Source organism: Salmo salar, chromosome 09 (assembly GCF_965601325.2).
Source record: "Salmo salar chromosome 09, fSalSal1, whole genome shotgun sequence".
Lineage (NCBI taxonomy): Eukaryota > Metazoa > Chordata > Actinopteri > Salmoniformes > Salmonidae > Salmo > Salmo salar.
The window spans coordinates 23710346-23772673 of record NC_138299.1 but is presented as its reverse complement, the minus strand read 5'-3'; the positions used below and the strand labels follow the sequence as shown (position 1 = coordinate 23772673).

The 62328-nt window shown below is 44.3% G+C and overlaps 1 protein-coding gene and 1 non-coding gene across 4 annotated transcripts; both read right to left on the bottom strand.

Annotated features, from left to right (window-relative positions):
* Window positions 1–4257: 4257 nt before the first annotated feature.
* Window positions 4258–41587, bottom strand: lpp60 (60 kDa lysophospholipase). Of its 3 annotated transcripts, NM_001139890.1 has the most exon segments (18): window positions 4258–5292; window positions 5788–5811; window positions 7131–7193; window positions 11376–11475; window positions 11891–11977; window positions 13785–13948; window positions 16673–16768; window positions 17037–17156; window positions 17646–17759; window positions 17845–18030; window positions 19594–19706; window positions 19832–19958; window positions 22425–22508; window positions 22594–22719; window positions 23031–23142; window positions 29493–29631; window positions 40536–40689; window positions 41295–41524. In NM_001139890.1, coding segments are annotated over 16 exon segments (1800 nt in total). In that variant the 5' UTR covers window positions 41310–41524; the 3' UTR covers window positions 4258–5292; window positions 5788–5811.
* On the bottom strand, window positions 8679–8731 carry LOC123724157 (U7 small nuclear RNA). Its single transcript, XR_006756837.1, has one exon. It is a non-coding gene; the product is annotated as a U7 small nuclear RNA (small nuclear RNA).
* Window positions 41588–62328: the final 20741 nt, after the last annotated feature.

The following is a 62328-nucleotide window of genomic DNA, read 5'->3' as shown; positions in this document are numbered from 1 at the left end:
TAGGCCCAGCACTACGGAAAACGCAGGAGAATCAATAAGGAAGAGACTGATTCTCTCCTCATGACCCTCCTGCGTAACCATGCATAGTGGAGCGGTGGCCTCCCTAATCAGCCCTAACCCTAATGGTCGACTATCTAAGGCGTGCACAGGGAAGGGCATATCAACAGCAACAATGGGGATCCCTAAACTATGGGCAAATGAACGGTCAATAAAGTTCCCAGTTGCTCCTGAATCTACTAGTGCCTTATGCTGGGAATGCGGGGAAAACTCAGGAAATTCTATAAACACAAACATGTGAGCAACAGGGGGCTCTGGGTGAGTCTGGTGCCTACTCACCTGGGGTGACACGACAGTGCCCTGCCTGCTGCCTCGACTCCCTGTGGAACTCCCCCAGCACCGACCAGCAGTGTGTCCTCTGCAGCCACAGATGGTGCAGGGAATGGCCCTCCCTCCGATCACCCTAAGAGCAGCACCTCCTAGCTCCATGGGTGTCGGAGCGGAGATTCTGGGGGATGGAACTGACGGACCCCGACCTGGACGTCCGCGTGTGGCCAGCAGGTTATCCAGCAGGATGGACAGGTCCACCAGCTGGTCGAATGTAAGGGTGGTGTCCCTGCAGGCCAGCTCCCGATGGACGTCCTCGCGCAGACTGCACTGGTAATGGTCGATCAGGGCCCTGTCATTCCATCCCGTGCCGGCGGCCAGGGTTTGGAAGTCCAAAGCGAAGTCCTGTGTGCTCCTCGTCCCCTGCCTTAGGTGAAACAAGCATTCCCCCGCCGCTCTACCCTCAGGCGGATGGTCAAAAACCGCCCGGAAGAGGTTTTGAAATCCTCATAGTGGTCCAACACCGCGTCGCCCTCTCCCCATACGGCGTTGGCCCACTCCAGAGCCTTCCCGAATAGACAGGAGATGAGGGCGGACACTCTCTCGCGTCCCGAAGGAGCCGGGTGGATGGTCGCCAGGTAGAGCTCCAGCTGGAGTAGGAACCCCTGGCACCTGGCAGCTGTCCCATCATATTCCCTCGGGAGCGTGAGCCGAATCCCACTGGGACCAGGTAAAGGAGGGGTGGACAGCGGTGTGGGTTGTTGTGATGATGATGGGGCGCTGGACAACCTCCTCTCTCCCATCGCTCCATTGTTTGCAGCAAGCGATCCATGGCTGTGCCAAGACTATGCAACATGGTCGCGTGCTGCTGGACGCACTCCTCTACTAACAAAGGAGGGCTTTGTGCACCTGCTGACTCCGTTTTCTGGTGCGTGTTTCTGTAAGGCGTGTAGGTGTAGTAGGTAAGGCGGAGTCAGGCGCAGGACACAGAGATGAGTAATTCACATAACTTTACTCAAAACAACAAAATTCCAAGAAGGAAAATAATCAAACTCACAAATACAGACCAACTTACAACGAACAAACACGCACAAAACCATGGGGGAAACAGAGGGTTAAATAAGGAACATATAATTATGGGAATGGAAACCAGGTGTGTACAATGAAGACAAAACAAATGGAAAATAAAAAGTGGATCGGTGGCAGCTAGAAAAGAGTGACGTCGACCGCCGAACCCCGCCCGAACAAGGAGAGGGACCAACTTCGGTGGAAGTCGTGACAGCAGGTCAACACAACACACACATAAAAAGTGAATCGATTGAGTGCTCTACGATAATGATGGCTGGTCGACGAATCATCCCCAGATGATTCATTGAGAGCCACGAGACAAAAGTACAAAGGTATTTTATAGCTAAGATACACCCCCTTCAACCTACATGACGAACAACAGACGTATGGAATGGGTCACAAGGTTAAGATTTGTATGAAAGATACTTATAATTCACAGCAGACAGTATCTCATTATGTAGAGACCAGGGTCTGGCTCTGGAGTCGTCTCTCCCTGGTACCTTATAGGCCCATCCTCAGTAGAACACACACAGATGAGCGTTCTAACAACCCCTTATTCTGTTGCATGAAACAACCATTTGATGCAATAAAAGTATTATAATATACTGCTCCAAAAAATTAAGGGAACACTTAAACAACACTTCCTAGATCTAAATTAATGAAATAATCGTATTAAATACATAGTTGAATGTGCTGAAAACAAAATCACACAAAAATAATCAATGGAAATCCAATTTATCAACCCATGGAGGTCTGGATTTAGAGTCACACTCAAAATTAAAGTGGAAAACCACACTACAGGCTGATCCAACTTTGATGTAATGTCCTTAAAACAAGTCAAAATGAGGCTCAGTAGTGTGTGTGGCCTCCACGTGCCTGTATGACCTCCCTACAACGCCTGGGCATGCTCCTGATGAGGTGGCGGATGGTCTCCTGAGGGATCTCCTCCCAGACCTGGACTAAAGCATCCGCCAACTCCTGGACAGTCTATGGTGCAACGTGGCGTTGGTGGATGGAGCGAGACATGATGTCCCAGATGTGCTCAATTGGATTCAGGTCTGGGGAACGGGCGGGCCAGTCCATAGCATCAATGCCTTCCTCTTGCAGGAACTGCTGACACACTCCAGCCACATGAGGTCTAGCATTGTCTTGCATTAGGAGGAACCCAGGTCCAACCGCACCAGCATATGGTCTCACAAGGGGTCTGAGGATCTCATCTCGGTACCTAATGGTAGTCTGGCTACCTCTGGCGAGCACATGGAGGGCTGTGCGGCCCCCCAAAGAAATGTCACCCCACACCATGACTGACCCACCGCCAAACCGGTCATGCTGGAGGATGTTGCAGGCAGCAGAACGTTCTCCACGGCGTCTCCAGACTCTGTCACGTCTGTCACATGTGCTCAGTGTGAACCTGCTTTCATCTGTGAAGAGCACAGGGCGCCAGTGGCGAATTTGCCAATCTTGGTGTTCTCTGGCAAATGCCAAACGTCCTGCACGGTGTTGGGCTGTAAGCACAACCCCCACCTGTGGACGTCGGGCCCTCATACCACCCTCATGTAGTCTGTTTCTGACCGTTTGAGCAGACACATGCACATTTGTGGCCTGCTGGAGGTGATTTTGCAGGACTCTGGCAGTGCTCCTCCTGCTCCTCCTTGCACAAAGGCAGAGGTAGCGGTCCTGCTGCTGGGTTGTTGCCCTCCTGTGACCTCCTCCACGTCTCCTGATGTACTGGCCTGTCTCCTGGTAGCGCCTCCATGCTCTGGTCACTACGCTGACAGACACAGCAAACCTTCTTGCCACAGCTCGCATTGATGTGCCATCCTGGATGAGCTGCACTACCTGAGCCACTTGTGTGGGTTGTAGACTCCATCTCATGCTACCACTAGAGTGAAAGCACCGCCAGCATTCAAAAGTGACCAAAACATCAGCCAGGAAGCATAGGACCTGAGAAGTGGTCTGTGGTCCCCACCTGCAGAACCACTCCTTTATTTGGGGTGTCTTGCTAATTGCCTATAATTTCTACCTGTTGTCTATTCCATTTGCACAACAGCATGTGAAATGTATTGTCAATCAGTGTTGCTTCCTAAGTGGACAGTTTGATTTCACAGAAGTGTGATTGACTTGGAGTTACATTGTGTTGTTTAAGTGTTCCCTTTATTTTTTTGAGCAGTGTATAATCTTGTAATTTCCACCATACTGGTCCTGGTGCTGGCTGAGGGTTAATCTCATCCTCTTCTTCCAACTCACTGTCAGACTCCGAATTGACAGAGACATGATCCTCATATTTGGAAAATTCTTCATCTTCCAAAGTGGAAGACACTCCCTCCACACTAGCTTCTCTCTCTGCAAAAATTATTTCTAAAGCCCTGAGCAGAGATTCTTTTTGCCATATTAATTGATTGTGGTAAGGAGCCACACATGCAAAGCTATTTATTTGTTTGTGTCCCTCCCCCAATTTGCACCTGGCTGGGGTAGAGTGTGGGAAAATACAGATTTTTTTTTTTACAATGAATCGAAATAATGTATTGTGTAGTTTCACACACTACAAAGGGTAAAGAGTGCGAGAAAAGCGGGAGACAGGCAGGCAGACAGACAGGTTCTTGATGCTATGTTGAAACAACGGGCCCAGGGAGGAGGAAGACAGAGTGAAGGCACACAGCAAACCTTTTTGTTTCATTTTTACTTGTTTTCACCTACACACACAATTTTCCACACTTTTATTGTGGAAAAGTGGACCTGAACAACACACATGTAATCTAAATATGTAGGGGGGTGCACAGTGTGCACTCAATGAAAATGTGTTATTTTATATGTTCTTCACAGAAAATGAGCCAAGGCCAATAAGTCTCAGGTTGAAAAAAATAATTCATTTTATCATTTTTATTTTAGTAAACATGTAAAATGGTTCCCACAGACCCGAACACCACACAAGGGTTAACATAATAAAATAGTTAGTTGACCATGAACATAGAGAGTAGAGGAGATTAACGCTGAGTAACAGTTAATGATAAAAACACTTTTGGGGGGACAACAGCTGGTTTGATATCCAGCTATAACCTTCCTCTCAGCCTGGGCTGTCAGAGAGATGAAACAAGTAAGCAGGAGGAAACAAAAACAGAAGAGGAAGTACAAAACTATGGAAGACAATATGGGTTGGAATTTCACATTGATGTAATTTTGAGTAACTGTATGTCTCTGCAAGTTGCTTTAGATAAAAGCATCTGCTAAATGACATTTTTATTGACTACAGAGGGAGCTGGGTTTATATGCTAGAAGAGCTGTGTGTTAGCAGGATAGAGGAACTAATTGCACTGTTTTACAAACAGGAAACACCTCAGTTATCTTTACTTTCAGAAGGAGGTAGAGCTAAAATATGGACTGCATGAATGATACATAATTGGGACAATAAACATCTAGGCAAATTTCACAATGATTTCAGCTTAGAATAAATGGCACTTTCGATGTGCTTTATGAAGTGCTTAGTATAAGGTACAGCATTGTACTCTGTGCTTCCAATGAACACTGATTATACTCTAATAATACAGAGTGAATTGCTTCCACATACAACATAGTATACTGTGGTACATACAAAACATACACATAGATATAGTGCTGCCCGTTCTAGGCACAGTGTATCAATATTACTTGACATGTTGTTGTTCTACCAGTAGTTTTACAGCGTACCGTTCTCTAACTGTACTTGGGATGGACGCAAATATATAAACTGTAAATGGCTTGGATGAATCTCTATATAAAATTGTCCATTGTAAGAGTGAAATGGAAAGTCAGAGAGAGAGTGATGGGGATGGATGTAGAGATAAAAGAGAAAGGCAAAAGTGTTGAGGGTCTTTGTCTTCAGGGTCCTTTTGGACAGGCTGAGAACTCGATGTACTCTTCATTCTGAAACACAGACGGAGAAAGAGTTCAAAGTTGAATCTGGAGCAGTGCTGTTCAATACAAAGACCAGCGGCGATAACGTCAAAGGAATGCTGGTTTTGCAATCTCTGCTACTAATCCACATACTGCATCTCACAGGAAATGTTTACAGGCACCAGGCTGTCATCCCACCAGACATCACAGAGAGACATTCACAAAAGCCAGGCAGACTACCACACAGCAAGGTTTTGTGTCACAGTCTAATCGAACTCACCCAGGCAGCCATTTTGTAAAAACACCTGTTCAAGCCAGGCTACAACGAGTGATACTCATGTAGATCACACAGCGATGCAACACATCACCATACATTGAAATGACAGACACAGGTGAGTCACAGCACAGAGTGAGGCATGACCACCAAGCAGAGGAGAACCCAAAGCACTAGCTGTGGCTATTCCAGTGTTACCTCAGCATTAGCTCATAATCAACATGGGGAAAACACAAAATCACAATATTTACCTCATCATTTCCATCAAACAGAGGCTGTAAGTAAGCAAAAAACATATCATTGGAACACATGGTGAAGTTTAATGAAACGACGTCCCTATTCTGTAGCCTACATGGTTTTACTTTAAATATAGCCCATATTAAATCAAATATACAGAGCCATCGGAAAGTGCTCATACCCCTTGACGTTTTCCACATTTTGTTAGGTTACAGCCTTATTCCTCATCAATCTATACACAATACCCCATAACAACAAAGCAAAAACAGTTTGAAATGCTTGCTAATTTATAAAAAAAATAATAAACTGAAATATCCCATTTACATAAGTAATCAGACCCTTTACTCAGTACTTTGTTGAAGTATCTTTGGCAGCAATTACAGCCTTGAGTACTTACATTTTACATTTGAGTCATTTAGCAGACACTCTTATCCAGAGTGACTTACAGTAGTGAATACATACATTTCATACATTTCTTTTTATACTGGACCCCTGTGGGAATCAAACCCACAACCCTGGCATTGTACACACCATGCTGGCGTTGCAAACACCATGCTCTACCAACTGAGCCACAGGGAGGCCCAAGTATTCTTGGGTATGACGCTACAAGCTTGGCACACCTGTATTTGGGGAGTTTCTCTCATTCTTCTCAGCAGATCCTCTCAAGCTCTGTCAGGTTGGATGGGGAGCGTAGCTGCAAAGCTATTTTCAGGTCTCTCCAGAGATGTTTGATCGTGTTCAAGTCCGGCCTTTGGCTCAAGAACATTCAGAAACTTGTCCCGATGCCACTCCTGCGTTGTCTTGGCTGTGTGCTTAAGGTCGTTGTCCTGTTGGAAGGTGAACCTTCACCCCAGTCTGAGGTCTTGAGAGTTCTGAAGCAGGTATTCATCAAGGATCTCTCTGTACTTTGCTCTGTTCAGCTTTGCCTTGATCCTGAATAGTCTCCCAGTCCCTGAAAAACATGCTGCCACCACCATGCTTCACTGTATGGATGGTGTCAGATTTCAACCTGACAGAGCCTGAGAGGATCTGCAGAGAAGAATGGGAAACTCCCGAAATACAGGTGTGCCAAGCTTGAAGCGTCATACCAAAGGTGCTTCAACAAAGTACTTAGTAAAGGGTCTGAATACTTATGTAAATGTAATATTTCCGTTTTTAAAAACTGTTTTAGCTTTGTCATGTTAGGGTCATGTCATTTTAAGGTATTGTGTGTAAAAAATATATATTTTTAATCCATTTTAGAATAAGGTTGTAACGTAACAAAATGTGGGAAACGTCAAGAGGTCTGAATACTTTCCGAATGCACTGGAGGAGCATGGAGGAGAACAGTAAAGCTAGATAAAAGTCCAACTCTTACCTAAGCTTGGTACCCTATGACCCTGAAGAACTCCATAACAACTTCATTCTCTATAGCCTGAGCCTAAGAGAGAGAGGGAAAAGAAAAACCTAATGATCAGTAGTCTGGGTTACATAGTCTGGGTTACCTTTACCGTACACATCCTTTACTATCCATGTTACATAACTAGTCTGCGTGGGTTACCTTTACTGTACACATCCTTTACTATCCACATTAGTCCCGTGTGTCCCATGTGGCTCAGTTGGTAGAGCCTTGTGTTTGCAACGCCAGGGTTGTGGGTTAGATTCCCACGGGGGACCAGTACGGTGAAAAAATGTATGAAATGTATGCATTCACTACTGTAAGTCGCTCTGGATAAGAGCGTCTGCTAAATGACTAAAATGGAAATGTCGAAATGTTACATAACTGTTCTGGCTTAACCCCCTGAAAAAATACTATAGTATAAACACTATAGTATTCAGTCAGCAAAAACACTAGTATTTACAGTTCAATATAGCATAAATACTGTAGTAAAAAACGGTATTGTATACTATAGTAATTACTGTAGAATTTTTGCAGACTGTAGTATTTGCTGTAGTGTTTTTGCAGACTATAATATTTACTGTGGTGTTCTGCCGACTATAGTATTTACTGTAGTGTTCTGCAGACTATAATATTTACTGTAATGTTTTGCAGACTATAATATTTACTGTAGTGTCTTGCACACTATAATATTTACTGTAATGTTTTGCAGACTATAATATTTACTGTAGTGTTTTGCAGACTATAATATTTACTGTAGTGTTCCACAGACTATAATATTTACCGTAATGTTTTGCAGACTATAATATTTACCGTAGTGTTCTACAGACTATAGTATTTACTGTAGTGTTCTGCAGACTATAATATTTACTGTAATGTTTTGCAGACTATAATATTTACTGTAATGTTTTGCAGACTATAATATTTACTGTAGTGTTCTACAGACTATAATATTTACTGTATTGTTCTGCAGACTATAATATTTACTGTAGTGTTCTACAAACTATAATATTTACTGTATTGTTCTGCAGACTATAATATTTACTGTAGTGTACTGCAGACTATAATATTTACTGTAGTGTTCTGCAGACTATAATATTTACTGTAGTGTTCTACAGACTATAATATTTACTGTAGTGTTCTACAGACTATAATATTTACTGTAGTGTTCTACAGACTATAGTATTTACTGTAGTGTTCTGCAGACTATAATATTTACTGTAGTGTTCTGCAGACTATAATATTTACTGTAGTGTTCTGCAGACTATAATATTTACTGTAGTGTTCTACAGACTATAATATTTACTGTAGTGTTCTACAGACTATAATATTTACTGTAGTGTTCTGCAGACTATAATATTTACTGTAGTGTTCTACAGACTATAATATTTACTGTAGTGTTCTACAGACTAATATTTACTGTAGTGTTCTAGACTATATTATTTACTGTAGTGTTCTACAGACTATAGTATTTACTGTCGTGTTACTATTATAGTGTTTTTATGTTATTATCTTAGACATTGAAGTGTGGGCTTTCTCCTTGAGAAAACCTACTAGAGAAATACTAAAAGAGAACATTTTCCATAACCTGTAAGTAAGTAGAACTGGGATCTGAACAGATAGAAAAGAGCAGAATTTCTGAACCTATAACCATAAACCCACTCCAATTCGCATACCCCCTGACAGATGACACAATCTCAATTGCACTTCACACTACCTTCTCCCACCTGGACAAGAGGGGAAATAACTATGTGAGAATGCTGTTCATAGATTACATCTCAATGTTAAACCCTATAGTCCCCTCCAAGTTCATCACAAAGCTAGGGACCTTGCTGTCTCCGCCTGGCCGGTTCCCTCTCTCCACTGGGATTCTCTGCCTTTGACCCTATTACAGGGGCTGTGTCACTGGCTTACTGGTGCTCTTCCATGCCGTCCCTAGGAGGGGTGCGTCACTTGAGTGGGTTGAGTCACTGACGTGATCTTCCTGTCCTGGTTGGCGTCCCCTCAGGTTTGTGCCGTGGGGAGATCTTCGTGGGCTATACTCAGCCTTGTCTCAGGATAGTAAGTCGGTGGTTTGCGGATATCCCTCTAGTGGTGTGGGGGCTGTGCTTTGGCAAAGTGGGTGGGGTTATATACTGCCTGGTTGGCCCTGGGGGCATCGTCGGACGGGGCCACAGTGTCTCCCGACCTCTCCTGTCTCAGCCTCCAGTATCTATGCTGCAATAGTTTGTGTCGGGGGGCTAGTGTCAGTCTTTTATCTGGTGTAATTCTCCTGTCTTAGCCGGTGTCTTGTGTGAAATTAAGTATGCTCCCTCTAATTCTCTCTCTCCCTCCCCTCTCGGAGGACCTGAGCCCTGGAACATTGCCTCAGGACTACCTGGCCTGATGACTCCTTGCTGTCCCCAGTCCACCTGGTCGTACTGCTGCTCCAGTTTCAGCTGTTCTGCCTGCGGCTATGGAACCCTGACCTGTTCACAAGACATGCTACTTTGTCCCAGACCTGCTGTTTTCGACTCTCTCTCTCTACCGCACCTGCGTCTCGAACCCTAAATGCTCAGTTATGAAAGCCAACTGACATTTACTCCTGAGGTGCTGACCTGTTGCACCCTCTACAACCACTGTGATTATTATTTTTTGACCCTTCTGGTCATCTATGAACGTTTGAACATCTTGGCCATGTACTGTTATAATCTCCACCCGGCACAGCCAGAACAGGACTGGCCACCCCTCAGAGCCGGGTTCCTCTCTAGGTTTCTTCCTAGGTTCCTTTCTTTCTAGGGAGTTTTTCCTAGCCACAGTGCTTCTACACCTGCATTGCTTGCTGTTTGGGGTTTTAGGCTGGGTTTCTGTACAGCACTTTGTGACATCTGCTGATGTAAAAAGGCCTTTATAAATACATTTGATTGATTTGATTGACTGAACCCCTCCCTCTGTAACTGGATCCTGGACTTCCTGACGGGCCTGCCCCAGGTGGTGAGGGTAGGCAAATACACCTCCACCACACTGACCCTCAACACGGGGGCCCCTCAGGGGTGTGTGATTAGTGCGTGGCTACGCATGACTCCAACACCATCATCAAGTTTGCTGACAACATGACGGTGGTAGGCCTGATCACCGACGGCGATGAGACAGCCTACAGGGAGGAGGTCAGAGACTTGGTAATGTGGTGCCAGGACAACAACCTCTCCTTCAACGTCAGTAAGACCAATGAGTTGGTCGTGGACTATAAGAGAAAGAGGGGAGAGCACGTCACCATCCACATCGACTGGGCTGTTGTGAAGAGGGTTGAGAGCTTCAAGTTCCTTGGCTTCCACATCACTAAGGACTTAACATGGTCCACACACACCCACATAGTCGTGAAGAGGGCACGGCAGCGCCTTTTCTCCCTCAGGAGGCTGAAAAGATTAGGCCTGGGTCCTCGGATCCTTAAAAAGTCATACAGATGCACCATCGAGAGCATCTTGACTGGCTGCATCACAGCTTGGATTGGCAAATGGACCACCCTTCACCGCAAAGTGCTACAGAGGGTGGTGCGGACAGCCCAGTACATCACTTGGGCTGTACATCACTCTTTCAATGACAGACTGACCAGGTGAATCCAGGTGAAAGCTATGATCCCTTATTGATCCCTTAACATCACCTGTTAAATCCACTTCAATCAGTGTAGAACGGGAGGAGACAAGTTAAAGAAGGATTTTTAAGCCTTGAAACATGGATTGTGTATGTGTGCCATTCAGAGGGTGAATAGGCAAAACATAAGATTTAAGTGCCTTTGAACAGGGTATGGTAGTAGGTGTCTGGCGCACCGGTTTGAGTGTGTCAAGAACTGCAACGCTGCTGGGTTTTTCACACTCAGTAGTTTCCTGTGTGTATCAAGAATGGTCCACCACCCAAAGGACATCCAGCCAACTTGACAACTGTGCGAATGTATTGGAGTCAACACGTACTCTGTTCTTTATTTTACTCTTATTATTATCTATCCTGATGCCTAATCACTTTACCTGGCATTCATGTACATATCTACCTGAAATACCTCGTACCCCTGCACATTGATCTCATACACCCTGCATATAGCTCCATTCTTGTATATTTTATTTTATTCCTTGTGTTAAGACTTTATTTTTTAACTCTGCATCATTGGGAAGGGCTCGTAAACAAACATTTCACAGTAAAGTCTACCCATGTTTGTAAATGGGAGAGAGGCTCCCAGTCCCGAACACTCACCACATCCATGGGCGTCTTCCCGTCGTAGCCTCGTATGTTCAGGTCTCCCCCGGCCAGGTGCCACATTTCCAGGCCCTCGATGTCAGCCTTGGATGCCAGACTTTAACACATCAAACACCACCAGTGAATTCACTTGGAGGGTTCATATTCAAGTGGTTTCATGATAAAGGGACTAAAACAACCAGATATTTCCAGTAATAACATCAGGGTTTATTGTATAATCACACTAATCACACTACTTGATTACTAAAAGGACTATGAGTCTGCTTGTTGGCTTCCAGTAAAAGACCAAATCTCTCCCACTCTCTTTTCTAAAAGTGAGGACACCAGCCAGGCAGAGCAGTTCATGGTTCTGTGGTGGTGACGTTTGGATGCTGCAGTGGTCAAAAGCTATGCTGTCAGGGAGCATTTCAGGTTTTTACGTAAGACAACTTGGACAACTGGTCGTACCTGCACAAACTATGTAGGATGGGCAATGCATGTGTGAGAAGGTGCTGTATGTGTGTGTGTCTCACCGGCACAGCTCTGCTCCTGCATCCTTCAGCTCATCGCTGGAGAAACGGGCTCCTCTCTCTCTCAGCAACTTCACCACCTCTTTGCGTCTGGACGGACAGAGAGACGGACAGACAGACACAGAGATATGAGAAACAGTTTTCAAATACAGATGCTATATACAGTGTACTACAATCAAGGAAAAGATGACACGTGCAAAGCAGAATCAAGCTCACAGTGCGAGTCAGAGATCAATTAAACAACACTAGTGACCCATCATTGTTTGAGCTATGCTTATTATGACTGCAATGTGCATTAGTCATATTTCTAGCAAGTTTTCATAGTCTCTGTTGACAGTGACAAGTTGTGGCACTGTGACTGGGTGCTAAACGAGTAGGGACAAGTTCCAGACGCCCCCACAGTTAACCACCCACACATGGAGCCTGAGCAGAACGTGTCAGCAGCTCCAAGAATGCACTACACAATGGTGGAGACAAAAGGCACAGCTCCATGGCCAGAACCAGGGACTTTCATAGAATTTAAACTTAGAACATCCATCAAATGTTTAAGACGTTAAATGCACACACTACGGTATGTGTTGGTCATGCACGTTTAGCTCTACTTTGAGATAGGTTTTGGCCATAGAGACAGTGGCAAGCCAAGGCTAATGTATTTCAGTCCTTTTGCTAGAGACAAGGGACCGTTTCTGTCATCCATGAAACTGTGGACAGGCAGGTAAGACTGGTTCAAGACACTTCCCTTCGCTGTACTGTGTTTCAATCCTTATATGGTCATCGGGAAGGAACAATAGTTGGCTTTTGAAACTTAGGAGGAAATGGCATAAAGCCTAAAAACGAAAAAAAATCCATGTCTTTTATTTCAAGTAACTCTTACAAAATGGAACATATTGCATTATCACAAAGACCTGTAACAAAACAGAGATTTTGACAGTGTAAGAGAGCCAGAATGGGATATGGCTATTTCCCCAACCAAGCAAGTGTCGGAGGTTAATTATGCTACCAGGTTGAAGATTCCACTCTGCAACCCTCAGCCCTTCAGTACCAAGACAACATGGGCTTGTCTGTGCCTGCCCTGCCAACGGTTTACATGCACCGCTCTCAATGCTCATTCACACACACACACACACACACACACACACACACACACACACACACACACACACACACACACACACACACACACACACACACACACACACACACACATTTCTCCTTGAGGCACACACAGCGTGATACTAAACACTGCAGCCTTGAATGTCTTACATTCCCCAAAGCAATGTTATGAGCACACAGCAATGTCAATGAATGATTAAAAAAACATGAAAATAATAACAATTTGGGGTAAAAATGAATACTGGAGGTATTAGAAGATTACAATTAGCCCAATTGGCAGCTAATTATTGTGGTGGCCTTTAAACTCCATTAGAAATCCTCCTCTGGTTTCAACCCCATCTGAGAGCCCCAGTAGCAGTCATTCCCTCCTGGGCATGATAGTCATTTAGCAGGCCCAGACTTCCTGCCTCAGACACTGTAATGAGCTGCCGTCTAACTGCCTGCTGTTTGTACACCATTCGCTCTAAAGACTGCCATGGAAATATAAGGAGGTTGTTAATGGCCAACCGGGGATTTCAAATGTCCCACTTAATTCTGTGTGAATGATATCATTACTGTATGATGCACACACCACTCCCTGGGCATATAGAAGAAGTCAGTTAGAATTGGCTACTGGGGGCTTGAATCATAAGGGATGGGTGAACATCTATTGTAGAGGCAAAGCTGTTAAGGGCATATCATACTCCATTCCCCAACCTGCCAATGCCATCACTCTATTCCTCAATGCCCCCCCACAAAGAAATGTAAAGCTATTGTCTTGGCCCACATGTTAGCTCATTCCTACCTGAAATGCACAGCGTTGCGCAGGGGTGTGTCCCCATTGCGATCTTTGGCATGGACGGTGGCTCCCTGGTCCAGTAGATACTGCACCACTTTGAGGTGGCCCTCACTGGCAGCGATGTGCAGAGGGGTGCGTCCATCATAGTCCCCCAGACTCAGGTTACTGCCCTGATGACAAGAAATGCATCACATACTGTAGATTACGTTGTCATGGTACCACGGTGTATATAAAAGTGTATTGAGGTATCAAACCCATTTAGTTTATGTTGTGCTACACATGTACCTGGAGCATACCTTTCTGAATGGTGACAGTGTCTGAATACCTGCAATTGTGTTCTAAATAGTAGGCCTTTTGGGTATGCAAAAATAGAAAGTTTGATAGTATGTGAAATTTCACATTTGAGTATGCTTAAATGCCAGGTCATACTAATTTTGGCATTTTGTCTAGTAGAATTTGCTGCACACTATTGAGGAAGATAATGGTCTTTCCAGACCCACGTGTGTTGACAGCAAGCAGCTGATAATCATATAAGTGGATGCGCTGTTCCAAAAGGAACAAATGGCGGGAATCAACGTAACTGCGCATTAGATGATGCATTCTAAGTATGAATGACCCTAGTGTGTTGATATTTGTTGCTTACTGCATTCGCTTTCACTAAACAGTACTGCTAAATAGTATGCAGTACGATTAGTACACAGCATGTCGTTTTAGTAAGTAGTAGGGAAGACAGATTTCGGACACGGCCAGTTTCATCTTGAATTGATAGATATTTTTAAAAGAGTAGCCAACCCATTCCTCTTTTCATACTGAAATATAACCCCAATAAAATAAGCTCCCAAAGACTAAAATAAGTGGGTTATTTCAAATGAAATTGACTGGAAACACTAGGCAATCATCCTCATGTCAAAAGTTAAATGCAAAGGAGACCATATCAAAATCAATCTTCACATCTAACACAGTATGACTACTGAGGTTCCAGTCAGCTATCTCATGAAACTCAGCAGGAATCTTTGGTACGCACTGCACTGACCGGTTCAACCAGATGTACCGGGGGTCTAAGGGAGTAATAAAATCACACACATTTGACAGTGTATTGTCTGTGTTATCAGTCTGGGAACATGGGTGTCCTAGAACACTAACAACATACAGTGAGGGAAACAAGTATTTGATCCCCTGCTGATTTTGTACATTTGCCCACTGACAAAGAAATGATCAGTCTATAATTTTAACGGTAGGTTTATTTGAACAGTGAGAGACAGAATAACAACAAAAAAATCCAGAAAAACGCATGTCATAAATGTTATAAAATGATTTGCATTTTAATGAGGGAAATAAGTATTTCACCCCTCTGCAAAACATGACTTAGTACTTGGTGGCAAAACCCTTGTTGGCAATCACAGAGGTCAGACGTTTCTTGTAGTTGGCCACCAGGTGTGCACACATCTCAGGAGGGATTTTGTCCCACTCCTCTTTGCAGATCTTCTCCAAGTCATTAAGGTTTCGAGGTTTGGCAACTTGAACCTTCAGCTCCCTCCACAGGTTTTCTATGGGATTAAGGTCTGGAGACAGGCTAGGCCACTCCAGGACCTTAATGTGCTTCTCCTTGAGCCACTCCTTTGTTGCCTTGGCCATGTGTTTTGGGTCATTGTCATGCTGGAATACACATTGTCAATGCCCTGGCTGAGGGAAGGAGGTTCTCACCCAAGATTTGACGGTACATGGCCCCGTCAATCGTCCCTTTGATGCGGTGGAGTTGTCCTGTCCCCTTAGCAGAAAAACACCCCCAAAGCATAATGTTTCCACCTCCATGTTTGACGGTGGGGATGGTGATCTTGGGGTCATAAGCAGCCTTCCTCCTCCTCCAAACACGGCGAGTTGAGTTGATGCCAAAGAGCTCCATTTTGGTTTCATCTGACCACAACACTTTCACCCAGTTGTCCTCTGAATCATTCAGATGTTCATTGGCAAACTTCAGACGGGCATGTATATGTGCTTTCTTGAGCAGGGGGACCTTGTGGGCGCTGCAGGATTTCAGTCCTTCACGGCGTAGTGTGTTACCAATTGTTTTCTTGGTGACAATGGTCCCAGCTGCCTTGAGATCATTGACAAGATCCTCCCGTGTAGTTCTGGGCTGATTCCTCACCATTCTCATGATCATTGCAACTCCACGAGGTAAGATCTTGCATGGAGCCCCAGGCCGAGGGATATTGACAGTTCTTTTGTGTTTCTTCCATTTGCGAATAATCACACCAAATGTTGTCACCTTCTCACCAAGCTGCTTGGCGATGGTCTTGTAGCCCTTTCCAGCCTTGTGTAGGTCTACAATCTTGTCCCTGACATCCTTGGAGAGCTCTTTGGTCTTGGCCATGGTGGAGAGTTTGGAATCTGATTGATTGATTGCTTCTGTGGACAGGTGTCTTTTATACAGGTAACAAGCTGAGATTAGGAGCACTCCCTTTAAGAGTCTGCTCCTAATCTCAGCTCGTTACCTGTATAAAAGACACCTGGGAGCCAGAAATCTTTCTGATTGAGAGGGGGTCAAATACTTATTTCCCTCATTAAAATGCAAATCAATTTATAACATTTTTGCCATGCGTTTTTTAGGATTTTTTTGTTGTTATTCTGTCTCTCACTGTTCAAATAAACCTACCATTAAAATTATAGACTGATCATTTCTTTGTCAGTGGGCAAATGTACAAAATCAGCAGGGGATCAAATACTTTTTTCCCTCACTGTATGGACTGAACTCTGTTCTACTGAGAGTAAACATGTAGTTAGTTAGAACATGCATGTTTTCTACTCTCCCCTCCTTATAAAATATGAGGTTGTTGCAGTGATTATTTTTACTAACAGACCTTGTGACAGGTTGTATTTAAATAACTGTTCCTCACCATCTCCTTTAAGGCATCTAAGGCCCCCACGTCTCCAATCTTAGAAGCAGCACAAGCTAAGGTGGGGGTCAGGGCATCCCTTATGGCTTGTAGCTCCTGGAAACATCAGTAGAGAAACATCATACAAAAAATACACTATAAAATACACTATAAAGTTGGATTCAACACATTTTTTTCAAATCTACTTCAGACTACTTGTGACATTGTTCCCCTAGCGCTGGGCATTGCAACGACTGTAGAACATAGTATTTTGTACTTCAATTGGAGCTCTGTCCTCTCAGATAAGCCAGAACCTGATAAAAACCTGTTAGGTGGAAGGTAACCCTGCAGTCTCAGTGGTGGTGACAGTGTGATGTGGCCTCACCTTCTTACTATTGATGATCAGGGACTTGGCGATGACCTGAATGAAGCGACTGTCACTCAGAGTGAGCTTGGCCCCCTGCAGGTCACCGATCATCTCCCCCCGCAGGTTCTGACTCAGCATCTGTACACATAACACACAGACAGCACAACACAGACACAGTCAGGGCAACACAGACAGCACAACACACAGACAGGGCAACACAGACAGCACAACATACAGACAGGGCAACACAGACAGCACAACACACAGACACAGCCAGGGCAACACAGATAGCACAACATACAGACAGGGCAACACAGACAGCACAACACACAGACACAGTCAGGGCAACACAGACAGCACAACACACAGACAGGGCAACACAGACAGCACAACAAACAGGCACAGTCAAGCATGATCAAAGATGTCATCAGCTTGTCACTTCTATGATCCTTTTATCTCCATGTGAATCAACTCTGATATCTATTTCTCTTTACACTCTAATGTGATATTTGCTTCATACATAGGACTCACAGAGATGTCACTAGGGTTGGGCTTCAGAATTCTCTCTACAAGGGGCCAACATTGTGTAGGGATTGAAGGACTGTGCGTTTAGACTGTGAATCCTACCCTCCTCTTGGCCTCTATGTTTAGCTCCTTCCTGGCCAGCACGTAGGACAGCTTGCAGAATGCAGCCTCAGAAGTCATGTCACTGCCTGCCACCAGCCCTGCGTCACTCAGGACCTGAGGGGACCAGGAAGAAACGTTAAGAACATACATCCATCCACATCATACTCTCCCATTAAATATACATGGTCTTCTGGTCTACCATTCCGGTGGCGTATGATGTGGTGACAGAACCCCTCAGACACTGGGTGCAGTTGACAATGATCACACCCCTCTCTATGGCATTCCGGAACTCCTTCAGCAGGTCAGCTTGGTTGTCAGGGGCGTTACCACTACCGTACGTCTCCAGGACGACGCCCTCCATGGGCGCCTGCAGGAAGGACTTCACCTGTAGAGACACTAAGAGACTGAGAAGATAGGCCATTTTAGTCTGGCTGGTAGGAAAAGAGAGGGAGAGAAGTGTACAGAGCGAGCTAGGATAGGGGTTAACAATAGGACCAGACTTTACCAGACCCCCCCCCCCCCCAGCCAATCTGGTGCCCATGCCACCCAGGCTGTCTCTCAGTCTCAGGGTGATTCACTGGCTCTAGGAAAGCTCATTACCACACCAGCCCTGGCATCTGGAGAGGAGATGGCTCAAATGGCCAGGCATGGGGAACCATTAACTTCAAGGTGTTAAAAGACAGCGTCATTTCACCTGGCAACCCTTGGACCTAACTTGTGCAGGCAGGGAAATATAGCAAGAGCTGGGCATGGCCCAAAATCTTCCATTGGATTTCGGATCAAGCCTCCAGCTAGCCAAAAATGTGTGCAACACAGATTCCTAAATAACCCCCATGATGGCAGAGAAGAGCCTGATGCATAATCAAAAAGAAGCAAGTGATTAAAACAGATAAAAAAGCAACATGGCCAGCGTTGGCAGAGGGACCAGCTTGAGACAGTAAAGTCATCCGCCCCTCAGTCTGTAGATAGGGAGGTGTATCTAAGTGTTTAAATGTCGGTGCCAAGACCCTCGTCTTTAGTGGGTAATTGGACATGCCCCATAACCCTGTCTCATTTTTCACTGGGCTAAGTGCTGCTGGCAACCCCAGAGCAGATCCTGGCTGTATGCAGACCACTTGGAACACCCACATGATGGTGGCTTGTCAGAAAACACAGTAGATCCCAGACATTTTCCATACGCACAAAAAGCTTATTTGCAAATTTGTTTACATCCCTGTTCTCCTTTGTTAAGATAATCCATCCACCTTGTGCTGGGGTCATTAAAAGGCCACTCTAAAATGTGCAGTTTTGTCACACAACACAATGTCACAGATGTCTCAAGTTGAGGGAGAGTGCAATTGTCATGCTGACTGCAGGAATGTCCACCAGAGCTGTTGCCAGAGAATGTAATATTCCTTTCTCTACCATAAGCCACCACCAACTTCATTTTAGAGAATTTGGCAGTACGTCCAACCATCCTCACAACCACAGACCACGTGTAACCACGCCAGCCCAGGACCTCCACATTCAGCTTCTTCACCTGCGGGATCATTTGAGACCAGTCACACGGACAGCTAATGAAACTGTGGAGTATTTCTGTCTGTAATAATGCCCTTTTGTGGGGAAAACACAATTGATTGGCTGGGTCTCCCGAGTGGGTGGGCCTATGCCCTCCCAGGCCCACCCACAGCTGTGCCCCTGCTCAGTCATGTGAAATCCATAGATTAGGGCCAGTGAATTTATTTCAACTGACTGATTTCCTTATACGAACTGTAACTCAGTAAAATCTTTGAAAATGTTGCATTTATATTTCTGTTCAGCATATATTACTTTCAGTATTACAGTATATCAGAAGTAGGAAAGACAGTTGTGGTTTAATGACGTGGATAAATGGGAAACAGGCAAAGGGCAGAGCCACTATCTACCCCTTTTCATCTTCACCCCATCCCCACCCTGGGAAGTCTCTTACGGTCACTGCAGTGATGCCTGGGAAGAGCCGCAGCAGACCCACGTTACGGTTCATCTGAGTGCTCACTCTGAACCGTGTGGTCGTGTTCGCCCTCAATACTGTGTCCCAGTTAACTGCAGGGGAGAGGGAGAGAGTTCAGTGAAAACATCCATCTATTGGCCACGTCAAAGATTTGACTTGAAATAGATACAGTATGAGTACATAACAGGACAGAGCCAGTATGATACCCCTTGATTACTTTTAAAATCCACTTCAGATTTGACCAGAGGAGGCAGGTTAGGAGACTTGAAGGCATTGAAACTCCCAGAGTCCACCTTGGTCACACGGTTGCCTCGGTACAGATAGTGATTGAAATACACACACACCTAGAGAGAAACAGATGGGGAACGAATGAAACCTCAGAAGAGATAATACTATGGATGTAGTATATATACAGTGGCAAGAAAAAGTATGTGAACCCTTTGGAATTACCTGAATGTATGCATAAATTAGTCATAAAATTTGATCTGATCTTAGTCACAGCAATAGACAAACACAGTGTGCTTAAACTAATAACACACAAATTATTGTATTTTTCTTGTCTATATTGAATACATCATTTAAACATTCACAGTGTAGCTTGGAAAAAGTATGTGAACCCCTAGACTAATGACTTTTCCAAAAGCTAATTGGAGTCAGGAGTCAGCTAACCTGGAGTCTAATCAATGAGATGAGATTGGAGATGTTGGTTAGAGCTGCCTTGCCCTATAAAAAAAAACTCACAAAATTTGAGTTTGCTATTCACAAGAAGCATTGCCTGATGTGAACCATGCCTCGAACAAAAGTGATCTCAGAAGACCTACGATTAAGAATTGTTGACTTGCATAAAGCTGGAAAGGGTTGCAAATGTATCTCTAAAAGCATTGATGTTCATTAGTCCACGGTAAGACAAATTGTCTATAAATGTAGAAAGTTGAGCATTATTGCTATTCCCCCTGGGAGTGGCCGTCCTGCAAAGATGACTGTAAGAGCACAGTGCAGAATGCTCAATGAGGTTAAGAAGAATCCTAGAGTGTCAGCTAAAGACTTACAGAAATCTCTGGAACATGCTAACATCTCTGTTGACGAGTCTACGATATGTAAAACCCCAAACAAGAATGATGTTCATGGGAAGACACCACGGAAGAAGCCACTGCTGTCCAAAAAAAAAACATTACTGCACGTCTGAAGTTCGCAAAAGAGCACATGGATGTTCCACAGCGCTTCTGGCAAAATATTCTGTGGACAGATGAAACTAAAGTTGAGTTGTTTGGAAGGAACACACAACACTATGTGTGGAGAGAAAAAGGCACAGCATACCAACAGTATGGTGGAAGTATGGTGGAAGTATGGTGGAGGGAGCATCATGGTTTGGGGCTGCTTTGCTGCCTCAGGGCCTGGACAGCTTGCTGTCATCGACAGAAAAATGTATTCCCAAGTTATCAAGACATTTTTCAGGAGAATGTAAGGCTATCTGTCTGCCAATTGAAGCTCAACAGAAGTTGGGTGATGCAACAGGACAACGACCCAAAACACAGAAGTAAATCAACAACGGAATGGCTTCAACAGAAGAAAATACGCCTTCTGGAGGGGCCCAGTCAGAGTCCTGACCTCAACCCGATTTAAAATGCTGTGGCATGACCTAGAGAGCAGTTCACACCAGGCATCCTAAGAATATTGCTGAACTGAAACAGTTTTGTAAAAACGAATGGTCCAAAATTCCTCCTGACCGTTGTGCAGGTCTGATCCGCAACTACAGAAAACATTTGGTTGAGTTTATTGCTGCCAAAGGAGAGTCAACCAGTTATTAAATCCAAGGGTTCACATACTTTTCCCACCCTGCACTGTGAATGTTTACACGGTGTGTTCAATAAAGACATGAAAACGTATAATTGTTTGTGTGTTATTAGTTTAAGCAGACTGTGTTTGTCTATTGTTGTGACTTAGATGAAGATCAGATCAAATTTTATGACCAATTTATGCAGAAATCCAGGTAATTCCAAAGGGTTCACATACTTTTTCTTGCCACTGTATATATTCCCTTCAACAGACACAATGCTAAGGTAAATTAGCGCTTGGCTATTTTGTGCTATAGATTTAACAGAGCATATGACAGAGCCATTGACAAAACACAATTACAACTACATTTTCCTCATATCTTAATTAAAAATGTATCAATCCATCTTTATTGATAGCAGCACATTCTCTAGATACAGCATTAGTTAAAGGCCCCAGAGAGTGTGTACGTTTGTTATTCCGCGACTCTTAAAGACAAACACCCTTTCATAACTCTGAAGTCTCATCTGGCAGTTTCAGGTCAGGTCCTGTATTGCGACACTCGCACATTCTCATGCTTTACTGAACAGTCTTGTTAGACAAGAGGTTGAAGGCTTTTGGTGCCTATTGTCTGACAACATAGTTCATCCTCACACCTTTATCCATCAGGTACAACATAGCCTCTACTATCTCAGCGGATTTGATTTATGTTGAAATTCACATTAAGTTATATCACAAAAGCTCCTATCCACAGCAGCTTAAAAAGCTAGACAGACGAAAAACTATTTCAGTACAAAAGACATGCAATGAGGAATTAGTATGATATAAATAATAGCAGCTGGGAATTGAAGATTTCATTCATCAACACTTGATTATTGTGTGGAGCAGCGGTCTAAGGCACTTTGTTCTTAACTGACTTGCCTCGTTAAATAAAGGTTAAAATAAAATAAATTATTCTACGTAAATTCACATTCAAAAACAGGTACAGGTGACTTGTAGGCAACTGAGCTACCAAGAAGCCTCCCTCCACTACTCACCTCAGGAATCGAAAACTGACCGGCGATCAGCAGTGACTCCAAGAGGTTGTTTCTTCCATCGTTCCTCAACTCATAGATCGGCACCTGCAAGAGGCCATATAAACAACATATCACGCTTCTGTTTTCTTATCTTCATCAGGCAGTTCAGCCATAAGGATGGCAGGTGTACCTGGGAGCCGGTGAGGATGACAGGCTTCCCCAGGTGCTCACACATGAAGGACAGAGCAGATGCTGTATAGGCCATGGTGTCCGTGCCGTGGAGGATGACAAAACCGTCATACTTCTCATAGTGTTTCTGGAACCAAGAGACAATAAAGAGAACTTGAAGCTCAGACTTGAAGCTCCCAGGTCAAAATGTGTAGTCTACATCTTGCCACAGGCTTTTTGAAATGACTACTGTATTTATTACAAAAGCACCAGAACAGTACCACAAACAGCATGGTTACATAAAAAATGATGTGATAACTGACTTTTACTTCAGGGAATGATTTGAGACTGTTGTATTATTGTAATACATTATGTTGTATCATAATGCATCTGCTTATGCATATGGTTAAAGTCTGGGTTATGGTTAGTGTTAGAGTGAGAAATGACAACACCAAGTACCTCAATGTCCTTCCCAATTGTAGCCCAGTCATCTATGGTCATATTGCAAGAGTCCAGCAAAGGGCTGTACTCTACAAAAGTGTACACTATCCTCTTATTCTGTTTTGACAGCCTGTGAAAAGACACATGTTTACTTTGAGTCACAATCATCCAATAATAAACAAATCACAGAAAACACTCCGAAAGAAACGCAGTGTATTTACAACCAAGCAGACAGTTTACACGGAGACACATAAACAATCAAGGTTAAGCAAATGAGGCGATCACATTTTTAGAAAAGGAAATCACATTAGGGGGTCTTTGTCTTGGATGTTTTGTTTACTTTACAAATGCAGTGAGACTTGGTTCTGTTTACATGAGAGAGGAACAGGCCGAGGTTAATAAAGAAAGGAAAAGAGTGAGACAAGCCTAGTCTACTTTATGAAGCAAGACAAAGTCTATTTGGTTGAGCCTTCTGTTTCAGCAGCAGGGTGCCCAAACCAGTTCCAAAGCGTGAGGTGTGAATTATGGACGTGTGATGGAGGGGGCATGGATTAGCTCATTTTAGAGGGGAAGGGGGAGACGCCCTGGGAAGTTTTGCTGTTTCTTCTGCTCAGTATGACACTGTATGGGGAGTTACTCATTTGAGGATGTTCTGAGGGGTGGTTGTTAGATGTGTGGAGGGGGATGACTAGTTAGATCTCTGCGTTGCTTTAAAAAAGGAATGGGTTCATGTCTTAGCGAGACCCCATGTTCTAATTATAGGGTCAGTTGCTCCTGGCCTCCCATGCATATTAATGACTCCTCTAACCATGTTGTCCTAGCACTCTAATAAGATAGTGTGCCTCTGCTAAGCTGCTGTGAAAGGATTTTCAATTTAATCTCCCTTTTTAAGACACGGGACAGGACACGGCCACCCCCCACATTACCATAAGACAGCTAGAAAACACGGATGGGGGGTGCACATCATCCCCTAGTTGGGGGTTCAATAGAACAGCAGGGGAATAGCAAGCTCACCCCTCAGCACCTAACCAGGGGCCTAAAGACACCACCCTAATTAGCCCTGGCTCCACACACAATCCTCCAACATATGTTGTTGATAGTCTTAAAGCGATAGTGCTGCTGGAAATAATATTAAAATCACCAATTATTCATTTATCTCCTGGTGTAGCCAACGGTGTGGCAGGGAAACAGGTATTAGCATACCGAGGGTAGGTTGCTGCCCCGTGGCCTAGCCTGCTGATGAGGAGCAGAGTATTGGGAAGGGAGAGGGGCAAACAGGAGTTTGGGGTAAAGGCTTCCCACAGAGAATTTCACTACCACTTTTCACTCGCAACTTTTCAATAAATCAATAAACCAATTTCTGACTGCACGCACTTCAAAATTCAAGCAATGTTAGGATATAATGATATCAGCTTTGCCAATTTTATTTCAAGTCCACTGCACATGCTCACTGCATAGTGCAAACTAAATAATTCAGGCATTAGGGACATTTATTAGCAATGTTTAGTGACAGCTAGTTTGTGTTAATCAAACTGTGCTGCCACACAAAGGAACATAATGATGGTAATAATGAAAAAGAACCTCACAGAAGCGAGGAGGAAAGAAGATGATTGAATCAACTACTGAACTTAATGAGACTGATAGAATTCGTTTGGGGGGCGGAAGGTGATGTCCTATGAATCCCCTGTGAGACTGTTGAAGTGATCAGGGGGTGAGGAACAGAGGGCTAGGGAGGTGACACATGGCAGTTCTCCAAACAGACACTACCATGATCCAAGCAGGCACAGTGCCAGCAGCCCCTCCTCACACATGCACATACGCACACACAAACAGTCTCGCTCAGACTAGCTTGAAAAACACTGTGCTTTTGTAGTCCTCTTATCAGTCCCCTATAACCCAGCCCCACCCTGCCAGCCTTTAATCTGTGGTCCAGAGCTGCTCTGAGTGGGTTTGAGATTGAGGGGCTGAGCCCTGCATGTGTATCTGTATGGATTAGCATGCAGGCAGGATGCAGGCAGGCAGGGGCGCCCCCAATGGCCCCAACACTGCAGGCCAAGAGAGGAGAGGAGGCTGCTGGGAGGGATTTGACCCAAGGTTCCTTGGCTGGGCTCAGCTTCCATCTGGAGGGGCGATAGTGGGCACCCCTTGGACCCGACCTGCTAATACCCCATTCAGCAGAGGGCCCTCTCGCTGCTCCTGAACACACAGACCTAGACTACAAGGATGAAACACGCTTAACACAGATTAGCCTCACTCCCTGCAAGCGTGACACCAGCAACCCCTCGCAGGCCTATTCGCTCCCCAACTGCAGAAAGCTCCTGGGGATGCTTGGAGTATTACAGAAACATTGTGATAACTCGACTGTGCTGCACTGTTTTTAGCTAGACATGAACCAATGAGATTACCTCTCTCTCTAGCGGGAGCGAAATAAATTATCTGAAGAGATGGAATAAGGGCATAAGATCAGGCAGCCATGAAACCACTACAGATATGCTGCTTCACAACTCCCTGCAGGTGTGTGCTCGTAGGATCACTCCCTGATAGATTCAAACACAGACACGACTGAGCAGCAAACTGTTCCTGCCAGGCACGTTTTGACACCAGGTGGGACAAATACAGAGGAATCAAACCACTCTCAGACACACAGCATAGTGTAGCGCAGGCATACAGTATGCTACCAGTACTACATTTTACATTTTAGTCATTTAGCAGATGCTCTTATCCAGAGCAACTTACAGTAGTGAATGCATACATTTCATGGAATTATTTTCCTGTGCTAGCCCCCCGTGGGAATCGAACCCACAACCCCTGGCGTTGCAAACACCATGCTCTACCAACTGATCTACACGACCCTTTTGATAGTTCATCAGCGTGGTGTGTCAGCATCCTGTCAAAACAACACAGAGTTTTAGAGTGACATGTTCCCAGGCATGCAGGGAATAGACACGTGTGATATTATAGCCTGTAGGTCTACTGCTATGGAGGAGCCATACTGAACTGATTTTGGGGGAGGATCTCAACCTTTATCCTGACATGATATGCTGTACACTACAATGTGTTTTTTCAAGGAACCTTTTAAAAAGCCTTGTAGATTGAAAAAGCCTTGAAATCCGTCAATGTCATGTCTTTGAATTTGACAGTCAAATTAAGCAGCTCAAATTAAGCAACAGTTCATACCCTGTGGTAAATCAGGGATTACAACTTCCAGCTATCTCCCTCTCCAAATTCACAGAGGAATGTACCTTTGTTTCACAGACATTTCCCACCAAAACTCTAACACATTTTAAAAGGTTATAAAGGAAATACTGTAGCTAGAAAAGTATATACACTACATGTACAAAGTCTCCACCCTTGATGTTGTGTTTGAAATATGAAAAATTATGAAGGCGTTTTTGTTAAGAGAGGGATGTGATCTTAGAAACTGTAAGAGGAAATTGTTTCTATAACTTTGTACAACTGAGTAGTCACCGCACCTTGAGTGAAGTCAGAGAGCGTGTCAGCCTCACGAACTGCCCCTTTTGAATGAACTGCATAAAATGGTGGGTTAAGAATTAACATATCAGACCAGAGAGGCGTGTAGCTGCAGCTCACGTCCAAAGTGGTTTGAACTCTGAAATCTCAACACGAGGTAGAGACAATAACATCACCTCCCGGAAAATCACTGGTACGGCTGATTAGCTGTCCTAAGTAAAATATCTAGAAAAGTGAATTTAAGTGGGACCATTCTACTACTCTTCCCAAATCACCTTAGTACACTACTCTCATCACCCAATGGGAACCATCGACACGGCTGGCTAGCCTATCTTCAAAGAGGCAGCTTCAGGAGCGAATTGAAAGCAGAATAAACTCTGTAGTTCTGTTCAGGACTACACGACGGGTCACTGGATACAGGACGACGACAGAGAACAACAGTAGAAGAGACGGGTGGGGACCCCCTTTGGACAATCAGAGCCTTACAGGCGTGCCGCGGAAAGGCCTAACACCCTTTCTAAGAAGGCCTGGTTCCGACAGCGATACACAGCGAACCAAGGCATTTACACATAAATACATTCATGATTTCTTACTCCAAATGGGCGGCGGTTCATGTGCAAAGTATATGATTTCTGTGAGAGTAGTTTCTAAAATGTACCAATGATAAGTGTCTCTTTCTTTCTCTCTCTCCCTCCCACTCCATCTCTATTGTGTCAGTCCGCTAGGGACCTGTTTCTAATGTATTAAGTCTGTATGTTTATCCTGTGTTATCATTTAGTTAGCTAGTAAATAAATAATTAAACCAATTTGTGTAGTACTGAATAATAAGTAAGGCTGGGTTTTTTTCAGATGCAGAGGTTGCAACTGATCAGAATGATGATATGATACAAGGTTATGATTAATACGTTGACTGTTTTATGGATGGGATAGGTAAAGACCTTTAGAGTTTATTTCGGGAGATGGTAACTCTTTTAAACAACCGCTCTCGTGGTGCCCCAAATCCTAATGAGTTAATTGTTACATGAATCATTTAATCAGGTAAGAATTAAATATATTTAGTTGATTAGATAAATATCAGTCATCAGATGAATGAAAATAAAGTCACAACAATACAATAGACTCCTCTGTAAAGAAATGGTAAGGGCGTAAACATTTATGTATCGGTAGTAGCGGTAGGTAGAGGTTCATATATTTCTATAAGACCAGATATAACTACTATTAGCCTAGTCTGTTAGCCTGTTGGGGCTAGGGGGCAGTATTTTCACGGCCGGATAAAAAACGTACCCGATTTAAACTGGTTACTACTCTTGCCCAGAAACGAGAATATGCATATAATTAATAGATTTGGATAGAAAACACTCTAAAGTTTCTAAAACTGTTTAAATGGTGTCTGTGAGTATAACAGAATTCATATGGCAGGCCAAAACCTGAGAAGATTCCATGCAGGAAGTGCCCTGTCTGACAATTTGTTGTCCTTCTGTTGCATCTCTATCGACATTACAGCATCTGTGCTGTTAGGTGACACTTTCTAAGGCTTTCATTGGCTCTCTAAAGCGTTCAGAAAGCGGAATGACGTGTCTCCTGTCTCTGGGCAAAGTACAGCAGCAGAGTTTGTAAGTGGCCTGCCTGGGGACAGTGAGACTGAGATGCGCGTTCACGAGACTTCTCAAATTTTTTCTTTCAGTCTTTGAATGAATACAACGTTGTCCGGTTGGAATATTATCGCTATTTTACGAGAAAAATAGCATAAAAATTGATTTTAAACAGCGTTTGACATGCTTCTAAGTACGGTAATGGAATATTTTGAAACTTTTTGTCACGAAATGCGCTCGCGCGTTACCCTTCGGATAGTGACCTGAATGCACGAACAAAACGGAGGTATTTGGATATAACTATGGATTATTTGGAACCAAAACAACATTTGTTGTTGAAGTAGAAGTCCTGGGAGTGCATTCTAACGAAGAACAGCAAAGGTAATCCAATTTTTCTAATAGTAATTCTGAGTTTAGTGAGCCCCAAACTTGGTGGGTGTCAAATTAGCTAGCCTGTGATGGCCAAGCTATGTACTCAGAATATTGCAAAATGTGCTTTCGCCGAAAAGCTATTTTACAATCTGACATAGCGTTTGCATAAAGGAGTTCTGTATCTATAATTCTTAAAATAATTGTTATGTATTTTGTAAACGTTTATCATGAGTAATTTAGTAAATTCACCGGAAGTTTTCGGTGGGTATGCTAGTTCTGAACATCACATGCTAATGTAAAAAGCTGGTATTTGATATAATATGAACTTGATTGAACAAAACATGCATGTATTGTATAACATAATGTCCTAGGAGTGTCATCTGATGAAGATCATCAAAGGTTAGTGCTGCATTTAGCTGTGGTTTTGGTTTTTGTGACATATATGCTTGCTTTGAAAATGGCTGTGTGATTATTTTTGGCAGGGTACTCTCCTGACATAATCTAATGTTTTGCTTTCGCTGTAAAGCCTTTTTGAAATCGGACAACGTGGTTGGATTAACGAGAGTCTTATCTTTGAAATGGTGTAAAATAGTCATATGTTTGTGAAATTGAAGTTATAGCATTTTTGAGGTATTTGTATTTTGCGCCACGCGATTCCACTGGCTGTTGACTAGGGTGGGACGCTAACGTCCCACTGGCCCAGAGAGGTTAGTCTTTTATTATTTGTATCAAACTCCAAGCTCTCCATCTGAAGTGTGTCAGTCAAATAGCACAAGGCTACATTAGTCTAAATCTACAGTGATGAGCTGTTACATGGAGGTTAAACAGTACTCTTTTCACAGTTTGAATGATTGTACACTGTACGAAGATTGTAAAATAAAGTAAAACATCTCAACATTTAACTAGCCAATATATTAATAACAGCAAAGGCAAAGTAAAAAGAATAAACAGAAATAGGGATAGAAGGCTGCAAGAGGAGCCCTGGAGAGGTGGGGTGAGGGGAGAGGTGGAGCCAGGAGAGAGGTGGAGTACATGGGTGACTTACGGCAGGACCAGGGTGTTCTCCTGTGGTCCACTCGTGCTGTAATATTCGTACATACGGGACTGGAGAGCATACTCCTCATCATGGAGGATGGGAAGCTTTCGCAGGGCCTTCACAAACGCATTAGGCTCTGGGGACAGCACTGTGTATGAGAGACAGAGAAAGACAGAGTTGAGAAGGTGATGTTACCATTAGAGTACAGAGCAACAAATCAGTCAGAGTTCAGGTAGGGTGAGCTCAACAACAGCCTATATAGATCTGAGTCTGATGTTTATTTTGTAAAGAGAGGGCTCTGACATAGCCTAGGGACCTTGGAGAGTGTAGCAATATGGTAGAGTCTAGGGCCGGGAAGATACCAGTATCGCGATATTCATTAGTATCGTGGCAAGGAAACAAAACACGAAGTAGATTTAACTTCTTTAGGAAAACAGCCCTAATGTTGGAAACAAACATCATGTCATCCAGAGTCACATGTATTTATTTTCCAAGCTATAGCACACAATATTTTACATACAGCAGGTTTTTAAAAGGACCAATGCATGAAGACTACTTTGTGTTTTCATTTTTGCCATAGGAAAAAAATATGGTAATACTGGTATCGTCCCGTTCTATTGTTGTCCAGGCCCAACTTTCTTGTTAATTAGACAAGTCAAACAGAAAGACTACCTCGAGAGCATTTTTGCAATAACGCAAATAAATAAATAAAAGGTGTAAATAATCATAAAGTCTTTTCAGGGGGCATTATCAGATTTACCATTCTCAGTTTATCATACCTTGTGTTATACTCAACCCTAGTGGCAAACTGGAGAATCACCTCGATATGAAAATTGGCTGTGTTTGAAAATGAATAATCATTCATGTAATGTGAAATAACTTATATAACTCATCATAGGACAACAGTCCATCAGAATATGTAAATGTAATAAACCAGGGACAGACCCTGGGTCTTCAATGGTGAATTAGTTACCGATGAGTGCCTTTCCCAATAAATTACTTCCTAAAGTGGGAGAAGAATGCAGGCTGCGTGGCATGCTGGCACGTGACTGCTAATGCATTTCAATGGGAGAGATGAGGCAGGGCAGCTGAGAGGCGTGAAACCTGAGTCAAGCCACTGGAATGAGATGGCTGACGAAAAGTGGACCGCCAGCCACTGTGGACCACCAGCCACTGGCTAAAAGATTGCATAAAGACAAAACTTTAGACTTCCAAACTGAGCCTTTGGAATGGTGTAATTATACAGTAAGCCCTAAACCTAGAAACTATGGTCACATGAATTATGGTGTAGTGTTTACTGTTTACTCCAAGTACCTTGGCTTCTTGCGGTCAATTTGCAGTCAACAAATTCTTTGTAATTATGTATTATTGTTGACCTGGCCAAGGCTTTCAACTCTGTCAATCACCACATCCTCATCAGCAGACTCAACAGCCTCGGTTTCTCAAATGATTGCCTCGCCTGGTTCACCAACTACTTTTCCGATAGAGTTCAGTGTGTCAAATCGGAGGGCCTGTTGTCTGGGCCTCTGGCAGTCTCTATGGGGGTGCCACAGGGTTCAATTCTTGGGCCAACTCTTTTCTCTGTATACATCAATGATGTCGCTCTTGCTGCTGGTGAGTCTCTGATCCACCTCTACGCAGACTTCACCATTCTGTATACTCCTGGCCCTTCTTTTGACACTATGTTAACTACCCTCCAGACGAGCTTCAATGCCGTACAACTCTCCTTCCGTAGCCTCCAACTGCTCTTAAATACAAGTAAAACTACACCTGCCCGCCCGCCCAGCATCACTACTGCTACTGTGGATGGTTCTGACTTAGAATATGTGGACAACTACAAATACCTAGGTGTCTGGTTAGACTGTAAACTCTCCTTCCAGACTCACATCAAACATCTCCAATCCAAAGTTAAATCTAGAATTGGCTTCCTATTTCGCAACAAAGCATCCTTCACTCATGCTGCCAAACATACCCTCGTAAAACTTACCATCCTACCAATCCTCGACTTCGGTAATGTCATTTACAAAATAGCCTCCAACACCCTACTCAACAAATTGGATGCAGTCTATCACAGTGCCATCTGTTTTGTCACCAAAGCCCCATACACTACCCACCACTGCGACCTGTATGCTCTCGTTGGCAGGCCCTCGCTTCATACTCGTCGCCAAACCCACTGGTTCCAGGTCATCTACAAGACCCTGCTAGGTAAAGTCCCGCCTTATCTCAGCTCGCTGGTCACCATAGCAGCACCCACCCGTAGCACACGCTCCAGCAGGTGTATTTCACTGGTCACCCCCAGGGCCAATTCCTCCTTCGGCTGCCTCTCCTTCCAGTTCTCTGCTGCCAATGACTGGAACAAACTACAAAAATCTCTGAAACTGGAAACACTTATCTCCCTCACCAGCTTTAAGCACCAGCTGTCAGAGCAGCTCACAGATCACTGCACCTGTACATAGCCCATCTATAAATAGCCCAAACAATTACCTCATCCCCTACTGTATTTATTTATTTATTTTGCTCCCTTGCACCCCAGTATTTCTACTTTGCACATTCACCTACTGCAAATCTACAATTCCAGTGTTTTTAATTGCTATATTGTATTTACTTCACCACCGTGGCCTTATTATTGCCTTTACCTCCCTTATCTCACCTCATTTGCTCACATTGTATATAGACTTGTTTTTGTACTGTATGTTTGTTTTACTCCATGTGTAACTCTGTGTTGTTGTATGTGTTGAATTGCTTTGCTTTATCTTGGCCAGGTCGCAGTTGTAAATGAGAACTTGTACTCAACTTGCCTACCTGGTACAAAGGTCAAATAAATAAAGAAAATAAAAAAATGTTTCGCCCCCCCTCACCATCCGCTCAAGAAAAAAAATAATCCTGCAGCTGAATCTAGTTGATGATCCCTGGCGTAGACATACCCTTCAGACATTTTATCCAAAGTGCTTAATGTGTCCTTGCCCCAAAAACAATGCTTAATTCTTTCCCATTTCAGGAAATTAATTATACAGAAATCAAAAGAAGAAAAACTGGAATTGAAAAGATAAGCAGATATGTTTCAGTGGTGTGTCACATTAGAAAGAAAGATCCTAATTCAGCTGATCTTGTACTCTGCAATTAATATGCAAGACTGACAAATGGCGGTGGTGAACACCTTCATTTAGGTCAACTGTGACTGATTGGACAGTTAACCAGTACTGAAGCATGCTTTGGTCGTTTTGTACCCTCAACAAACATAATATTATGTTGTTTTATCCTGTTACCCTGTTCTGTACGTCATAGCTAGTTATTCATTAGTTTAACGTTAGGGCAGTAGACATCCATCCACATGTGTTCTCAAATTAATTTTACAATGGGGAAGGAAGTGAGTTGAAACTAAGCATACGTGGACAAACATGATCTTCATGATTTAGATTTTCAAGGTGCAATGTATGTTGCAAGAAGTCCACAGAACACTAAGCATTTTGTTACAATGTAACCCGAGAACACAAGGCATTAAAACCTCTACCGGATCGGTGGGTCCCCTGCGGGACGGTTGAGCTAATATAGGCTAATGTGATTAGCATGAGGTTGAAATTAACAAGAAAATTTCCCAGGACATAGACATATCTGATATTGGCAGAAAGCTTAAATTCTTGTTAATCTAACTGCACTGTCAAAGTTACAGTAGCTATTACAGTGAAAGAATACCATGCTATTGTTTGAGGAGAGTGAACAGTTATAAACTTGAAAATGTATTAATAAACCAATTGGGCACATTTGGGCAGTCATCATACAATCTTTTAAACTGAAATACAATGGTTCATTGGATCAGCCTAAAACTTTGCACATACACTGCTGCCAACTAGTGGACAAAATCGAAATTGCGCCTGGGCTGGTATAATACATTATGGCCTTTCTCTTGCATTTCAAAGATGGTACAAAAAAAAATTGTATATGTTTTTTTCTTTGTATTATCTTTTACCAGATCTAATATGTTATATTCTCCTACGTTAATTTAACATTTCCACAATCTTCAAAGTGTTGTCTTTATAATGGAATCAAGAATATGCATATCCTTGCTTCAGGTCCTGAGTTACTGGCAGTTAGATTTGGGTATGTCATTTTATGCGAAAATTAAATTAATTAACAAGGCATTCTGCCTTATCCCAAGGTTTCGCAGTTGTAAGCACCGCTTACCGGTGGGACCATGTGAAAGACAATCCCGACGCTCTGTTTTAACATTTAGAAATGTCAAAAATCATCACGTGAGATACAGTTTTCAAAACATATGGAACTTATCATTCATAACAGCAACAAATAATAAATAAAAAATATATGCAGTACCAGTCAAAAGTTTGGACACACCTACTTATTCAAGGGTTTTTCTTTATTTTTTTACTATTTTCTACATTGTAGGATAATAGTGAAGAACGACATCAAAACTATGAAATAACACATATACATGTAGTAACCAAAAAAGTGTTAAACAAATCATATATTTTATATTTGAGATTCTTCAAAGTAGCCACCCTTTGCCTCAATGATAGCTTTGCACACTCTTGGCATTTTCTCAACCAGCTCACTTGGAATGCCTTTCCAACAATCTTGAAGGAGTTCCCACATATGCTGAGCACTTGTTGGCTGCTTTTCATTCACTCTGCAGTCCAACTCATCCCAAATCATCTAAATTGGGTTGAGGTCGGGTGATTGTGGAGGCCAGGTCATCTGATGCAGCACTCCAGCACTCTCCTTCTTGGTCAAATAGCCTTTACACAGCCTGGATGTGTGTTGGGTCATTGTCCTGTTGAAAAACAAATGATAGTCCCACAAAGCACAAACCAGATGGGATGGCGTATCGCTGCAGAATGCTGTGGTTGCCATGCTGGTTAAATAGATCACAGACAGTGTCACCAGCAAAGCACCCCCACACCATCACACCTCCTCCTCCATGCTTCATGGTGGGAACCACACATGCGGAGATCATCTGATCACCTACTCTGCATCTCACAAAGACAGAGGAGTTGCAACCAAAAATCTAACATTTGGACACATCAGCCCAAAGGACAGATTTCCATGGTCTAATGTCCATTGCTCGTGTTTCTTGACCCAAGCAAGTCTCTTATTATTATTGGTGTCCTTTAGTAGTGGTTTCTTTGCAGCAATTCAACCATGAAGGCCTGATTCACACAGTCTCCTCCGAACAGTTGATGTTGAGATGTGTCTATTACTTGAACTCTGTGAAGCATTTATTTGGGCTGCAATTTCTGAGGTTGGTTACACTAATGAACTTGTTCTCTGCAGCAGAGGTAACTCTGGGTCTTCCTTTCCTGTGGCGGTCCTCATGAGAGCCAGTTTCATCATAGCGCTTGTGTGACTGCAATTGAATAAACTTTCAAAGTTCTTGAAATCTTCCCCATTGACTGGCCTTCATGTCTTAAAGTAATGATGGACTGTCGTTTCTCTTTGCTTATTTGAGCTGTTCTTGCCATAATATGGACTTGGTCTTTTACCAAATAGGGCTATCTTCTGTATACCACCCCTACCTTGTCACAACACAACTGATTGGCTCAAACGCATTAAGAAGGAAAGAAATTCCACAAATTAACTTTTAACAAGGCACACCTGTTAAATGAAATGCATTCATCAAGGCAAAGGGTGGCTACTTTGAAGAATCTCACAAATAAAATATATTTTGATTTCTTTAACACTTTTTTGGTTACTACATGATTCCATATGTGTTATTTCATAGTTTTGATGTCTTCACTGTTATTCTACAATGTAGAAAATAGTAAAAATAAAGAAAAACCCTGGAATGAGTAGGTGTGTGCCAACTTTTGACTGGTACTGTATATACTTACTGTAGCAGGTTTGCACAGATCCATAAGTCTGTGTCCCTCCAGCTGACGAACTACACTTCCGCTACACTTCCTCCTTAGTTACACTTACACACAGGTGTTCGGGCACGCTAGATAGCCAATTAGCACTTAGCACAGGAGTTGTTCCATGCCATTTCAGCAAGCCATAACAGCCTCCATCTCAGATTGTTCTGAAATTGTTTCCTGTAGATAGAAACCGATAAGATTAGCATTCCTGCAACATTATTTGGTTGAAATTAAGCTAATTGATTGCACCCAAATTGGCCATTTTCATTTATAGGATTAATTTAATATTCAAAAAATATAGTACCCTACATCTGATTTGGAACAAACTTTTTCTAACAATGAGTAAGACATGAGGAATCCAAATAAATTGTCAAAAGCCCTCAAGGACCCCCCACATTCATCCAACCGCAACAACAAGTACATAGTATGAGTTCTTTATGTCTGACAAGTAGTATGGAGCTGCGTCTCAAAGTATTGTTTCTTCATCCTATGCAATCTACTATGAGTGAAATTGGTGATGTTTTTTCCCCGTTCAGAGAAATTAGTAACTGAAGTTGTTGGGTTTATGTCCCATCCTACATCCTGATATTACTAGGTTCTGACCACTAGATGGTGCTGTTCCTGCTATTTGTTTAATTTACATTTTTTATAACTGATATTGGCCAATTGAGTGACATATAACAAGAGGAAAACTGTTGATGCACAACCATGTTTTGAAATGGCACCTTGTGTATTGTACCATTCTAGCTCTCAACAGTAAGTTGAGACATTTTAGCATTTGTGGCACATTTTTTTATACTTTAGGATGATTTAGATATGAATCATGACAATGCTAATATAGGTACCATTGTCTTGCATTGGATTTGTGCCTCAAATGCAAAAAATTGTCAACTTACCGTCAGTAGCTAGAATGGTACAATACACAATGTGCAATTTCAAAACTTGGTTGTGCATCAACAGTTTTCCTCTTGTTATATGTCACACAATTAGCCCATATCAGTTTGATTGGTCAATTAGTCTAGCCAGCTTTCTAAATAACTGACCAGGCATGCAAGACACGTGCCCAGGGGCCCTCACGTCCAAAAATATGTCAAATACTCAGAGGCGCAGCTCTATACTACTTGTCAGACACAAAAAACTGATACTATACACTGAGTGTACAAAACATTAGGAACACCTGCTCTTTCCATGACAGTATGACAAGGTTAATCCAGGTGAAAGCTATCATCCCTTATTGATGTCACCTGTTAAATCCTCTTCAATCAGTGTAGATGAAGGGGAGGACGCAGGTTAAAGACACATTTTTAAGCCTTGAGACAATTGAGACGTGTGTATGTGTGGCATTCAGAGGGTGAATGACACACAGGCAAGGAAGAAGGCAACACAAATGGCAGGGGACTCAATTCACACCAAATCTCATGAAAGAATCTACCCTACACTTTGACCTCTTTCTCCCCTCTCTCTCCAAATGAAATCCTGCGACTTGAGGTCCAGCCGCCCGACAACATGCCCACTCGACCCCATCCCCTCCTCCCTTCTCCAGACCATCTCTGGAGACCTTCTCCCATTGCTAACTTTGCCCAATTAATCCCTGGCTACTGTCTGCATTCCCTCTGACTCCAAAATGGCCAGAGTCACTCCCCTCCTCAAGAAACCAACACCCGACTCCCCTGACGTCAAACTACGTCCTACCGTGTAGTCTTCTCATACCAGGTGATGTGGAGAGGATCTGTGTCTGCACCACGTACTTTCACTACTGGTGTCCCCCAGGGCTCAGTTCTAGGCCCTCTCCTATTCCCTCTATACATCAAGTCACTCAGCTCCGTCATATCCTCACATGGTCTCTCCTATCATTGCTATGATGACACAACTACCTTTCTCCTTCCCCCCTTCTGACACCCAGGTGGCGACACACATCTTTGCATGCCTGGCAGATATCTCAGCTTGGATGTCAGCCCACCACCTCAAGCTCAACGGAGCTGAGTGAGAGAAGAGGACCTAGAAATTAGCCCTGGGGGACACCAGTCATGAGAGTACGTGTAAGGCCTAACAGTTTCAAGACCTCTCCATCATGGTTGAGAACTCCACGGTGTTCCCCTCCCAGAGTCAAAAGAACCTTGGAGTTACCCTGGACAACACCCTGTCGTTCTCTGCAAATATCAAAGCAGTGACTCGCTCCTTCAGGTTCATGCTCTACAACATCCGTAAAGTACAACCCTACCTCACTCAGGAAGCGACGCAGGTCCTAATCCAGGAACTTGACAACTCCCGTACTGACTACTGAAACTCGCTGTTGGCTGGGCTCCCCGCTTGTCCCATCAAACACCTTCAACTTATCCAGAACGCTGCAGCCCGCCTGGTGTTCGACCTTCACAAGTTCTCCCATGTCACCCGCTCCTCCGCACACTCCACTGGCATCCAGTCGAAGCTCGCATCCACTACAAGAGCATGGTAAGCTTTCTACTGAGCAGCAAGAAGAACTGCCCCTCCTACATTCAGGCTATGCTCAAACCCTACAACCCAACCCGAGTACTCCGTTCTGCCACCTCTGTTCTCTTTGCCCTTCCACCCCTACAGGAGGGCAGCTCTCGCTCAGCCCAGCCAAAGCTCTTCTCTCTCCTCGCACCCCAAGGGTGGAACCAGCTTCCCCCTGAGACTGTTGCCCTGTCAAAAATGACTCCCAGTCTGGGCCAATCATGCAGGATACACGCCACCCACCTTGCCAAAGAACAGCCCCCAGACCACTCAAGGGAAATCAACAGACCACTAACTTACTACCATGAGACAAGGCCAAGTATAGCCCAAGAAGATCTCACCCACCGCACTAGCACTAGGGGGTGCTCAAAATCGGACAGGAAGATCACGCCAGTGACTCAACCCACTCAAGGAAGTCGAGTGCAGTGAACAAAGCCTGCTGTGACGTGATGCGCTCTCATAGAGACGGCATGGGAGAGCGCGAACAAGCCAGTGACTCGGCCTCTGTAATAGGGTCAGAGGCACAGAATCCCAAGAAAGATTGGGGAGCTGGGAAGGCAGAGACAGCAAGGGTGGTTCCTCTAGCCAGTACCTTGCCGTTCACCTTCACACCGCTGAGCCAGACTATACTCAATCATAGGACCTACTGAAGAGATGGGTCTTCAGTAAAGACTTAAAAGGTTGAGACTGAGTCTGATTCTCTCACATGGAGCGGTAGACCATCCCATAAAAGAGGAGCTCTATAGGAGAAAACCCTGTCTCCAGTTGTTTGCTTAGAAATAATAGGGACAATAAGGAGGCCTGTGTCTTGTGACTGTTGTGCACGTGTAGGTATGTATGGCAGGACCAAATCAGAGCAATAAGTAGGAGCAAATCCATGCAATGCTTCATAGGTTAACAGTAAAACCTTGAAAACCCTAGCCTTAACAGGAAGCCAGAGGCTAGCACTGGAGTAAAATGATTCCAGTCAAAACATCTAACAAGACATGGGAGACTTGGAGGGTAACATAGGTGTCTGAGGAGATGGTTTGTGAGTCTGGTTTTAAATATGCAAATGTAGTGATGGATATTCCAGGAGTTTCAGAGGAGTGCAGCTGAGCTGAAGGCACTGAAGACAAGGTCCACAGTGGTCAGGAGTATGGTGTTGGGAGTGATAAGGAAGCCAGAGTCAGATGAGTAAAGTGGGTGACAGGGGATTTAGGTGTGCAGCATGTCAGAGAAGTAAAAAAATGAACCAGGACATGGAAAGATTTGTGGATGAGCAGTGGAGTGTGGATGTGATGTTTTCCCAGGTTTTGGTGCAGCTGTAGGGAATTTTCTGTTTCCTGTGGTGTGAAATAAAGGATCCAAGGATAGAGCGAACAACGATGGTCTTTTAAAGGTTTAACAGCATTCAATGTGCACAATGGTAAGAATGACAGAATACAGCCTGCATGTAAAGTTCTCCAATGGTCCGCAGCCTTACTTTATACCATATCAGATAAGGACCCAGAGAAGGTAGAACACTTTCTTTTGCCCTCTTCCTACCAGCCCATCAGAATGCCTGCAAACAGATTGAAAATGGTGTACTCTTCAGGGTGAGCACTGAAGCAACAGAATTCTGAACATATTGAAGAAGGGTGACACAGAGGCTATAGGGATGAGCGTTGCAGTAGTCCAGGTAAACGGTGACAATCTGACAAACTGTTCAACACAATACAATTCAGAATGCCCAAAACCTGGCGGCCCAACTTTTCAGAGCAGAAAGTCTTAAACTGAGGGAGTCAGAAAGTTGGGGCTTTAATGTTGTGCTTTATAGGAAAACCAAAGGGTGTGCAATATGTCTCCATCCCTATACTGTAAACAATACAAAGTCGGTGTAAGGTGCCTAGGTCATGTGATCAAGGCGCTATTGACATTAAGTAAAAAGATAATGGACAGTTGAAATTAGGTTGCTAAGTCACGTGGTTGAAGAGCTATTGACATTTGTACGTTGAAAATATTGATATAAAATTGTGTAAGTGCTTTATGGGAAAAGGGTGTGCAAATCTGTGTCCCTACACTTTGAACAATACAACATTGGTTTGAGGTGCCTAGGTCATATGATCAAGGAGCTATTGAAATTCTAAGTCAAACCTTTTAATTAATGAAGGTAAAAGAAAAAAAACAAAGGGCGTGCAAGTTATCCCCCTACCCTAGGAACATTCCAAAGTTAGTTTGAGGTGTCTAGGTCACATGGTCAAGCAACTGAATTTTAAATGATTTTGCATAAATATATTTTTTACATTTGGAATCCTTTTATGAGAAAACCAAAGGATGTGCATCATACCTCCATGTAAGGAATAATGGACCGTTGAAATTAGATTGCTAAGTCATGTGGTGTAAGAGCTATTGAAATGTGAATATTTTGATCATACACTTTGTTGACGGTGCCTAACTTGTTACATTGACGGTATGCCAGGCAGCCTACACTGTTGCCCTGTGATGATGAAACTCAGGTCGGAATCGGGATAATAAGACCTGTGCAATATTTTTAAACCTTTTTTCCTTCATAAAGAACCTGAGGTATGTAGCTCAAATCATTTGCGAGCTATTTTAGTTTGAATGTCTGGCGAATATCGAATCTCAAACCACCTTTACCACGGTCATTCACCGACTGTCACCTCAGTTAAATTAACTTTGTCTGGGCAACAACAAATACAATGTAAAAATCCCTGTCCAAACTTTTTACCGTTATTATGGTACGTCATCCCGATAGTCCCTCCGGTGTTAATGACCAAGACACGCGCTTCATCACAGGGGCTCACATCCAGAGACTGATCACTGCTCGACAACCTCCTTCGTCGGCCTGCCTGTGCCACATTGCTCTGGTGAAGTTCAGAATTCTGCGATTGGAACACATCAGACTGATCAAGTTGGCTGAACCTTAAATAGGACAAAGCTCTAGAGAGAGAGGTAATTTCTGAAGCTGGAGAGGGACATGTAGACCTTTTACATTCCATCCATGATTACTAGATAGCTGGTGGTGGGGGAAGAGTACATTTACATTTTAGTCATTTAGCAGACGCTCATATCCAGAGCAACTTACAGTAGTGAATGCATACATTTCATTTCATGCATTTTTATTATTTTTATTTTTTAATTTTTTTACTGGCTCCCCGTGGGAATCGAACCCACAACCCTGGCGTTGCACACACCATGCTGGCGTTGCAAACACCATGCTCTACCAAGTGAGCCACAGGGAAGACTACATTATCAAAACAAGGGATGTTTTTAAAGCGACAGACCACCACCAATGACAGAGGATGCTGTGAAGTGCCAAATGCACTAATCAGTACACAGAGTAACCTATATTAAAACTGTAATGTTAAATGCTTGATTTTATTATCTATTTTGGCAAAAATAATGAATCGCATTGATAATATTGGACAAAATGTATTTCCAAGATAAAAGCATGCACATACAATGCAATGATGAAAGTGAGACCAACCTGAAGGGAGTCCATGCTGGGTTGTAGAGAGATGGTGTAGAGGACGTGGAGTAGAATTAATTGTTTATCTATTGAGTTGTTCTTCAACAACCTTCAAGGACAGAATGTGGAAATTCTAACCAATAAGGAGAGACTTTGTTATTTCTTCAAACAATCAATCTTTTTATTTAAGAATTGCAATGATGAAGCTAGTCAACTACGCACTCTGAAGTGATGCTGAGAGCTCGATGACACAAGGAGTAGAGAAGCCTTTTATTGTCAAACTATTTATGCAAGCATGTAAGTACATAACATGTGATCTTGGTGTAGAACATGACTAAACTTGGGTAAAAGGTACAGACTAACTGTAAATTGGTCATCTAGTTCTATTGCAACAGCTGGTTATTCTAGTCTTCTAGTGAGGAATCGAAACTCTAGACACAGTTTCCCTGACGTAGATCAATGATTTGCTGAATTGGCACAAGCAAGCAGCTTTTTCTGTCTGCCCAGATGGTGAGTGGCTGCACACCCACACACACATACACGACCATTAACTTTACGCAATGCAAGAAGCTATACAGTCCTAATGTCACATCTACTCCCGCTCCCCCTCTCTGGCGCTCATTGTCGCCAGTTTACTCATTATTACGCACACCTGCCACCATCGTTACGCGCACCTGCGCCTCATGAGACTCACCTGGACTCCATCACTTCTATGATTATCTCCCCTATATCTGTCATTCCCTTAGTTTTTTTCTCCCTCAGGCAGTATTAGTTATGTTTCTCATGTCCAGACGTTACTCTTGTTTCGTATTGTTCTATTTATAATTAAATTCACCCCCTGTATTTGCTTCCTGACTCCCAGCGACTGTGTTACAGAATGCTGCCCCAACCAAAGCAACAGGGATTTTTTTTATTGTATCATTTTTTGCTGGTGACGTCGGGTCCAAGGGCCACTGTCAACGCAACCAGGGATGCCTCCGCTGGCTTGTCAGGCTTCCATGCCTCAGCTGGCTGGTCAGGTTCTCAATCCTCGGTTGGCTCATCAGGTTTCCATTGTCGAAGCTACCGGGGATGCCTCAACCAGTCCGTCAGGCTTCCAAGCCTCGGCCGGCTCATCAGGCTCCCGCGCCTCAGCAGGCTCGTCAGGCTCCCGCGCCTCAGCCGGCTCGTCAGGCTCCCGCGCCTCAGCCGGCTCGTCAGGCTCCCGCGCCTCAGCCGGCTCGTCAGGCTCCCGCGCCTCAGCAGGCTCGTCAGGCTCCCGCGCCTCAGCCGGCTCGTCAGGCTCCCGCGCCTCAGCCGGCTCGTCAGGCTCCCGCGCCTCAGCCGCTCGTCAGGCTCCCGCGCCTCAGCCGGCTCGTCAGGCTCCCGCGCCTCAGCCGGCTCGTCAGGCTCCCGCGCCTCAGCAGGCTCGTCAGGCTCCCGCGCCTCAGCAGGTTCGTGCCTCTACAGGTTCCCCCCAGCCCCCGCCGGCTCTACAGGTTCCCCCCAGCCCCCGCCTGCTCTACAGGTTCCCCCCAGCCCCCGCCTGCTCTACAGATTCCCCTCCCCGCCGGCTCTACAGGTTCCCCCCGCCTGCTCTACACGTTTCCCCCCCGTCTCACCCGTCTCGACAGGTTCCTGGCGCCTCATCAGAAGCGACCAGCCCACTCCTGGTCCTCCGGACCGTTCCTCTGGTCGGCGTCCTGCAGCTGGAGTCACGTGTCAGGGAGGTGGGTACTGTCACGTCTACGCCCGCTCCCCGTCTCTGGCGCTCATTGTCGCCAGTTTGCTTATTATTATGCACACCTGCCACCATCGTTACGTGCACCTGCGCCTCATGACTCACCTGGACGCCATCACGTCTATGATTACCTCCCCTATATCTGTCATTCCCTTCGGTTCTTTCCCCAGGCAGTATTAGTTGTGTTTCTAATGTCCAGACGCTACCCCCTGTACTTGCATTAGAAGTTTCACTGAAATTTCCCTAACACTCTTAAGAGAATCAGTCTCTTTATATTCTTTCAGTTACAACTTTACAGAGTTAAAAATGTAACATATTCTTAAGAAAAACTTCCCAGTCCTTGTCTATTCCCTCATGGTAAATAACCTTCCTTTGGGTTACTGAGTTTAAAACCTTGTTACAGCGCATCCTTCTGAGATACAAACTACAAGATTCATTACAATTTAAAATAGAATAAAAATAAGCATAACCTTCCAGATGCAACCTCGCAAATAATCTTCCTTTGGACTTTTGAGTTTCAGACCATCACAGCATAATTTTTCTTTAAAAACATAGAAATAAAAAAAATAAGCAACTTGCTACAACACAACAAATAGGACAATTATCACGCTGGCACCTAGCACAATGGTAAGGCTCAGCATGGTGATAATGGCCATCAGTGTGATTTGCCAATTTTGAACACCACTTGCAAAATCTTCTCTTGGGGCATTTCTTGCAAACTGAATGGACCATTCATTCAATATCCCTAGTCCTATGACTAGGGTTAGGGTCATCATCAGATATGTAAATCGGGAATGATGATGCCTCATCTTCTGTGGTAAGTAATGGCATAGTGAGGACAGTGTCAAACGTTTTGCTACAAAGTTTCTTAACACAAGCAATGATAAGTAGTACAGCAAGAAGGATTACTAGGCCATAGATGAGCCAATGGAAAACTGTTGTTCCCCAAGCCCCAAACAGGGAAGTCAGCCATGCAAAAGGCCAGGTACCTTCATCAGCCTCTCCTTCCATTAACGCGCCCCTTAGCTTGTCTAATTGTTCTATGGCAGTGGAGATATTTCCAGTATGAAAGAGTCTGGAACGAAAGTACAACATGAAGTTCCCACGAGAGCACATATGCCCCCCTGTGCCTCCAACAGATAATCCAAGGCTGCTCTACTTTGCAAAGTCATTAATATATCCGTTTCATTTACTGTTACCCATAGCATGAAGTTAATTCAATGAAATCCATCATTGTGTACCATGTGTACCAAACTCACTAAAAGTGGCAGTAATAAAGCCTCTCTTGAAAAAGCCAAACCTTGACCCAGAAAATATAAAAACTATCAGCCTATATCGAATCTCCCATTCCTCTCAAATTTTAGAAAAACCTGTTGCACAGCAACTCACTGCCTTCCTGAAGACATACAATGTATAAAAAACGCTTCAGTCTGGTTTTAGACCCATCATAGCACTGAAACAGCACACTTGAAGGTGATAAATTGCCTTTTAATGGCGTCAGACCAAGGCTCTGCATCTGTCCTCGTGCACCTCGACCTTAGTGCTGCATTTGATACCATTGATCACCACATTCTTTTGGAGAGATTGGAAACCCAAATTTGTCTACACAGACAAGTTCTGGCCTGGTTTAGATCTTATCTGTAGAAAAGATATCTGTTTGTCTCTGTGGATGGTTTGTCCTCTGACAAATAAACTGTGCATTGGTGTTCCTCAAGGCTCCGTTTTAGGACCACTATTGTTTTCACTATATATTTTACCGTTTGGTGATGTCATTCGGAAACATAATGTTAACTTTCACTGCTATGCGGATGACACAGCTGTACATTTAGATGAAACATGGTGAAGCCCCAAAATTGCCCTCCCTGGAAGCCTGTGTTTCAGACATAAAGAAGTGGATGGCGGCAAATGTTCTACTTTCAAAGTCGGACAAAACAGAGATGCTTGTTCTAGGTCCCAAGAAACAAAGATCTTCTGTTAAATCTGACAATTAATCTTGATGGTTGTACAGTCACCTCAAATAAAACTGTGAATGACCTCGGCGTTACTCTGGACCCTGATATCTCTGACGACCATATCAAGACTGTTTCAAGGACAGCTTTTTTCCATCTACGTAACACTGAAAGAATCTGAAACTTTCTCTCCATAAATGATGCAGAAAAATTAATCCATGCATTTTGTCACTTTTAGGTTAGACTACTGAAATGCTCTACTTTCCGGCTACCCGGATAAAGCCCAAAATAAACTTCAGTTAGTGCTAAACACGGCTGCTAGAATCTTGACTAGAACCACATTTTTTTTTATCATATTACTCTAGTGCTAGCCTCTCTACACTGGCTTCCTGTTAAGGCAAGGGCTGATTTCAAGGTTTTACTGCTAACCTACAAAGCATTACATGGGCTTGCTCCTACCTATCTTTCCGATTTGGTCCTGCCATACATACCTACACGTACGCTACGGTCGCAAGACGCAGGCCTCCTAACTGTCCCTAGAATTTTTAAGCAAACAGCTGTAGCCAGTTCTCCTATAGCTGTTCTCCTATAGAGCTCAATTTTTATGGAATGGTCTGCCTACCCATGTGAGAGACGCAGACTCGGTCTCAACCTTTAAATCTTTATTGAAGACTCATCTCTTCAGTAGGTCCTATGATTGAGTGTAGTCTGGCCCAGGAGTGTGAAGGTGAACGGAAAGGCGCTGGAGCAACGAACCGCCCTTGCTGTCTCTGCCTGGTCGGTTCCCCTCTCTCCACTAGGATACTCTGCCTCTGATTGAGTGTAGTCTGGCCCAGGAGTGTGAAGGTGAACGGAAAGGCGCTTGAGCAACGAACCGCCCTTGCTGTCTCTGCCTGGTCAGATCCCCTCTCTCCACTGGGATTCTCTGCCTCTAACCCTATTACAAGGGCTGAGTCACTGGCTTACTGGTGCTCTTCCATGCCATCCCTAGGAGGGGTGCGTCACTTGAGTGGGATGAGTCACTGACGTGATCTTCCTGTCTGGGTTGGCGCCCCCCCTTGGGTTGTGTCGTGGGGGAGATCTTCGTGAGCTACACTCGGCCTTGTCTCAGGATGGTTGGTGGTTGAAGAAATTTCCCTCTAATGGTGTGGGGGCTGTGCTTTGGCAAAGTGGGTGGGGTTATATCCTGCCTGTTTGGCCCTGTCCGGGGGTATCGTCGGACGGGGCCACAGTGTCTCCCGACCCCTCCTGTCTCAGCCTCCAGTATTTATGCTGCAGTAGTTTGTTGGGGGCTAGGGTCAGTCTGTTATATCTGGGGTATTTCTCCTGTGTCCTGTGTGAATTTAAGTATGCTCTCTCTAATTTTCTCTTTCTTTCTCTCTCTAGGAGGACCTGAGCCCTAGGACCATGCCTCAGGACTACCTGGCCTGATGACTCCTTGCTGTCCCCAGTCCACCTGGCTGTGCTGCTGCTCCAGTTTCAACTGTTCTGCCTGCAGCTATGGAACCCTGACCTGTTCACCGGACGTGCTACCTGTCCCAGACCTGCTGTTTTCAACTCTCTAGAGACAGCAGGAACCGTAGAGATACTCTGAATGATCGGCTATTAAAAGCCAACTGACATTTACTCCTGAGGTGCTGACCTGTTGCACCCACGACAACCACTGTGATTATTATTATTTGACCCTGCTGGTCATCTATGAACATTTGAACATCTTGGCCATGTTCTGTTATAATCTCCACCCGGCACAGTCAGAAGAGGACTGGCCACCCCTCATAGCCTGGTTCCTCTCTAGGTTTCTTCCTAGGTTCTGGCCTTTCTAGGGAGTTTTTCCTAGCCACCGTGCTTCTACACCTGCATGGCTTGCTGTTGGGGTTTCAGGCTGGGTTTCTGTACAGCACTTTGTGACATCAGCTGATGTAAGAAGAGCTTTATAAATACATTTGATTGATCATTGTTTATTCAAAAGGTCCTTCAGGCCTTGGGTGAGCTGACATTGGCATCGGAATGCCTCTGCCTGCCTTGTTAGTCATACAAATCACACACTTTGAATAAAATGTAAAATTGCTCCGCTAAAGCAGAAGATCTAGGAGCAAACCAAAAGTTATGTGCAGTTTCCACAACTCCCAAGGCCATGTGCCAATTTAGCCACAAAGGGAAAGTAAGATCTGACCCCAGCCAGAGGTTCCTCTGTGTCAAAACAACATTTCTTTATCCATTGTCTCTCTCTGACATCAAATCACATTTATTTTTTCAAATGAAATGTATTTATTTAGCCCTTCTTACATCAGCTGATATCTCAAAGTGCTGTACAGAAACCCAGCCTAAAACCCAAAACAGCAAGCAATGCAGGTGTAGGAGCACGGTGGCTAGGAAAAACTCCCTAGAAAGGCCAAAACCTAGGAAGAAACCTAGAGAGGAACCAGGCTATGAGGGGTGGCCAGTCCTTAAGCTTAGTTGTGTAGGCATTAAGATTGAGATTGTTAAATGAATAATTTTGTGTGTGTGTGGGTGTACAGTGGGGGGAAAAAGTATTTGATCCCCTGCTGATTTTGTACGTTTGCCCACTGATAAAGAAGGATCAGTCTATAATTTTAATGGTAGGTTTATTTGAACAGTGAGAGACAGAATAACAACAAAAATATCCAGAAAAACGCATGTCAGAAATGTTATAAAATGATAAGTATTTGACCCCCTCTCAATCAGAAAGATTTCTGGCTCCCAGGTGTCTTTTATACAGGTAACGAGCTGAGATTAGGAGCACACTCTTAACCTGTTGGGGCTAGGGGGCAGTATTTTCACGGCCAGATAAAAAACGTACCCGATTTAAACTGGTTACTACTCTTGCCCAGAAACGAGAATATGCATTTTTCTGGATATTTTTTGTTGTTATTCTGTCTCTCACTGTTCAAATAAACTCTTAAAGGGAGTGCTCCTAACCGCAGCTTGTTACCTGTAAAAAAAGACACCTGTCCACAGAAGCAATCAATCAATCAGATTCCAAACTCTCCACCATGGCCAAGACCAAAGAACTCTCCACGGATGTCAGGGACAAGATTGTAGACCTACACAAGGCTGGAATGGGCTACAAGACCATCGCCAAGCAGCTTGGTGAGGAGGTGACAACTTTTGGTGTGATTATTCGCAAATGGAAGAAACACAAAAGAACTGTCAATATCCCTCGGCCTGGGGCTCCATGCAAGATCTCACCTCGTGGAGTTGCAATGATCATGAGAACGGTGAAGAATCAGCCAAGAAGTACACGGGAGGATCTTGTCAATGATCTCAAGGCAGCTGGGACCATAGTCACCAAGAAAACAATTGGTACCACACTACGCCGTGAAGGACTGAAATCCTGCACAGCCCGCAAGGTCCCCCTGCTCAAGAATACATATACATGCCCATCTGAAGTTTGCCAATGAACATCTGAATGACTCAGAGGACAACTGGTGAAAGTGTTGTGGTCAGATGAGACGAAAATGGAGCGCTTTGGCATCAACTCAACTCGCCGTATTTGGAGGAGGAGGAATGCTGCCTATGACCCCAAGAACACCATCTCCACCATCAAACATGGAGGTGGAAACATTATGCTTTAGGGGTGTTTTTCTGCTAAGGGGACAGGACAACTTCACCGCATCAAAGGGACGATGGACGGGGCCATATACCGTCAAATCTTGGGTGAGAACCTCCTTCCTTCAGCCAGGGCATTGAAAATGGGTCGTGGATGGGTATTCCAGCATGACAATGACCCAAAACACACGGCCAATGCAACAAAGGAGTGGCTCAAGAAGAAGCACATTAAGGTCCTGGAGTGGCCTAGCCAGTCTCCAGACCTTAATCCCATAGAAAATCTGTGGAGGGAGCTGAAGGTTCGAGTTGCCAAACGTCAGCCTCGAAACCTTAACCTGTTGGGGCTAGGGGGCAGTATTTGCACGGCCGGATAAAAAACGTACCCGATTTAATCTGGTTACTACTCCTGCCCAGTAACTAGAATATGCATATAATTATTGGCTTTGGATAGAAAACACCCTAAAGTTTCTAAAACTGTTTGAATGGTGTCTGTGAGTATAACATAACTCATTTGGCAGGCCAAAACCTGAGAAGATTCCTTACAGGAAGTGGCCTGTTTGACCATTTCTTGCATTCCTTGATCATCTCTAACAAATACAGGGGATCTCTGGCATGACGTGACACTTCCTACGGCTCCCATGGGCTCTCAGAAGGCGGGAAAAAGCTGAACGATGTAATTCCATCCCCAGGCTGAAACACATTAGCGTGTTTGGCAAGTGCTCTATCAGAGGGCCATTAGACTGAGGCTCGTGCATGAGGGGATAGCATGCTTTTACTTTCACTCTCTTTGTAATAAAAAACAATTTCCCGGTCGGAATATTATCGCTTTTTTACGAGAAAAATGGCATAAAAATTTATTTTAAACAGCGGTTGACATGCTTCGAAGTACGGTAATGGAATATTTAGACATTTTTTGTCACATAATGCGCCACGCTCGTCACCCTTACTTACCCTTTCGGATAGTGTCTTGAACGCACGAACAAAATGCCGCTGTTTGGTGTTATATCCATGGATTATTTGGGACCAAACCAACATTTGTTATTGAAGTAGAAGTCCTGGGAGTGCATTCTGACGAAGAACAGCAAAGGTAATAACATTTTTCTTATAGTAAATCTGACTTTGGTGAGTGCCAAACTTGCTGGGTGTCTAAATAGCTAGCCCTGTGATGCCGGGCTATCTACTGAGAATATTGCAAAATGTGCTTTCACCGAAAGCGGACATAGCGAGTGCATAGAGGAGTTCTGTATCTATAATTCTTAAAATAATTGTTATGTTTTTTGTGAACGTTTATCGTGAGTAATTTAGTAAATTCACCGGCAGTGTTCGGTGGGAATGCTAGTCACATGCTAGTCATATGCTAATGTAAAAAGCTGGTTTTTGATATAAATATGAACTTGATTGAACAAAACATGCATGTATTGTATAACATAATGTCCTAGGGTTGTCATCTGATGAAGATCATCAAAGGTTAGTGCTGCATTTAGCTGTGGTTTGGGTTTATGTAACATTATATGCTAGCTTGAAAAATGGGTGTCTGATTATTTCTGTCTGGGTACTCTGCTGACATAATCTAATGTTTTGCTTTCGTTGTAAAGCCTTTTTGAAATCGGACAGTGTGGTTAGATTAACGAGAGTCTTTTGAGGTATTTGAAAATCGCGCCACGGGATTACACTGGCTGTTGAGTAGGTGGGACGCAAGCATCCCACCTAGCCCATAGAGGTTAATGACTTGGAGAAGATCTGCAAAGAGGAGTGGGACAAAATCCCTCCTGACATGTGTGCAAACCTGGTGTTCAACTACAAGAAACGTCTGACCTCTGTGATTGCCAACAAGGGTTTTGCCACCAAGTACTAAGTCATGTTTTGCAGAGGGGTCAAATACTTATTTCCCTCATTAAAATGCAAATCATGTTATAACATTTTTGACATGTGTTTTTCTGGATTATTGTTGTTGTTATTCTGTCTCTCACTGTTCAAATAAACCTACCATTAAAATTTTGACTGATCATTTCTTTGTAAGTGGGCAAACGTACAAAATCAGCAGGGTATCAAATACTTTTTGTCCACACTGTAGGTTCCTATAGTAACTAAGGAAGTAAGTCCCCGTTGTTGTTCTGGGCGCACAGCCAAGAGCTGACCGGCACAACTTGGTCAGGTTTCCCGTTTAGTTAGAAGGGAAATAACAGTTTTTTCTTAATTTACTGAAAACAGAGCTAAGTGTTCATGCTTGTGTGTGGTTGTGAAACCATCTTTCATCTGGGCAGACAGCTTGCTGGCTACTTTGGAACTATGTCGAGAGTGATTTCCTGTTGCTTTGACAACTATTGTCCTTTGTCCTCACTAGAAGATTAGAATAACCAGCAGTTGCGACAGAACGAGAGGACCAAATTCACAGTTAGTCTGTAACTTGTACCCCAGTTTCGTTCTGGTCTCCACACACGTACACATACCATTAGACAGTCTGACTTTATAAGGCTCCTGAACTCCTTGTGTCATTCAAACTCTCGACCTCCCACCTCAGTGTGGGGTCAAAAGCTACATTATTGCAATTCTTATCAAATAAACGTTGACTGTCATTTCTTCAAACAAAGTCTCTCCTTATTGGTTAGAATTTCCACAACTTTCTTGGCAACTCAGATGGGACCCTTATTGCTGTCTGCTGTCAACTCCTGAGGACCAGTGTCAACCGTGCACAGGGATCACCTTAGGTGTGGTCCAAGGAGCCCGCACTCCGCTAAGAGAGCAGAAGAGACCTGCCCAGAGTCCGCCAGAGAGTGCCAGCGGACGGATACATGGCCACTGAGGCTGCCTTCAGGGGGACATCAGCTGGTAAATCTTTGTCTGGATTGTGGGGTACTTTCCTGCAGTGGCTGGCGTGAACCCACGTAGACCTCTCTGAAACCTTCACTGTCTGGGTCGGCATAAGCACCTGCAATGGTCCAGTCCAGCGCTGTTGGTGCCAAGTCTTTATACGGAGGTCCTTGATGACCACCCAATCACCTGGTTGTGGCTTGTGGAGCTGTCCTCCCTTTGGTTCAGGCAAAGCCCTTTTTCCCTGGGAAAGATAGACTTCAGAACATTTAAATGCAGTGCAATAACTCACCATTTGGTCCTCGCGACCCATCAATGTCAACCAATTTTTTGGAAAAAGAATGTAAAGTATCTCATGAGGTGCTAAACCAGTGGTACGATGCGCGCGTCCACGCATGTACAGTACCAGTCAAAAGTTTGGACACACCCTGATCTGTTTCAACTGTCTTCGTGCTTGTCTCCACCCCCCTCCAGGTGCCGCCCATCTTCCCCCATTATCTCCAGTGCATTTTTACCTGTGTTGCCAGTTCGCCTTGTTTCGTCAAGCCTACCAGAATGTTTTTTTCCGTGCTTCTGTTTTTCCAAGCCTCTGTTTTCTAGCCCTCCCGGTTCCGACCTTTTCTGCCTGCCTTGACACTTAGCCCGCCTGCATGAACGTTCAGCCTGCCCTGACCTCGAGCCTGCCTGCCGCCCTGTACCTTTCGAACTCTGACCTGGTTAATGAACTTCTGCCTGTCCTCGACCTGCCTATTGCCTGCCCCTTGTATTTTAATAAATATCAGAGCCTCAAACCATTTGCATCCTGTGTCTGGGTCTCGCCCTGTGTTATAAATTCACAACTATGAAATAACACATATGGAATCATGTAGTAACCAAAAAAAGTGTTAAACAAATCAAAACATATGAGATTCTTCAAAGTAGCCACCCTTTGCCTTGACAGCTTTGCACACTCTTGGTATTCTCTCAACCAGCTTCACCTGGAATGCTTTTCCAACTGTGACGACCCTCCCACTTTGTCTGCCGTATTCTCTTTGTTCTTGTTTCCTTATTAGGATGCCGGTGGGCGGAGTTGGGAGGGTCGTCAGCTAGATGGGAAACACCTGGGCCCGGGTGTGTCCCAGGATAAAGAGACCTCTTCCACAGTCATTGAAAGAGACTCTCTCTCCATGCAGACACCTTGTTGTTTTTGGTTGTGGTAGTTGTGGCTTTTTGGTTGTTTGCTTTGGCACCTTTCAACACTCGGCATTATTACATTCAGGTATGCAAAACACTCACTTACACTACTGATTACACACACCATTGTTAATTGTTCATTTTTGTTTAGTTACTTTATTTAATAAATATATATTTTGATAGTCCTTGTCTCCACGTTGTCTCCCTTTTGTTGCGAACTCAGAGCCGGTTCGTAACAAGTAGGGGCTCATCCGGGATATTGAACTTTTTTTTGGGAGAAAACGTGGAGGTATGTTAAATTCTGTAGGTGCTTTGTTTGTATATTTTGTTAGTTTGATTTTGGTGCTCAGTACTGGTTGCCTTTTTTTGGTTTGTGTGCTGTGTTGGAGAGGGTACATTGGTTAGTTTCCAGGCCCCTGCCTAGCCTGGAAACGCTTGTTCTACTCGCTGTTGGGACATTGGTCTGAGGAGGTGACTGCAATCAGCTGTGTACCTCAGTGGGAGATTTGGATAGGGTAGTGAACCTTACTACCCGGAGCTATAGCCTTTTCCCCCTGATAGGCTTAGCGACGTGTTTCATTTTTGTAATATGTTGGGCATTGTTAATGTTTGTTATTTTTGTGTGGTGTCTGTGGACTGAGCAGTTGTCTCGGGGGCACATCCGTGGCTTGGCGGAATCTGCCAGCGTGCTGGGGGGTTACTTCCTTGCCAGCGGGCTACAGTGCATAATTACCCACCGCAAATCTGCATGAAGACTAGGGTTGAGTTATTGTAGGTTTTGGGGAAGCTCCATTTCTCATCTCTTTTCTGTCGTGCCCGGTGTGATTGTATTTTCTCTTGTTGTGGTCTGGTGTGCTCAGCAGAGGCGCTGGAGTGACTATGAATCGTTGGAGTGACTATGAATCGTTGGAGTGACTATGAACCGTTGGAGTGACTATGAACCGTTGGGAGATGTTGTTTGCGTTTGTAGCTGATGCGGTCTCTTGTGTGCCCTGTTCCTGAGTGTTATGTGACTGACCATTGTTTGGTTTTGTCATGTTCTAACTTTCCTGTCTGTTCCCTCCTGGTCTTGTGTTTTTCTTTCCTCTTAAATGTTGCTTCCTGTGCGCAAAGGTTGCTGAGGTCTGGGGAGAAGGAGGTTGGCTGGGGCAAGTGGAAGGTGAACATGTAACCTCTCATCAATTTGGGACGCAGAGGCTGTGTCAATTTGGGACGCAGAGGCTGTGTCAATTTGGGACGCAGAGGCTGGTACGTTGTTCCGGGGCCCTTGTTGGTCCCCGGTTTTATTGGGGGGGGGGGGGGTGTGACGACCCTCCCACTTTGTCTGCCGTATTCTCTTTGTTCTTGTTTCCTTATTAGGATGCCGGTGGGCGGAGTTGGGAGGGTCATCAGCTAGATGGGAAACACCTGGGCCCGGGTGTGTCCCAGGATAAAGAGACCTCTTCCACAGTCATTGAAAGAGACTCTCTCTCCATGCAGACACCTTGTTGTTTTTGGTTGTGGTAGTTGTGGCTTTTTGGTTGTTTGCTTTGGCACCTTTCAACACTCGGCATTATTACATTCAGGTATGCAAAACACTCACTTACACTACTGATTACACACACCATTGTTAATTGTTCATTTTTGTTTAGTTACTTTATTTAATAAATATATATTTTGATACTCCTTGTCTCCACGTTGGCTCTCTTTTGTTGAAAACTCGGCGCCGGTTCATAACACAACAGTCTTGAAGGAGTTCCCACATATGCTGAGCACTTGTTGGCTGCTTTTCCTTCACTCTGCGGTCCAATTCATCCCAAACCATCTCAATTGGGTTGGCGTTGGGTGATTGTGGAGGCCAGGTCATCTGATGCAGTGCTCCATCACTCTCCTTCCTGGTCAAATAGCCCTTACACAGCCTGGATGTGTGTTGGGTCATTGTCCTGATGAAAAACAAATGACAGTCCCACAAAGTGCAAACCAGATGGGATGGCGTATCACTGCAGAATGTTGTGCTACCCATGTTGGTTAAGTGTGCCTTGAATTTTAAATAAATCACTGACAGTGTCACCAACAAAGCACACCCACACAATCACACCTCCTCTTCCGTGATTCACGGTGGGAACCACACATGCGGAGATCAACCGTTCACCTACTTTGCGTCTCACAAAGACACGGCGGTTGGAATCAAAAATCTCACATTTGGACTCATCAGACCAATGGACAGATTTCCACCGGTATAATGTCCATTGCTCATGTTTCCTGGCCCAAGCAAGTCTCTTTTTCCTATTGGTGTCCTGTAGTAGATATGACTTTGCAGCAATTCGACCATGAAGGCCTGATTCACGCAGTCTCCTCCGAACAGTTGACGTTGAGATCTGTCTGTTACAACTCTGTAGCATTTATTTGGGCTGCAATTTCTGAGGCTGGTAACTCTAATGAACTAATCCTCTGCAGCAGAGGTGACTCTGGGTCTTCCTTTCCAGTGGCAGTGTAACGGCTGTCTGAGGAAGAAGTGGACCAAAATGCGGCGGAGTTAGGGTTCGTCATATTTAATTCAACGAACACTATGCAATTCACAAAAACAACAAAACTGACAGCCAACACAGTCCTGTCAGGTGCAACCACAATGACAAGAACAATTACCCCCGAAACACAAAGGAAACGTAGGCAACTTATGTGTGACTCCCAATCAACCACAACCCTCTACAGCTGTGCCTGATTGGAAGTCACACGGCCAAAATCAATGAAACAATAAAACACACACTCCCTTCTGCCACATCCTGACCTAACTACACCCTCTACTGGTCAGGACGTGACAGTACCCCCCCCCCCCCCTCAAAGGTGCATACCCCGAAATGCACCTACACAAAACACAGAAGAAGAAAAAAAACGACAACAAACCAAAAAAAATCCCCTAAACAAAAAAAAAGGGAGGGAAGGGAGGGTGGCTGCCGTCAACGACGGCACTGTGCTACACCCTCCTTCCCCAACCCACCTATCCTGGAGGTGGCTCAGGTGCAGGACGTGGGCCTCGCTCCACCTTCGGCGTCGCCCACTTCGGTGGCGCCGATAGCTGCGCCGGGCAGACGGGCCACTCGGGCTGACCCTGGCAGACGGGCCACTCGGGCTGGGCCGGAGGACAGGCGGGCCACTCGGGCTGGGCCGGAGGACAGGAGGGCCACTCGGGCTGGGCCGGAGGACAGGAGGGCCACTCGGGCTGGGCTGGAGGACAGGAGGGCCACTCGGGCTGGGCCGGAGGACAGGAGGGCCACTCGGGCTGGGCCGGAGGACAGGAGGGCCACTCGGGCTGGGCCGGAGGACAGGAGGGCCACTCTGGCAGCTCCGGCCAGTCTGGCCACTCTGGCAGCTCCGGGCAGTCTGGCCACTCTGGCAGCTCCGGGCAGTCTGGCCACTCTGGCAGCTCCGGGCAGTCTGGCAGCTCCGGGCAGTCTGGCAGCTCCGTGCAGTCTGGCAGCTCCGGGCAGTCTGGCAGCTCCGGGCAGTCTGGCAGCTCCGGGCAGTCTGGCCACTCTGGCAGCTCCGGCTCAGGATTCACCAAGCTGGGAGACATAACGGAGGCCTGGCTCTGGGCGCAGGCCCTGGACTCACCAGTCTGGGAAGACCCGCTGGAGGCCTGGTTTGAGGAGGTGGCACAGGAGGGACCAGGGTGGAGAGACCCACTGGAGGACTGGTCCGTGGAGGAGACACGGGCTTGACCAGGATAGGGAGACCCACTGGAGGACTGGTCCGTGGAGGAGACACGGGCTTGACCAGGATAGGGAGACCCACTGGAGGACTGGTCCGTGGAGGAGGCACGGGATTGACCAAGATAGGGAGACCCACTAGAGGACTGGTCTGTGGAGGAGGCACGGGCTTGACCAGGATGGGAAGACATGCAGGAGGCCTGGTTCTGGGCGTAGGCACAGGACGTGCAGGGCTGGGAAAACATGCAGGAGGCCTGTTTCTGGGCGCAGGAACAGTCTTTACCAGACAACCAGCACGCACCTCAGGACGAGTATGGAGAGCTGCCTCAGGTGACATCATTCCCACGACACGCTCATTAGGGCGAATGCCGTACTTTATGCACCACACTAGCAGCTCTCTCATCTCTCTCTCTCCTAATTTCCCCATTAACCCCGTCACAGTCTCTGCCTCATATCCCTCGCTCACCTCCAATGTCATCCCGACTGGCTCTGGTTCCGACCTCAGCTCCACCGACTGTCCCGTGTGCCCCCCCCCCCAAAAAAAATGTATTGGGGCTGCCTCTCGCGCTCGTCGCGCTCTCTCTACTCGTAATAGCGCCTCTCCGCTCTCGCCGCTTCAATCTCCCACTGCAGGAGGCGATAATCCCCAGCCTGAGTCCATGGTCCCTCTCCGTCCAGGATCTGTTCTCAAGTCCATTGGTCCATCACGCTGTACTCCTGCTGCTCCTTCCTCTTCCGCCGCTTGGTCCTGGTTTGGTGGGTAATTCTGTAACGGCTGTCTGAGGAAGAAGTGGACCAAAATGCGGCGGAATTAGGGTTCGTCATATTTAATTCAACGAACACTATGCAATTCACAAAAACAACAAAACTGACAGCCAACACAGTCCTGTCAGGTGCAACCACAATGACAAGAACAATTACCCCCGAAACACAAAGGAAACGTAGGCAACTTATGTGTGACTCCCAATCAACCACAACCCTCTACAGCTGTGCCTGATTGGAAGTCACACGGCCAAAATCAATGAAACAATAAAACACACACTCCCTTCTGCCACATCCTGACCCAACAACACCATCTACTGGTCAGGACGTGACAGGCAGTCCTCATGAGAACCAGTTTCCTCACAGCGCTTGATGTTTTTTGTGACTGCACCTGAAGAAACTTCTTGAAACTTCTTGAAATTTTCCAGATTGACTGACCTTCATGTTGTCGTGTCTTTGGCATCATTAACTTGAAGACATGTATATCAAATAACTCTCTCTAATTTTTATTACGCGATTAAACTGATTAATCGTGTAACTAATTAACTAGAAGGTCAGGGCACCAAGGAAAATATTCAGATTACAAAGTTATCATTTTCCTAATAACTTTCAGATATCATAATATCTGATCTACGAGTCTTCTGATTTAATAACTTATTATTTACCTCACGTCAATCTCATTCCAAACGTCGTAAATTGTTGGTTGTCTGCACGAACCCAGTCTTCACTGTGAGTCATCCATACAACAATTGTCTTATCATTTATTTACTAAACTAAGTAATTCACAGAAAGGCATACAAAACAGTAGGTATCGTTACAAATAAATAGAGGAAGTAGAGGAATGTGCCCTAGTGTGCTAAACTGGCATGGCGGCTTGTTAACCTCTGTGGGCTAGGTGGGACTCTCGTTAACCGGTTGGGGATAGGGGGCAGTATTTGCACGGCTGGATAAAAAACGTACCCGATTTAATCTGGTTACTACTCCTGCCCAGTAACTAGAATATGCATATAATTATTGGCTTTGGATAGAAAACACCCTAAAGTTTCTAAAACTGTTTGAATGGTGTCTGTGAGTATAACAGAACTCATATGGCAGGCAAAAACCTGAGAAGATTCCTTACAGGAAGTGGCCTGTCTGACAAGTTCTTGTTCTTCTTGGCTCTGTTTATTGAAGACTGAGGATCAACGAAAGCAAAACATTAGATTATGTCAGCAGAGTACCCAACCAGAAATAATCAGACACCCATTTTTCAAGCTAGCATATAATGTCACAAAAAACAAAACCACAGCTAAATGCTGATCTTCATCAGATGACACTCCTAGGACATTATATTATACAATACATGCATGTTTTGTTCAATCAAGTTCATATTTATATCAAAAACCAGCTTTTTACATTAGCATGTGACTAGCATTCCCACCGAACACTTCCGGTGAATTTACTAAATTACTCACGATAAACATTGACAAAAAACATAACAATTATTTTAAGAATTATAGATACAGAACTCCTTTATGCAATCGCGGTGTCCGATTTTAAAATAGCTTTTCGGTGAAAGCACATTTTGCAATATTGTGAGTAGATAGCCCGGCCATCACAGGCTAGCTATTTTGACACACACCAAGTGTGGTACTCACCAAACTCAGATTTACTATAAGAAAAATTGGATTACCTTTGCTGTTCTTCGTCAGAATGCACTCCCAGGACTTCTACTTCAATAACAAATGTTAGTTTGGTTCCAAATAATCCATAGTTATATCCAAATAGCGGTGTTTTGTTCGTGCGTTCAAGACACTATCCGAAGGATAAAGAAGGGTGACGCGCCCGGCGCGTTTCGTGACAAAAAAATGCAAAATATTCCATTACCGTACTTTGAAGCATGTCAAACGCTGTTTAACCTGTTAGGGCTAGGGGGCAGTATTTGCACGGCTGGATAAAAAAATTTACCCGATTTAATCTGGTTACTAATCCTACCCAGTAACTAGAATATGCATATACTTATTATATATGGATAGAAAACACTCTAAAGTTTCTAAAACTGTTTGAATGGTGTCTGTGAGTATAACAGAACTCATTTGGCAGGCAAAACCCTGAGACATTTTCTGACAGGAAGTGGATACCTGATGTGTTGTATTACCTTTAAACCTATGCCATTGAAAAACACAGGGGCTGAGGAATATTTTGGCACTTCCTATTGCTTCCACTAGATGTCACCAGCCTTTACAAAGTGTTTTGAGTCTTCTGGAGGGAGATCTGACCGAACAAGAGCCATGGAACGATGATGGCCCATTAGACACCTGGCGCGCGAGTTCATGTTGGGTACCCTCGTTCCAATACGTTATAAAAGAGAATGCATTCGTCCACCTTGAATATTATTCATGTTCTGGTTAAAAAAGGCCCTAATGATTTATGCTATACAACGTTTGACATGTTTGAACGAACGTAAATATATTTTTTCCCCTCGTTCATGACGAGAAGTCCGGCTGTCTTAGATCATGTGCTAACAAGACGGAGATTTTTGGACATAAATGATGAGCTTTTTTGAACAAAACTACATTCGTTATGGACCTGTGATACCTGGAAGTGACATCTGATGAAGAGAATCAAAGGTAATGGATTATTTACATAGTATTTTCGATTTTAGATCTCCCCAACATGACGGCTAGTCTGTATCGCAACGCGTATTTTTCTGGGCGCAGTGCTCAGATTATTGCAAAGTGTGATTTCCCAGTAAGGTTATTTTTAAATCTGGCAAGTTGATTGCGTTCAAGAGATGTAAATCTATAATTCTTTAAATGACAATATAATATTTTACCAATGTTTTCTAATTTTAATTATTTAATTTGTGGTGCTGACTTGACTGCCGGTTATTGGAGGGAAACGATTTCCTCAACATCAATGCCATAGTAAAACGCTGTTTTTGGATATAAATATGAACTTGATAGAACTAAAAATGCATGCATTGTCTAACATAATGTCCTAGGAGTGTCATCTGATGGAGATTGTAAAAGGTTAGTGCATCATTTTAGCTGGTTTTATGGTTTTGGTGACCCTGTCTTTGAATTGACAAAACATTACACACAACTCTTGTAAATGTACTGTCCTAACATACTCTAAATTTATGCTTTCGCCGTAAAACCTTTTTGAAATCGTAAAACGTGGTTAGATTAAGGAGGTGTTTATCTTTCAAAGGGTGTAAAATAGTTGTATGTTTGAAAAATTTGAATTTTGACATTTATTTGGATTCAAATTTGTCGCTCTTGAAATGCACCTGCTGTTGATGGAGTGCACCACTAGCCCATAGAGGTTAAAATCAATTTTTATGCGATTTTTCTCGTAAAAAAGCGATAATATTCCGACCGGGAAACCCTGTTTTCGTTCAAAGTCTAAAAAATAAAAACATGGTCTCTTCTCGTGCACGCGCCCCCAGTCTCATTGTTCTCAGATCGACCACTATCCAAATGCGCTACTGTTTTTCAGCCATGGCCTGCAAAGTCATCATTCAACGTTCTGGCGCCTTCTGAGAGCCTATGGGAGCATTAGAAAATGTCACGTTATGCCAGAGATCCCCTGTTTTGGATAGAGATGATCAAGAAGGCCAAGAAATGGTCAGAGAGGGCGCTTCCTGTTTGGAATCTTCTCAGGTTTCGGCCTGCCAAATGAGTTCTGTTATACTCACAGACACCATTCAAACAGTTTTAGAAACTTTGGAGTGTTTTCTATCCAAAGCTAATAATTATATGCATATTCTAGTTTCTGTGAAGGAGTAATAATCAGATTAAATCGGGTACGTTTTTTCTCCGGCCGTGAAAATACTGCCCCCTATCCATAACAAGTTAAGAAGGAAAGAAATTCCACAAATTTACTTTTTACAAGGCTCACCTGTTAATTGAAATGCATTCTAGGTGATTACCTCATGAAGCTGGTTGAGAGAATGCCAAGAGTGTGCAAAGCTGTCATCAAGGCAATGCGTGGCTACTTTGAAGAATCTCAACACTTTTGTAGTTACTATGTGATTCCATGTCTTATTGCATAGTTTTGATGTATTTACTATTATTCTACAATGTAGAAATTAGTAAAAATAAAGAGAAACCCTAGAATGAGAAGGTGTGTCCAAACTTGACTGGTACTGTACATCAGAGCCAGGGGCATTACTGTTACATAGCATTACATAGTGTGTTCAAAGGTCCTTCAGGCCATGAGTGGGCTGTCTTTGGCATCTGTCACGCCCTGACCTGAGAGAGATGGTTTATTTCTCTATTTTGTTAGGTCAGGGTGTAGGGTGGGCAGTCTGTGTTATATTTCTATGTTGTTTTTTCCTTTGATTGGCCGAGTATGGTTCCTAATCAGAGGCAGCTGTCTATCGTTGTCTCTGATTGGGAATCATACTTAGGGAGCACTTTTTCTTTCTTTTTTTTTCGTTGTTTATTATTTTTGATTTAGTGTTCTGAGTTACAATAAAGAAATATGAGCACTTACCACGCTGCACCTTGGTCTACCCATAACGACGATCGTCACAGAAGATCCCACCACCAAGAGACCAAGCAGCGTGGTCCGGAGAAATGGACCTGGGAAGACACCCAGGAGGAAATGGCATCCTGGTCTATTGAGGAAATGAGGAGGAGTGTATGCAGGGCTTTGGAGGAATTAGGGGCAGGAGAAAAGCACCTCCCATGGGAACAGGTGGAGACAGCGAGAGCACGTCAAAGAGGGAAGCACAAGAGGCAGCCCCAAAAATGTTTTTTTGGGGGGGCACATGGGGAGATTGGCAGAGTTAGGTTGGAACTCTGAGCCAACTCCTCGTGCCTACCGTGTGGAGCGAGTGACTGAGCAAGCACCGTGTTATGCGGTGATGCGCACTGTGTCGCCAGTGCGCATTCACAGGCTGGTGCGCTCTGTGCCTGCCCCACGTGCCAGGCCTCCAGTGAGTATATCCAGCCTGGTACGCCCTGTGCCTGCTCCTCGCACTTGCCCTGAGGTGCATGTCACCAGTCTGGCGCCACCTGTGCCAGCCCCATGCATCAGGCCTCCAGTGCGCCTTCCCAGTCCAGAGCTTCCGGCGGCGTCCCCCAGTCCGGAGCCTGACGTTTGTTTTTCGTTGTTTATTATTTTGATTTAGTGTTCTGAGTTACAATAAAGAAATATGAGCACTTACCACGCTGCACCTTGGTCTACCCATAACGACGATCGTCACAGCATCAGAATGCCTCTGCCTGTATTGTTAGTCATACAAATGGCTATCCGCGGAGCCTTGTCTGCCAGCGAAACAATTCATTCAGCCTCATTTACAGCCTTTTAAAAAAACACAGCTGATATGGCTGACTTGCTTCAACAAATGTGGTTTCTACTGACAATTGAGATGTACAAACTATGGCATAAGG

Coding starts and splice junctions, on each gene's coding strand:
- lpp60 (XM_014210578.3), bottom strand. Junction 17,760..17,844: donor CATCATACGCCACCGGAATG/GTAGACCAGAAG, acceptor TGGTCCCCTCAG/GTCCTGAGTGACGCAGGGCT. Junction 11,476..11,890: donor GCAGGAGCAGAGCTGTGCCG/GTGAGACACACA, acceptor GATGTGTTAAAG/TCTGGCATCCAAGGCTGACA.